The 72,089-nt window shown below is 50.2% G+C and overlaps 1 protein-coding gene and 1 pseudogene across 1 annotated transcript; one reads left to right on the forward strand and one right to left on the reverse strand.

The window, feature by feature from the left end:
- Positions 1-11,806: 11,806 nt before the first annotated feature.
- sbk1 (SH3 domain binding kinase 1) lies at positions 11,807-54,961 on the reverse strand. Its single transcript, XM_072481371.1, has 4 exons — positions 54,491-54,961; positions 36,638-36,834; positions 28,850-29,052; positions 11,807-24,472 (listed from the first exon to the last, which is right to left on the reverse strand). The coding sequence occupies exons 2-4, from the start codon at positions 36,825-36,827 to the stop codon at positions 23,684-23,686; spliced, it is 1,182 nt and encodes a 393-aa protein (XP_072337472.1). The 5' UTR covers positions 36,828-36,834; positions 54,491-54,961; the 3' UTR covers positions 11,807-23,683.
- Positions 54,962-70,151: 15,190 nt separating this feature from the next.
- On the forward strand, positions 70,152-70,365 carry LOC140394634 (U2 spliceosomal RNA; annotated as a pseudogene).
- The last annotated feature ends 1,724 nt before the right edge of the window (positions 70,366-72,089 follow it).

Genomic DNA, 72,089 nt, shown 5'->3' on the forward strand with positions numbered 1-72,089 from the left:
CAATCTCCGTTTAACTCTTTCTGAAAAGTAAATTCTCACGCATGGTTCAGAATTAACCTGTGGTTTCTGCTTAGTTCTGCTCGTATTTGAAAAAATTGTCCTCTTTTATTCAGAATATCCACAGAAATCCTGTAATTCCTGAGGAATATTAGCAGCGAACACATGGGGCGAAATTCTCCGTTATCGGCGGAAAGTCCGCCGATCGGTGCAAAAAACGGCGCAAATCCGACTTGCGTCACGTCGGAAAAATGGGTCGAAAGTCTCCGGCCCGAAATGGGCTAGCAGCGACGTAACGGGATCCGCGCTTGCGCAGTGGTTCACGCCGTGCAGCGTCATACGCGCCGCACGGCGTGACGGCGCATAAGGCCACGCTGCTCCCCCTCCACCCGACCGGAACACCCGACCAGAACACCCGACCGGATGGCCGGCCGCCGCTCAGCCCCGAGGTTCCAGTCACGGGATGTGGAGGCGCTCCTGGACGCGGTGGAGCAGAGGAGGGACGCCCTGTATCCCGGGCACGGCCGCAATGTTGCCCCACGCCACAGCCGGCGTCTGTGGAGGGAAGTGGCAGAGGCCGTCACCGCTGCGGCCCTGACACCACGGACAGGCACCCAGTGCCACAAGAAGGTGAACGGCCTTGTCAGAGCAGGCAGGGCGAGCCTCCCCATATCCCCCCTCCCCCATATCCCCCCTATCCCCCCTCCCCCATATCCGCCCTCCCCATATCCCCCTCCCCATATCCCCCCTCCCCATATCCCCCCTCCCCATATCCTCCCTCCCCCATACCCCCCTCCCCCATATCCCCCATATCCCCCCTCCCCCATATTCCCCCTCCCCCATATCCCCCTCCCCTATATCCCCCTCCCCATATCCCCCCTCCCCCATATCCCCCCTCCCCCATATCCCCCTCCCCCATATCCCCCTCCCCCATATCCCTCCTCCCCATATCCCCTCCCCCATATCCCCCATATACCCCCTCCCCCATATCCCCCCTCCCCCATAGCCCCTCCCCCATATCCCCCATATCCCCCCTCCCCCATATCCCCCCTCCCCCATATCCCCAAGTGAATCCAGCCCTAACCTTAACCTCTGCAATGCACGCGCAACCGATGGCGTGCATTCATATACCTGCCTAACAGTGTTGCCTTTTACCCCTGCCACCCCCCCCCCCACAGGAGAAGCGCGCACACAACAATAGGGAGCATGTGAGCACTGGAGGAGGCCCCGCTGATGAGAGGCCACTGACCGACCACGAGGAAAGGGCCCTGGAACTGGCTGGTGGACCTGAGGACCGGGAGGTTGCTGATGCAGAGGGCGGGGGCGTACTAGCAAGTGAGCCACCGACAGCCCGTCCCCATATCCCCCCTCCCCCATATCCCCCCTCCCCCATATCACCTGATCACTGCCTGATGTCTAACCATGCATGCTTCATTGTGTATCGCAGGACCAAACGTCCAGGCACCCATCCCCGCAGATGCAGACCGCCTGCAGGATGCCCCTCGGAGGCCACGGGAGACGGAGAGACCCGGACCCTCCAGCATGCGACGCCCGCAGGATGCCCCTGGCACACCACGGGAGACGGAGAGACCTGGAGCAACACGTCACGTGTGGGAGCGACCACCCAGCGGCGAGGGGGGCAGCCACAGGCCCCCGTCACATCCGAGCCAAGACACCACTACCCAGGACACCACTACCCAGGACACCACTACCCAGGACACCACTACCCGGGACACCACTACCCGGGACAGCACGGCCCAGGCCACCCCTACCCGGGACAGCACTACCCAGGAAGACGAAATACCGGACAGTGACTCAGAGTGGATGGGTGGAGACGAACCCCCACCCCAAAGTGCCATGGACTCAAGAGTGGGACGAAGAGCACGACACAACGCCACTGCTGTCACCAACACCCTCCACCATCGCAGAAACACTCACCTCGGTTGGGCACTTTAGTGATGAGGCGTCTGGTACACTCACTGGTGCGCACAACACAGCCGTCCCGGTACAGCAGGTGGAGGTAGGAGCAGCAGAGGGGCCGGGTGGTCGGAGGGCAGCCCAGCCCAAGCGAACATCTGCCGCCCAGATGGATCCCGGGTTCCTGGAGTTACCACACCCACACATAGATCCGATGCAACCACCGACCCGGAGACGAGTGAAGAGGGTGACGGCCGGCTTGCGGCGGCTGCAGTCGCAGGTGGAGGAGTCCACCCGCTTCCAGGAGCTGGGAGTGGTGCCGGTCATGCGTGCCACCGAGGCTGACACCGCACGCGTGGCGTCCGCGGTGGAGGCAATGGGTGCGACGGTGTCAGACATGGGGAACGGTTTGCGAGGCCTGGGGCTTTCCGTGCAGGCGGCGTCTGTGGCCCAGGACATGGCTGCCCTCTCACAGGAGGCCATGAGCCAGTGCCAGCGCCAGATGGCAGAGGCGCTCAACGCCATAGCCCAGTCTCTGCAGGCCATGGCCCAGTCTCAGCAGGCCATGGCCCAGCCTCAGCAGGCCATGGCCCAGTCTCTGCAGGCCATCGCTGAGGGCATCGGCGCCAGTGGCGGTGCACTGTCACAGACAGGGTTTGCCAACCCCCTGGGCTCCATGGCTGCAAACCTGCAGACCCCTGTCGATACCAGCACGGGCCTCCAGGACTGGCAGCGCCAGATGTCGGGGGGGCGTCGGATGGCCAGTCCGTTCGCATCCCCCACCCATGTAGAGGCCTGGGGGCCATCGGGCACCCCGAGGGAGGAGGAGGTGGTGTGGTCCGTCCCGGCTCCCCCTGTAGGGGAGGTCCCGGAACACCACGACACCTCGGACTCCCCCCCTTCCGTCCCAGGTGCATCGGGTGGGCAACAGGCAGGACAGGCTGGCAGCTCGCCATCCCAGTCGCCCGGGCCGCAGCCTGGCCCATCTAGGCCAGGACGCCCCAGGAAACGGCCGCCAAAGGGATCCAGTGTCAGAGGGCAGGAATCACAGGAGTCCACCTCCAGTTCTGCTGTACCGTCTGGGGAACCACGTAGACGTAGTCAAAGGGCCCGTAAGGCCAAACAATTAGACACTGAGTAAGTTGGCACGGGTGCAGGGCACAGATGAGTTTTAGGGGTTAGGGCACGTGCATGAACTCCTTTGGTTATTAAAGTCAATGTTACACCTACAGAAGCTGCCTTTGTGCTCTGTCCAAAGCGTGCGGGGGTGTCATGTACGTTGAGCGCAAGTGTGTGTGTGAGGGGTGGTCTTACCTCAGCCCCAGGTGAGTCTGCCCCCTTCCCCCTGGGCCGCCATCAACATCCCCCGGGCAGATGACGGGACCGTGCGCTGCAGTGTCACAGCCGCATGCAGGGATGGTCCGGGTGGATGGTGGTACTGTGGCCATGGGTCAGACATAGTCCAACGATGTGGAGCCAGGAGCTCACCGCAGGGCGGGTTGTCATCATCCTCCATGGCCTGCAATAGACACGCGTCCACCCGCAACTGTGTGAGCCCGACCCGTTGTGCCGCAGGTGGATCGGCAATGGGGGGGGTGGTGTGCATGCGGGTGGGGTGGGTGGGGTTGGGAGGGGGGTGAGGGTGCTGGGTGGGTGGATGGGTGGGGGGTGTGGGTAGTCGGCTGTTGCCATGGTGTGTGGTCTATGGCCATACTACCCGATTCCGACGCCGATCTAGTCGGTGAAGCGGGCGGCTATCAGTCTGTCCCGTGCCCGCTGGGCCAGCCGGTAACGGTGGACAGCCACCCGCCTGTGTCTACCCCGTCTGCCCTGACCATTACCCCCATCCCCCTCATCTGGGGAGGACTGCGCCTCTTCCTGCTGCTCCTCCACTCCGCCCTCCTCTGCCTGCGGCACATCGCCCCTCTGCTGGGCTATGTTGTGCAGGACGCAGCACACCACAATGATGCGGCCGACCCTATCTGACCAATACTGGAGGGCGCCCCCAGAGAGGTCCAGGCAACTGAAACGCATCTTCAGCACGCCAAAGCACCTCTCTATCACTCCCCTTGTCGCTACATGGGCATCATTGTAGCGGTTCTCCGCCTCATTGCGTGGCCTCCGTATAGGCATCATCAGCCACGATCGCAATGGGTAGCCCCTGTCGCCCAGCAACCAGCCCCTCAGCCGGGGATGGCGTCCCTCATACATGCCGGGGATGGATGACCGCGACAACACGTATGAGTCGTGTACACTGCCTGGGTAACGGGCGCAGACGTGCAGGATCATCATGCGGTGGTCGCAGACCACCTGTATGTTCATCGAATAGGTCCCTTTCCTATTGGTGAACACGGCCCTGTTACCTGCAGGTGGCCGCACGGCGACGTGCATCCCATCGATCGCGCCCTGGACCATGGGGAACCCGGCCACGGCAGAGAAGCCCACGGCCCGGGCATCTTGGCTGGCCCGGTCCACGGGGAAGCGGATGTAGCAGTGCGCCATGGCATATAGGGCATCTGTCACTGCCCGGATGCACCGATGTCTGCGATATGCCGGACAGGTCCCCACTCTGTGCCTGGAATGACCCCGTTGCATAAAAGTTCAGGGCCACTGTAACCTTGACGGACACGGGGAGAGGGTGTCCCCCGCCAGTGCCACGCGGTGACAGGTGTGCCAGCAGGTGGCAGATGTGTGCCACGGTTTCCCGCCTCATCCGGAGTCTCCTGCTGCATTCCCGGTCCGTGAGGTCCTGGTATGACTGCCGGGGCCGGTACACACGGGGCGCCCTCGGGTGCCTCTGTTGCCGTGGGGCCGCGACATCCTCCTCGCCCTCCTCGTCCTGTCGGTCAGGTGTCCCTCCAGCCTGGGCGGCTGCCGCCTGTCCCTCTGCGGCAGCCTGCGCCGCCTCTCTGGCACGCTCCTCCTCCTCCTCCTCATCCAGGGCAACATAGACATTAGCAGCTGCCGCCACGGCGGCCAACATCCCTGGATGATCGGAAAACATGACGGCCTGGTGGGGGGGAGGGGAACGACGACATGTCATCATTGCCCATATCCCCTCCTCCCCCCAGCCAGGTGGCATGGACCGCATGGGTCCAACTGTTGGAGGCTGGCACCTGGCCAGGTGGACCAACTCACTTGCCCTCGCATCCCCCTCCCCGGCACGGACCCCCCCCCCCCAACCTCCTCCCCGGCACGGACCCCCCCCCCCAACCTCCTCCCCGGCACGGACCTCCCCCAACCTCCACCCCGGCACGGACCCCCCCATCCCCCTCCCCGGCACGGACCCCCCCCCCCCAACCTCCTCCCCGGCACGGACCCCAACCTCCTCCCCGGCACGGACCCCCCATTCCCCCACCCAACCACGGACCCCCCCCCAACCTCCACCCCGGCACGGACCCCCCCCCATTCCCCCTCCCCGGCACGGATCCCCCCCAACCTCCTCCCCGGCACGGACCCCCCATCCCCCTCCCCGGCACGGACCCCCCTCCCGGCACTCCCCCGGAGCCCAGCCCACTCTAACCCCCCCCGCCGCACACACACACACACACAACCTGAGACACACCTCTCCCCACACATTCAGACTGCGGCCACGCTATCGCCTGCCCCGAGCCAACCCCCCAGGCCGTCACTCACCTCCACGCTGGTCGGCGTGACCCTGGAGCACAGGGTCACGCCGATGAAAAGGAGGTTTAATTTACGTCGACGTGAACGGTCATCACGTCGACGGGACTTCGGCCCATCCGGAAGGGAGAATATCGGCAGGCCGAAAATCAGCTGCCTTGCGCAGACCCGTGCCATTCTCCGACAGCAGCAGCGACATTAACGCCCCGCCGACTTTTCTCCCTTCGGAGACTTCGGCAACCGGCGGGGGCGGGATTCACGGTGGCCAACGGCCATTCTCCGACCCGCTGGGGGGTCGGAGAATGACGCCCCTGTTTCCTGACAAGCTAGGCAGGAAGTGGAATGTCCTTGCGCCAAGGGCCTACTGCAACTGTAGGTTTCCTGATCTGGGTTTTGCAAACCGTTTGTGGTAGTGAACCCAATAGACTTGGGAAAGTCAGAGGATTGAATCCCTGATTGTATTGTGTTAACTGCTAGCAGTTGGGATGATAGAAGAGCACTGTCATTGTTCTTAATGTGCCCAGGTTTGGGAGGTGAGAGGAAATCAAACAGGGACTTCACACCCCGTAATAATGCAACGAGACCTGCTAAAAGTGCATGCACCAATGGACATTGCAGCTCTTTCAATTTGTCCCCTATCCTCTTTCTATGATGTCCAGCTTGCTATCTTGCAGCTTTAGGCTACATGAAAAAAATATGCATTGATTTTCTAAATGAATCTACACTCTGCAACACAGCTTGGCTTTATAAACCCCAGACCAAGCTATCTAAAAGCACACTTTCAACTCTTGTAAGAATATATCTGATATATTAATAACTGGTTAATGTTACATCAGAATTTTAATCTCACCGTTTGTCACAGTTATGAGCGCTCTCAGTTGTCATTGTAACACCCCAGTCATGGTAATTGCTGTACTGCTACAATTAACTGACCAAAGGGTAACTTGCCTCCTTTGCTCTCGATTAATAGTTCAAATCTTTTTAAACTCGGTTTTGTGTCGGGTTGTAACTGTACTCTGACTGCTGACCTAACACCATTGTTATACCAGTGGTTGATGTCACTGAGTTTCCAAAGCCCTTAGCACTGACATCAATGAGGTGGTGGGTAAATTATTAGAGAAAACAAATGTAACTGAGTTGACTGACCACATGAGGGCACAGGTGAACTTTGTGTCAAAACGATAAGGATGGAGGATAAAAGTAAATAAACTTTCGAACGAGCAGGTGCCTTTGCTGAGAATGTTACTTTAAGTTTAGTTACATCAGCCTGATTTTGCCATTAATCAAAATTTTCCAGTCTCGAGTCAGATTTGGAAAATTAAACTGACTTGGATTTGGAATGAGGTTCAATCAATAATTAATGTTTCCTATGCACAGCTTCCTCCTGATCACTACAGCCCATGAAAAGAAATCCCTCTTGCCCTATTTATAGCACTTCTCCTGTCACTGGGTTAGTACATTTGAAATATTATTTATTATTTGGTTCTCAAACCAAATTTAAGCAATTCCACAATTAACTTCAGCACTTCCCACAGTTCGCATTACACTGAATTGTCATTGTCAGCTGTCCTTCAGTTCGAGGATGATATCTACTCAGGGTCAGGAGATACTGCCAGGGGTCGACTTGTGACTAAATAGGTCAAATCTCAACCCATAGATCTTTGGGCACATGGGGCACAACGTCCCACAGTGTAGTGCGATCCGGAGTGCAGGATTTTATTTTCTTCTCTGCCTGATCATTAAGATATGAGTCAAAGTGTGATGCAGTTTGATGGACATGTTGTCACTATTCTGAACGAATAGTAGTAAGCTCCTCTTAGTCATTAATGTTACACTGTAGTGCATTGCTGAACTCTTCCCATATTGTATTCCAGTGCCTGTCTCCATTGCAATGTTCTGAAAAGATCCATCCAAACAAGCGTTTTAGAGCAGGGTTCTTCACCGGGGCTCACAAGATGAGTTCATGGGATCCACCAAACGTTTAGCTCATTGGCGTTTTCTATTTTTAACACCGTCATCACAAGAAGATGATGACATACAGCGGCACACGCCTCAGTTTCAAAATGAAAATAGATAACAGACATTTAACAAACAAGCATCTATGAAGGAAGTTTGTGAAGGGAGTTTGTGAAAAGGAGATGGAAGATGGATGCTCCCCAAGATGTGGGAGATGAAGCAGACAATGACATGGATCTGGACAAATTAAAGCCAAATCTACTTCTAGGTTGGATGGATTTGCCTTTCTATAAAAAGGCAACCAGAGGGTGGACAGATCTAGGGGATGAAGGAGGGGCCCTGTGTTCTATCACAGTGCATACATAGAGTATATTAGGAGGCTTCCAACACTATGTGCATTTTATTGTGTGGTTCTGTTTATACTAACATAATCTACAAGTTCATCCTATTTTAGTGTATTTGGCAGTTCCATGCCCGTCAGTTCCATGTCTGTCACACTATATTGAAGAGTTGTGTCTTTATTGCCGAGCATTGGACCCATTAGTCTGGATTGGAGAATTCTATCCATTGTGTATGGTATTGGAATGTACCATCCTATTTCAGTCAGTTAGAGTGATTAATCTCTGTTATGGTGTTTAAGAGTTTCACCCTTAATAAAGTCTATAGGTGATTCCCATCATTCTTTTCTTTCCTTATAAGTAGTCCTGGGACGTTCCATAATTATTACAATCCATTGATAAGCTGCATCCTTATTACAGTATTGGTTTGTTCCATCCTTATTGCAGCCCATTGGATATGATTATCTCTATTACAGTCTATTGATGAGTTCCATCCTAATTACAGTCCAGTGATGAGTTTATTCTTATTACAGTCTATTGATAAGTTCCATCCTAATTACAGTCCAGTGATGAGTTTATCCTTTTTAGTCTATTGATGAGTTCCATCCTAATTACAGCCCAGTGATGAGTTTATCCTTTTTACAGTCTATTGATGAGTTCCTAATTACAGCCCAGTGATGAGTTTATCCTTTTTACAGTCTATTTATGAGTTCCATCCTAATTACAGCTGTGATGATTTTATCCTTATTACAGTCTATTGATGAGTTCCATCCTAATTACAGCCCAGTGATGAGTTTATTCTTATTACAGTCTATTGATAAGTTCCATCCTAATTACAGCCCAGTGATGAGTTTATCCTTTTTACAGTCTATTGATGAGTTCCTAATTACAGCCCAGTGATGAGTTTATCCTTTTTACAGTCTATTTATGAGTTCCATCCTAATTACAGCTGTGATGATTTTATCCTTATTACAGTCTATTGATGAGTTCCATCCTAATTACAGCCCAGTGATGAGTTTATCCTTTTTACAGTCTATTGATGAGTTCCTAATTACAGCCCAGTGATGAGTTTATCCTTATTACAGTCTATTGATGAGTTCCATCCTAATTACAGCCCAGTGATGAGTTTATCCTTTTTACAGTCTATTGATGAGTTCCATCCTAATTACAGCCCAGTGATGAGTTTATCCTTATTACAGTCTATTGATGAGTTCCATCCTAATTACAGCCCAGTGATGAGTTTATCCTTTTTACAGTCTATTGATGAGTTCCTAATTACAGCCCAGTGATGAGTTTATCCTTTTTACAGTCTATTGATGAGTTCCTAATTACAGCCCAGTGATGAGTTTATCCTTTTTACAGTCTATTTATGAGTTCCATCCTAATTACAGCTGTGATGAGTTTATCCTTATTACAGTCTATTGATGAGTTCCATCCTAATTACAGCCCAGTGATGAGTTTATCCTTTTTACAGTCTATTGATGAGTTCCTAATTACAGCCCAGTGATGAGTTTATCCTTATTACAGTCTATTGATGAGTTCCATCCTAATTACAGCCCAGTGATGAGTTTATCCTTTTTACAGTCTATTGATGAGTTCCTAATTACAGCCCAGTGATGAGTTTATCCTTTTTACAGTCTATTGATGAGTTCCTAATTACAGCCCAGTGATGAGTTTATCCTTTTTACAGTCTATTTATGAGTTCCATCCTAATTACAGCTGTGATGAGTTTATCCTTATTACAGTCTATTGATGAGTTCCATCCTAATTACAGCCCAGTGATGAGTTTATCCTTTTTACAGTCTATTGATGAGTTCCTAATTACAGCCCAGTGATGAGTTTATCCTTATTACAGTCTATTGATGAGTTCCATCCTAATTACAGCCCAGTGATGAGTTTATCCTTTTTACAGTCTATTGATGAGTTCCATCCTAATTTCAGCCCAGTGATGTGTTTGTCCTTATTACAGTCTATTGATGAGTTTCATCCTATTTACAGCCCAGTGATGAATTTCTCACATATTTTGACGTAATTGTCATTCAGTCCTGTTGCAATGTATAAGTAATACAATCATACCGCATACACCAGGAGTAATACAGTGTTGTTATGCAACAATAAATTGACAGTCCAAATCCACAACAACTACCAAATCCACAAGAAGGACAATAGCGGCAGATACCTGGAAACCCCACGCCACTGGAGGTTTCCCTCCAAGTCACTCACTTCCCTGACTTGGAAATAGATCGCAGTTCCTTCACTGTTGATGGGTCAAAATCCTGGAACTCCCTCCCTAACAGCATTGTGGGTGTACCTACACCTCAGGCACTGCAGAGTTTCAAGAAGGCAGCTCACCACCACCTTCTGAAGGGCAACTAGGGATGGGCAACAAATGCTGACCTAGCCCACATCCCGTAAATGAATTTTTAAAAATGTTTGCGATTTCTGCAGCTTGTGAGAAGCCCCCAAAGTATTCAAGAACTGCCACTAATCCTCTATTTATAATGTGAGAGCCACACATTAAAGGGGCAGAATGGTGACAGCAAAATCTATAAGCAGCCATTACTACCGTGGTGCATATACAACTGAGACTTGTTTACTGCAGCCAGCACCAAACTGAATCTCAATCATGGGCGGCAGGGTAGCACTGTTGCTTCACAGCTCCAGGGTCCCAGATTCAATTCCCGGCTTGGGTCACTGTCTGTGTGGAGTCTGCACGTTCCCCGTGCCTGCGTGGGTTTTCTCCGGGTGCTCCCACAAATCCCGAAAGACGTGCTTTTAGGTGAATTGGATATTCTGAATTCTCCCTCTGAGTACCCGAACAGGCACCAGAATGTGGCGACTAGGGGCTTTTTACAGTGACTTCATTGCAGTGTTAATGTAAGCCTACTTGTGACAATAAAGATTAAAATTAAATTAAATGTTTTATTACAATCCTCGACTGGCACATGACTGAGTCAGGTTGTATGTTTATAGCAAGCTGTTCTGTTTAAAGCATTATGTTCATTATCCGCTGCCCTAACCCAATCTACATCAACCATTGCACCACCTGTCAAATGGCTAAATTGCTGTGTACTGTTCACACTATTTGTCAGTAATGTTCTTTACAGTAATGAATTATGTCCATATGCTATCACATCTGGAAGTAGATTAGCTAGATAAAACTGTGAATATTTTTACAATCTAGGAATTTTAATTCTCTCTCCATCTTTTTAGCACACTGGTCAATACGCATGTTCATTAACCCACTTAAAGTAATGAATAATGAATTAGCAGAGACAGAAAGCAAACTGGAATCCTCGAACTAATGCACTAATAAGTGCACCTGAAAGATTAAACCCAGCATAGACCAGGGGTCCCACTCATTCACAGGTTCCCTAAGCCTTACTTTCTGATTTACCTAATTTCTCTACCTTGGAGGTACCCGACACCATGAAACGAAAATGAAAATGAAATGAAAATTGCTTATTGTCACAAGTAGGCTTCAAATGAAGTTACTGTGAAAAGCCCCTAGTCGCCACATTCCGGCGCCTAGAACGGGAATTGAACCGTGCTGCTGGCCTGCCTTGGTCTGCATTAAAAGCCAGCTATTTAGCCCTGTGCTAAACCAACCCATAGGTACAACATACATTCCAGGATGGTCAATAAAGGAAAAAACACTTTTTCGAAGAATCAAATTTCATTTTTTATTTATTTGAGGATTTAATCCAGGCTTACATGCCAGTATGGTACTGTGGGTGTGCTTCATTGTAAGAGATGCTGTCATTCCCAAGGCCCCAGCTCTTCAGGTAGCCATACAAGACCCTATGCTGGTGAATGAAAATGAGGGACATTGAGTTAACTTGCTATCCTGGACAATATTCTCCCCTCAACTGTGAAGCTCAGACTTTCCTCTATAAACTTAGTACAATGTCATTTTGTCAAACTCATTCCCAGTAAAAGCCAAAAGTAAGAACACAGAAAGACAAAGAGCAAGCTTCATTTCAAACCAAGTGTTTTTATTCTATTCAGGTAGAAACATGGAGAAATTCTACACATCTGCAGTCACTGCCACATTACTGAGAGCAGCTCGATGGCCACTTTACACTCTACAACCCTCAGAAAAACACAACACTGGAAAATATTTGACATATACTGCTGTACAATGAGATCTGATTGCATATGCTTATTATTGCATTAACAGTCTTCAGAACAGTACGTGCTTGCTACACAATGTTAGGGCAGACGTCTGACGGCAACTTTGACATCAATGGCATGTGCTGTTGTATAAAGGCAACAGGCTCGGTTAGTGTGGATATTAAATCTGCTCATTACCTATCAAGCACATATATATATTGAGATGCCAACGGAGCGACTAACAGTCATTATTATTCTCACACTGCATATGGCAGTGTGTGGAACAAACCTGGTGCAAAACAATTACTTGCTCAAGATGCACAAGTCAGGATTAACACCACATACCAATTGGACTTTTGCCACTTTCATCAGCAAAGGCCCTTTGATAGCATTCAGTGCATGTAGTTGCATTTAGTAATTCCAAATCATTGGGATGAATGCTATACAAACCCTCATCAACACCCACCCTACAGATGTTTGCGACACATGACATCCTAACCAGAAAGAAGTTGATCAGAGTTAATTCCTGGGTGGGATTGTGATTTGATTAATAGAATGTCCTTTCAGTAACTCCCATAGACTCAGAGTTTATGAGTCCTCTAGTCCCAGACAGGGATGTAGAGAGGAAGAAGGAAAAGGAAGGAGATTCTGAGATCTAGATTTGTGTTGGCGTTCCCTTCAAAGGCAGGATTAGCATCGCACACACTTTACCAAAGTGAAAATTCCTTCAACCAGTTTGAACTCTGTGGACCAACATAACCACATCCAATATCAAAGTGCAAGTTATTTTGTGTTGAAGGTGAGCGAGATAAGTATTGAATGGAATATTTGCCCATTTCAGAGAGCCAGTTTCATCATCTAGAACTCCAAGCCAAGTACACCATGTGTTTAAATAGGAAATAAATCTCCTTCTACAACGTTCCATTAAACACTTCCAGGACGGGTACAGGGCAGTTATATTACCCTGTGGCAGAATTGATAAAGGCAGCAGGATAATGGATGCCTCAAGTCCTGTGATTCCAGACTAAGGTTAAAGTGGACAATTTCAGCAGGCCCAGCACTTTCTGCGGAGAGAGGAACAAGTTACCTTTTCAGGTTTGTGACCTGTCATTTGAACCGAAAGGTTAAGTTTCCACAGATGTTGCCAGGTCTGCTTAATATTTCCACTATTTTATGTTTTTATCTCAGATTTCCAGGATCCATGGAGTTTTGCTTTTTAATGGTTACAATGGGTTTGTTGAACAAAAAGAGAGAACTCTATCGGACTTTCACTGGTAAATGTAACACAGCAGGATGTTGAGAGAAACTGGTGTTACGCCACAAGCAAGGAGGTTACCTCCATCCGATGGTTTCTCAGACCCCTGTAGAAGAGTCAGTGCTGGGAAGGTTAGGAGCTGGTTTAGCACAGGGCTAAATCGCTGGCTTTGAAAGCAGACCAAGGCATGCCAGCAGCACGGTTCAATTCCCGTACCAGCCTCCCTGAACAGGCGCTGGAATGTGGTGACTAGGGGCTTTTCACAGTAGCTTCATTTGAAGCCTACTTGTGACAATAAGCAATTTTCATTTTCAAGGTTATACTATTTCAAAGCAATATTGACAGAACTGCCCAAGAATCAAATGAGTTCCCACTTATTGACAGCTAATATTTGATTTATTTTCACTGCTTGCCAAAATGAGATTGAGGTATGTACATATCACAAACTGAGGTAAAGGAGCATTATATATGTAGATCTACAACAGCTCTACTCCTAAAATTATTGCATAACATACACATGTAATTTTTAAAGGACCATTGTCCTTCGCAGCAGCACTAATAGTTATAGGCTTTTCTACACAAAGTGCTCTATTTAAATTTCTCTATTCACTCAGTTTTGCAGGCCAATCAAAGGACAGTACTGTTTATGCAAACATCTGTCATAATTTATCCACAAGGGTTGGTGTGACACCAAGGGCGGGATTCTCCCATCCCTAGGCCTGCCGGAGAACCCCCGCAAACAGGCCACGCCGACCCAACGCCAGCACGTGATTCTCCGCAGAGCGGCCTGTGGGGGGTGGGGGGTCTGACCCCGGGGGGGCCCTCCGATGTTTTATGCCGATCGGCTGGCCGGCCTCTTGTGGCTGGGGGTCTCCTTTCCTATGTACCGGCTCCTGTAGCCCTGTGCCATGTTTTGTCGGGGCCAGCGCGTTGAAGGAAGCCACTGCACATGCGTGCGTTGGCGCCGGCGCCACTGCGCATGTCCCCATTGGTGTCGGCGCAACTGCGCATACGCGGATCCCGCGGCGCACAGTTCACGCCGGGATCGGCATGCTGGAGCAGAGCAAACCGCTCCAGTGCTGTGCTGGTCCCCTGTAGGGGCCAGGCTTAGTCGTGGGAGCGGTCCGTTCACGCCGTCGTAAAACGCGACAGCATTTACGACGGTGTGGACACTCTGCTGCCGGATTGTAGAATCCTGCCCCAAATTCCTTAGGATGAATCAAACCAGCATGTCACTCAACCTCCAACACGAGAATATGTGAATAGGCAACCAAACCACAGTAATTCTTGCAACACCTCCCCCTCCTTTAAGATATGTTTCCAACATCATACTTGTAATAATATGAATGATTTAATATATTTTAAATTTACAATTTCTACAACACAATTAAAAGACATACTAACCTTGTTATAAAGATGGTTTAATATTCCCATTTGGAGATTGAAGCTCATTAAACTTTATATGCTATTAAGTAACCAGTCTATACAGAGGCCTAAACACATACTGCTGGACAGTCAGGCTTGACCCTTTGCCTGAATCTCATCATCTGATCATTGTCGGGCCAGGTATTTGTGTTTATTACAGCAGTGAGCCTCCCAGGAAAAATTACCAGTTGTGAGATTATGTGCAGCCCTCAACAGTGATGCTTTCTCTGCAATGATCCTCAGTGCTCCGACTAACTCAGGAATTCACAGAAAGCTCAGAAATAAAAACAGCTTTTGGACTTAGCCATTTCCTGTTTTATTTTAAATGCTCATCAATGTTCTTCCATGCCTGAGAGCGTCAACTCTCAATGGTATCCAGCTCTTAGAGGACTAACACCAACCACATCCAATGGCCATTCTTATTGCATAAACCGCGATAACATCGATTGGTAAGCTATTCAACACAGAGGAATGGGCATCACAGTCGAGCCTGTCAATGCTGGAACAGTCTGGAGCTGGGACCTTTGCCAATCTTTCTATCTTGGGGCACTGAGGCAAAACAGCCTGTCGTTCCAGAGATCAAGTAACTCAGCACAGATCAGGAATTGAACTTGGATTATTCCTTCTTAGTTTGATGCAGATATCTCGGAGACTATCCGATAAAGTTTCAGAAAGGTCCTTGTGATAGGCACTTATATACTGAGCATTGTTAATATTGTGGTCCTTCGGTCAGACAAGTCCCAATTTGAAAGTCTATTACTATCAAATGATGTTAATATCTGAATGTCATATATTATTGTTGCCTAGTGTTATTAGTTCTTGCTGTTATTAACCGAGTGTCACTCAGAGTATCAGACATATTAGGACTGCTACAATGGAGGGGGAATTTCACAATTCCTGTTCTTGACCTTGGGTTTAGAGGGAGCACATATTGGATATTAGGATGGGATAGATTTTTTTGTACATTCCTTTTAATGAGCAGAAAATAGGAACTGTTGATCTTCTGTGTCCAAATTTCTGACATGCTCCAATGTGCAAAAAAGCTCCATGTCACAAGACCAATTTTGTAAAATTTATACTTGTGAGGAAAATGAGCTACAGCACCTGAATCCAAGAAATGCTTCTCACATGTTCCTCAATTCATCACTTCAAATCAATGCCACTGCCAGTAACACGTCTGTATTTCAACCCAATGTTAAGTAGTTCAAAACATTTGCTTGGCTTTAGAAAAGCACAACTTATGTGCAGTGTGAATGCCGACATGGACTAATTCCATGTTGTAACTTCTGCATGTTTCTATTTACTGCTGGGGTTTTCACAGTCCAAATGGTCACAGTAAGAAGGTTTCACAGGCCCACTGTTACACATTACTGAAATTGCAGTGATGAGTGTTAATAATGCTTATAATTACTTGCAGATATTAAATATCAAGTACCAGTAACAGGGAGTGTTATTAATCACACTATTGATGAGCTGTGAATTACTAATAACACTCAAATGAACCCTACAGGATTGAAATTAAATGGCGTAATTCATCTGGCCAATTCCATTATGAATGTTTTACCTTTCTCTTGATCAACAGAGCTCTGTCCATACTTTCCTCATTCCATCCTTCATCCCATTGCCAGTTCCATCTCTACGCATTCTTCTGCCTTTGTGTTAATCCCATTCCCCCAATACCACAATAGGGCCCTGGTGCGCAATGCTTTTCCCACTCCCCTTTATGATGTCCTGAAGTGCATCATAGTGAATAAGCAGGTGGGGAAGGAAATTGAAATGTTAATTGCTCTGTTCCCCCAGTTAAGCAATAGCAATAGAGTAATAGCAGGGGTGGGGGAGCGGATTGTGACTTGGGTTGAGTTTAGCATGTGAGTGATGCATCCTCCTGAGTGAACATTTTATTTGATTCACTTTCTAAATGTCTTTCCTTTGGGAATGTGGAGGTGTGTTTGTACATTGACAGTGTTATACCCATAGATAGTCTGTTCGCCTGTGACTCGCAAAAACATTACTACTTCTCTTTTCAGGGAGCGACAGGGGACGGTAGGTAAGCTGACCACAAGTCTGCTTATTCTATAGATGTATCGGTGTTAATTTTCCATTGTTTCATACTGGAGTCAAGAGGCAAAATGGTGGACTTGAAGACCAACAATGTTATTGGGAAAAGGCTGGTATTGCTAAAAGAGCCATGAAGCTGTCACACCAGCAGATGTGGCTCATTTGATAAAATTCCCCCCTCTGAGTCACAACATTCCAGTTTCAAGTCCAATTCCAGGCTTGAACACAAAAATCAAGGCAGTACTGAGGGAGTGCTGCATTGTCAGAGTGCTCTTTTTGAACTGAACATAAACCTAAAGCCTGATCTTCCTCCTTGGGTGATTGTAAAAGATCCCGTGGCACCATTTCAAAGCAGAGCAAGGGAGTTCTTCTTGGTATCCTGACCAATATTTATTCCTTAATCAATATCACAAACAAAACCAGACTGTTTGGTCATTAGCACATTGCTGTTTGCGGAAGCTTGCTGTGCTCAATTGGCTGCTGCATTTCCTACATTACAAAAGTGACTGCACTTCAAAAATACTTCGTTGCGTGTAAAGCATTTTCAGACGTTCAGTGGTTGTGAAAGGTACTCTATAAATGCAAGTCTTTCTTTCACACACAAAGTTCATTTTAAGATTACTCTTTCAAGGTCATGTACTAATCTCCAGAAGAGGAATCATTTTTAAAATAAATTTAGAATACCCAATTCATTTTTTCCAATTAAGGGGCAATTTAGCAGGGCCAATCACCCTACCCTGCACATCTTTTTGCGCTTTGGGGGTGAGACCCACGCAGACACAGGGAGAATGTGCAAACTCCACACGGACAGTGACCCAGGGCCAGGATCGAACCAGGGTCTTTAGTGCCGTGAGTCAGCAGTGCTAACCACTGCGCCACTGAGCCGCCCTCAGAGGAACCATGGCTTAAAAGCATCCATTGGAGGTGGGGTTAGAGGAAAGGTAAAGTAAAGAACACTAAATCCACCATAAACTGTTAACAACTAGGGTGAAAACTACTCATTATACACTAAGGTAAAATTCTTGTTCTATTCCAGCAAAGTCTCAAACATTCAAAGGAAGATGTTTGTACTTTTCAGCGAGACCAGAACTAGAGCCTGTTGGCTCTCTTAAGAGGGATCAATCCCTCTTAATTTATGATAGCTGTGCTATACGTCCACGTTTTGATCAATCACAGGTGAGTCGTGCGTCCCTGTGATCCCACCAGCAATAACAATTGGCTAAAATAACTTCCAAAGAATACAGCATGAATGACGATCTACGTAGATCACCACCCCTGCAGAGTGGGACAACCACCTATGTTCATGCAGAATGCATGGTTGACTCTATTCAACCAATATTACCTGGGTAGAGTGTGTCCCAGACAAATAACATCCTAGTATGTGTGCTAGATGTAGCATAAATGCAGCACAGTTGCTAGGTCCAAACCTAGTAAACTTGCAATTTTCCCTTCCACTCAGACCATTGAAGAAGATATGAAACCAGTAAAGATCTTGATATCTGCTCGAAAGGCAACTAATTCCAGCAGCCAGATCCACGAGAATTGGAGAGCCAGTGGGTGGCAAAACAAATGAAAGTGAGATGGAGGATGAAAGCCCTAAAAGGTCACTAACGAGAAGGCACCATCAGTCATCCAAAGAAAGCTATGGATTGTACAGTAAAATCTCTAAAGAAGCCATGAGACCCAAGACAGTTGCAGATGACACCAAGCGTAATGCGATATACCACAATATTGGTCTGTTCAGACTATATCAAATGTAAATACATCAGGGGCAGCACGGTAGCGCAGTGGTTAGCATTGCTGCCTCACGACGCTGAGGTCCCAGGTTCGATCCCGGCTCTGGGTCACTGTCCGTGTGGAGTTTGCACATCCTCCCCGTGTTTGCATGGGTTTCGCCCCCACAACCCAAAAGATGTGCTGGGTAGGTGGATTGGCCATGCTAAATTGCCCCTTAATTGGAAAAAATGAATTGAGTACTCATTATTTTATTTTTTTTAATGTAAATACAACAAACTAAACCTTTTAAAACTGCACCAGATGCAATAGAATGTTCTATGCCACTTGATTGCCTGCTATCACATCAAATACAAATGCAATGAGCTGCCCATATATAAAGGTGGTTTGCTTGCAAAGAAATGTGAACAAAAATGTCCAAATCAAGGAGGATTCAGCCAGCATGAAAGACGTCAACAAACTGCACTACTAACGCAAATTGCCTTGAAAAAAATCTGGTAAAAAATAAAATTTGTTGGAGGAGGCAAAATAACTCTCTTGGTTGAACTGGAACAGCATTGCCAAGGCAGCAGTGACATAAATAGGAAAAATCAGTGCTATACAGAAATCCCAAACCAGTAAATAGATTTTGAACAAATGTAGGATTTTTCAACAGGCTGAGCCATCAGATGCAGATACAGCTGGCGCTGTTCAAACCTAAATCGCACAACATGTTCACGTAATAAACCCACCAAAAGGGATCTAGATGACACAAACTGAGGAATTACTCAGTAACAAGGAGGACAATGTGGGGCCCTGAGCTTAGACTTAATCAAGACCTTTACAGAGATGGTGCTAGGTAATAATAAAACAAAACCTTACCAGAACAAGAAGTAGAATGCAGGTCAGAATGAAAATCTTAAAAGCACTCAAATCTGGTGCAAGAAAGATGGGCAGCTAAAAAGGCCACATAAAAATGGTTCTGATGTTATACCAAAAAGACCGAAGAAGTTGGCTCATCAGGGTTTCCAACTACATCAAAATGTCCTCTTATCAAACAGGAATTGGAAAATTGCTTTCCAACAAAGCAAAGTACAAACAACAAGACAACAATCAAGAGATCCTTATTTACATAGTTCACAAGGACCAAAACAAACTGATGGCAGAAATAAAAAAGATATTGGAACAGCGCTGAAAAGCATAAAGTACATGAGTGCAGCTGGAAAGACTGATTTTTGCTAGTTAGCAACTGCCTAAACTTAGAAAACAAAACTACATTCCCTAGATTCCATGGGTGCGATCGAATGGCCAAAATGCAGTGCGCCACAGCATAACATGACCAATAGAAGTCAGGAGAGCCCGCTTCCGGGATCTACCTGGCCCGCAATGCCTCGTGAGATCTAACTCGATCTCATGAGCCGTTGCAATGTAAATCCTGCCCACTGTGGACGGGATCACTTCTTGGAAAATCTGCATATTAGAGCGAGACAGCTAGTCAAACTTTAGTATGCAGTTACCCGAGGCATTGGGATCTATCCCCTTCACCTCGGAGACTCTGGCGAGCACTTTTCCACACTGGTCTCCTTAAATGGGGAACAGAAGGCACTCGTGGGGGTCTCCCAGGGGATCGGAGGCCCCAGGTGTATGTCCTTTGGGCAGGGGACACCCTGGCACTGCAGGTGCCGCCTGGGCACTCTGGCAGGGTCACCTGGGTGCCAGCCTGGCACTGCCAAGGTACCCAGGTTGGCACGGCCAAACTGGCATTTTTCACTCGGGAACTCCTCTCATTGTGATTTGGAGCTTGGGGGAAGGATCAGGGGTCGCTTCGGGAGCTCCAGAGATTGGGACACCATTTAAAAATTACGTCTTGAACTCTCGGTACACTGAAGAGTTCCGGCAAGTTCTGGAAAGCAGGGCTATGTGCAGCCTTGGCTGCGTGTTCCCCACTGAGGCCCGCTATCTAACCTGAGTGCCATTTAATAGCGTTGTGTTTCTCGGCGCTGTGAGCGCCAGGAAACACGTGGCTAAAGGTGCTCGCTAAAGGAATTTGTTCCCATTTAGTTAAATCGCACCCCATAGCACAGTCATTTTCAAACTAAGGGTCGAGAGGGTTGCGGGGCCATCGGTCGCAGCGTTCCTGATCACGGGATGAACTGCCCAATGGAAAATACCGGTCTTGACCGGTTTCAGAATGCCGGCTGGCCCACGCATGTGTGCCCCCTCAGCAGTGAAGCAGACCACCTCCTCCTGACCTCAGTGCACTGACCCAGGAGCAGATTCTCTTCAAAAAATCAATGGCGTCTTCTCTCCAGAAGTGGCAGCAGAGAGCAGGTCATGCGCCCCAGACACTGACGTCATGTGCTCTGGGTGCAAGGGAGATTCCACCATTTTGTAGCTGCCAGCAGTGCTGGTGTGAGCTCCAGGGCCTTTGGTGAACAAACCCTTAAGAAGAATCTGAAATAAGGAACAAAGCAGTATAAAGATGATTTCTTGAGGTATGGGTTTATTAATTGTGCCACTGCAAATCAGGATGCAAAGCTCATGTGTGTTATATGCAGGGAAGTACTGGCAAATGAAAGTTTAAAACCCTCAAAACTAAGCATGATGAGTTTGAGGACAAACCTCAGCAACGAGAACTTAAATCATCAACTGAAGTCCTTAGCAGAAATGTAACATTTAATGACAAAGAAAGTGAGATCATGAGGACCAAGCAGGCTCACCAGTCATATTAAAGGTAAGCGAAAATGGTGGGTCATGATGGTCAGTTGGCATAGGTCTTAAAGGATGGCCAGTTGGTAAAAATGGTCCCGAGCAAAAAGGCTTGAAAAACGCTGCCATAGCTCAGGCAGAGATTTTGAAGATAGGTCAAACAATACTGATTTCAAGAGAGTGCTAAGAGGGTTCATTCAACCAAACACAAACAAAGCTATTGATATCGAGGGGGACAGAATCAAAACCGATTCCATCCCCATAGAGCAGTTAAGCAATAAAATCCACGATCATCATTATTTTTTAATACATCTTTGGACCTCCTGATATGCTTTCTGGAACAGGAGAGTGAAGATGCAACTGAACAATAGGTTTGTAAGCTGCTCATCGTTAGTTTTTCTGGATGATATAGTGATCCTCAGCAACTCATATGCCAGTATGACTGAGAATCTTAAAAGCATACAGACATTCTAATAAAGACATGAGGCTCCGGTTCAATGTCAATAAAATACAATATTCCATTTACAAGTAAAAGAAAGAGTTTCCTGTACTATCTCCAGGAGCACCAGAAAATAAAAGGGAGTCCTTTAACTACATACGCCCAGGGTAACAGAAAGCGTGGGCACACAAATAGGCCCATGGAGTCACTGAAGACAAATAGGCAGTGAAACTAAGTTTGTGGATAACGGGTCTGAAGGAAATTGAGCGGAAAGCTTTTAAAACCCTCATAATCCCAAGGATCTATTATCATCCAATCCTGGCCAAAGCTTCTCAAAATATACTTACAGAATTAGACAAACAAAAGAAGGCTGATTGAGGAGTTAACAACAAATCCCCAACATTACAGCTGCTGAAATCCTACCTGCAAGTAACAAAGCTGGAGGCTTGGGCTTGCCCTAGTTGGAGATTCAAATCTAATCTGCAATCATCCGTCAACTAGTAGCCCTTAAACTCCAGAGATGCACGAGGCGGCACGGGTAGTACAGTGGTTAGCACTGTCACTTCACAGCGCCAGGGTCCCAAGTTCAATTCCCGGCTTGGGTCACTGTCTGAGTGGAGTCAGCACGTTCTCCCCGTGTCTGCGTGGGTTTACTCCCACAGTCCAAAAATGGGCAGGTTAGGTGGATTGTCCATTCTAAATTTACCTTAATGTCCAAAATGGTTAGGTGGGGTTACTGGGTTACAGGGATAGGGTGGAGGTGTGGGCTTAAGTAGGGTGCTCTTTCCAAGGGCCGGTGAGACTTGATGGGCTGAATGGCTTTCTTCTGCACCGTAAATTCTAAGATTCTATGCAGTCATCAATCTTTACGAATCTTCAACTATTTGTAACATCCAAAAAAATAGATTAATGCCCAACAATGTAAGTAACCATTTTTAATCATCGAATCATTGCAAAAAGAGGCCATTCGACCCATCGACTCTGAACCGATACTTCGAAAGACCACCCGACAAAGGCCTAATCCCCCAAATCCCCCACCCTGTAACCCCACCCTAAGGCACAATTTAGCATGCCCAATCCACCTAACGTGCAAATCTTTGGACTTTGGGAGGCAACTGGAGCACCCGGACAAAACCCTTGCAGACACGGGAAGAATGTGCAAACTCCACACAGACAGTTGCCCGAGGTTGGAATCGAACCTGCATCTCTGGCACTGTGGGGCAGCAATGCTAACCACTGTGCCACCGTGCTGCCCATATATGATAACAGGTGTAAAGATTGTCTGTTATAATAGGAGCTAGAATTTTTGTCAATGTGTGTCTTTTAAGTACATGAGGGAGAAAGAAATAGAAGTTATGTTCATGGGATGAGATGAAGAGAAGTGGGAGGTTGCTGGAATGGAGCATTAACACTGGATTGTTGGGCCAATGGCCTGTTTGTGCTGTAAGTCAAAACCAAACCAATGTGCAGGGTAATTACCAATCTACTGTGCTTCAAACACTTTCAAAGAGCTCCCCCAAATGCCTAGTGGGTAAATCTAGTGTGGCACTGAGGCACATCGACCGCCTAATCTATGCTGAGTGAAGAATCTCAACCCATTTCTCATCATTATCCAATTTGGAAGTCCACATATGTACAAGTCAAGTAGGGATATTAGTCAATTAGACTTCGCTGTGATACCCCCTCAATCAATTCAGCTCACGATACTCACTTGAAGAATGGTCTCTTAGATGTAATACGAGATAACGGCAAGTAATGCTAAATAAGAGACAATTTTGTTCGACAGGCCCATGGCAACTAGGAGCTGGACTGAGCCTGAATAAATTCATTCCATTGAGGGATCTTCGCAGCCAATTTTTTCATCATCATCCTAGGTTGAATTTAAATTGTGGTCCCAGAGATAAAGGCCTATGTCTAAGTGAGTTATTCCCCCTCTCCAAAGGTAGTTTGCACCTTTCGACGTTGCCACTATTCAAAATGGTCGGGGCTTCCTGTACCTTCCAGATGAACCCATCGGATTTGTATCTTGCAGCACAGAGCAAGCTTTCAGTGGCACGGCTGATGGACCCACAAGATTGGAAATCTGAGTGCACTACTCCCTCGCGCATATCAGTGCACACCTACTAGAGGATCAGAAAATTAAACACAGATTTCAATTGCCGTAGCAACAATCATTCGGCCTTTGCCTTTGTCTTGTCTTCCCTCCAGCCGGCTCCCTGATGGATGTGAACTTGGCTCCATTGATGTGGATGTGAATCTGGAACCTGCTGCTTCTGACAAGAGGCTTCTTCTCAGTGGAGTAGGCATGCTGGGGACCAGCCTCTCCTGTTTATGCACCGACGTGGCTGATTTCTCGGTGGAATGGGTTCTACATCGATAAGAAGGCCTCCTCCTCAATTCTACCATCAAGTCACATTTCAGGAAATAAAACACCTCCTTGACAGAGCATCTTTTCTCTGGATTGACAGCCAGGAGCCTCTGAAACATCCGGAGGGCTCCATCTGTGAATCTTTTCCACTGCGAGGGAAACCCATTCAAGCGACCCCTCTGCCACTTCACAAACTCTTCATAGAATGTGTCAGACGGCATGGCAGCCTCCCAGGGAAAGTTCCCAGTCAGCATGCAGAAGATCAGAACACCAAAAGCCCAGACATCAATGCTGCAGTCAACTAGAAAGCCCTCAGTCCTGTTGGCCTGGCAAATCTCCGGAGCAGTGTACGGGATGGTCCCACTGATACGTTTCACCCTGCAGCCAACCTTGCGTGTCATCCCAAAATCAGATAGCTTCACCCGTCTGCATTCCTTGTCAAATAGGAGGACGTTCTCTGGCTTTATATCCCTGTGAACCAGGCTTTTGCTGTGCATGTAGTCAATAGCTAAACCCAACTGCTGCACACAGCGCTTCACACTGTCCTCAGGCAGTCCCACCTACACAGATAGACAAGAGATAGTTAGGTACAGTTTCAGTTTTCACCTCCCCAGCTTTTAACCTTTTCAAATAAGGTTCTCCATTGCTGTGCAAACAAGGTTACAGACCAACATTTTGGAAACTATTCTCCATTTTAGGAGTCATAGGGCGGGATTCTCCAATAATGGGGCGATGTCCCCACGCCGGCATGAAAACCAGCGCCAACCACTCCGGCACCAAAGGCCCCCGAAAGTGAAGAATTCTCCACTTTCTAGGGGGCTAGGTTGATGCCGGAGTGGTTCTTGCAGCTCCAACTGGCGCCGAAGGGCCAGCACGAGTTCGCGCATGCGCAGAACGGGCAGCAGATTTCCACGCATGCGCAGAACGGCATGCGTATTTCCGAGCATGCGCAGAACTCCCGGCGTATTTCCACGCATGCGCAGAACGGCATGCGTATTTCCGAGCATGCGCAGAACTCCAGGCGTATTTCCGCGCATGTGCGGGGGTTCCCTTCTCCGCGCCAGACCCCGGGCTGGACGAAAGAAGCCCCCACAGAACCAGCCCGCCCGCCAATTGGTAGGCCCCGATCGTGGGCCAGGACACCGTGGGGGTCCCCCCCCCCCCCCCCCCCCCGGGTCTGATCCCCCCGCCCCCCCACAGGACGGCCCCCGCACACTTAACTGCCAGGTGAGGTGAGTAATCAACGCCGGCGGGACTGGGAAAAACCTGTCGGCCACTCGGCCCATCGGGGCCCGGAGAATCGCCGGTGGGGGCCGCTGCCAATGGCCCCCGACCGGTGTGGCGGGAACCGTGCCGGCACCTGAAAAACGGTGCCAGAGAATAGGGAAGCCGGCGGCGGCGCCGGATTCGTGCCTCCCCCGGGGATTCTCCAACCCAATGCAGGGTTGGAGAATCCCGGCCTATAACAGAATGTCGTCAGAGTGAACTTCAATTTGCTTTAACAGCCGATGTTGATAGAAACTGGCAGAGACAATTAATGGTTTAACAGAACCCAAGTGTCAACTAGCCTGTGGATATTTCCATGCCACAGCTAATGTTATAAAATGAGGGAATTTTCCATTCCCTACAGGATTTTCAACGTGGACAGAGATTAAAACCGGGATTCTCCGGTTCGAAGAATCCCCATGGGAAGCAGGAATCCCGCCCCGCCGCCGACTTCCCTATTCTCTGGCGCCGTTTTTGGGGCACTGGTGGGATTCCTGTCATGCCGGTCAGCGGCCCCACCGGCGATTGTCCAGGCCCCCATGGGGCGAGTGGCCAACAAGTTTTGCCCAGTCCCGCCGGCGTGGATTCCTCACCTCACACACAGCAGGACCTGGCAGGTAAGTGTGCCATCGCGGGGGGGGGGAGGGGGGATCCAACCCCAGGGGGGCCCCCACAGTGGCCTGGCCCGCGGCCGGGGCTTAGCGATCGGCGGGCGGGCTGGTTCCGTGAGGGCCTTTTTTCTTCCACGCTGGACACCTGTAGGGCTCCGCCATATTGCCCAGGGGCCAGCGCGGAGAATGGAAGCCCTGCGCATGCGTGGAAATACGGCAGCCATTCTGCGCATGCGCGGAAATACAGCGGCTGTTCTGCGCACGCGCGGAAACACGCCACCCATTCCACGCATGCGCGAACTCGCACCGGCCCTTTGGCGCGGGCTGGAGCTGCGGGAACCACTCCGGCATCAACCTAGCCCCCTAGAAAGTGGAGAATTCCTCACTTTCGGGGGCCATTGATGCCGGAGTGGTTGGCGTTGGTTTTCACGCAGGCGTGGGGACATAGCCCCATTATTGGAAAATCCCGCCCTAAATGTTTAACAGTCTGATTTCCATTTACTCCCATCTAGTTGCATTTTCCTCCACATGTTAATTCGTGCCCCCTCAACCACCACAATGACTGAAATGCAAGTTATTCTGTGCCTTTATTGACCCTGCTTCACACAAACCACCGTCCTACTTATCCAGTGGGATGGTCCTAGCTGACTGCGCTACAATCACAAGGAGCCACTCCACAAAGCATTGACCATAAGATGTAGGAGCAAAAGTAGGCCATCTGGCATATTGAGTCTGCTCTGCCATTCAATGAGATCATGACTGATCTGACGTGATAATCCTCGACTCCACTTTCCTGCCGTATCCACATAACCCTTGATTCCCTTACTGATTAAAGGTATGTCTATCTCAGCCTTGAACATACTTGATGACCCAGCCACACAGCTCTTTGCAGTAATGAACTGTAATGATTCATTACGCTTGGAGAGAAGAGGTTCCTCCTTATCTCTGTCTTAAATGGCAAACCCCTTACTCTGAGGTTATGCCCTCTGGTCCTGGACTCTCCCACAATGGGAAACAATCTCGCAGCATCTATGCTGTCAAGCCCCCTGAGAATCCTGTATGTCTCAATCAGGTTGCCTCTCCTAAACTCCCATGAATGCAAGCCCAACCTACTCATTTTTCACCCAGAGGATGGTGGGAATCTGGAATGCACTGGGAGGGTTGTAGAGGCGGGAAAACGCTCAACTTTTAAAAAGTGGATGAGCACTTGTAATGTCATAACATTCAAGGCTATGGGCCAAGTGCTAGAAATTGGGATTAGTGTAGATTTAGTTTTATCGGTGCAGACTTGATGAGCCAAAGGCCCTCTTCTGTCCAGTATGATTCTATGACTCTCCCTCATAAGAAAATCCCCCCATACCTGGGCTCAACCTGGTGAACCTTCTCTAGACCTTCTCCAATGCAATTATATCTTTCCTTAGATAAGGGGACCAAAACTGTTTCTGGGATTCCAGGTGTGGTCTAACTAGTCCTTGCACACTTTTAGCAAGACTTTCCTATTTTTATACTCCATTCGCTTAGAAATAAAGGCCAACATTCCATCTGGCTTGCCTATTATCTGCTGAACTTGTATGCTAGCTTGTGATTTATGCACGAGGACTCCCAGATCCCGCGGTGCTGCAGTTTTTCTTTTTCTTAAATAAATTTAGAGTACCCAATTATTTTTTTCCAATTAAGGGGCAATTGAGTGTGGCCAATCCACCCACCCTGCACATCTTTTGAGTTGTGGTGTTAAACCCACACAAACACGGGGAGAATGTGCGAACTCCACACAGACAGTGACCCAGGGCCGGGATTCAACTTGGGTCGTCAGCGTCGTAAGCAGCTGCACCACCATGCCGTGCTGCAGTTTTTCTCCATTTAGATAGTATTCAGCTCCTTTATACTTCCTACTAAAGTGCAAAACTTCACATTTTCCGGGGCGGCAGGTGGCGCAGTGGATAGCTCTGGGACTGCGGCGTTGAAGACCCGGGTTCGAATCCCGGCCCTGGGTCACTGTCCGTGTGGAGTTTGCACATTCTCCCCATGTCTGCGTGGGTTTTACCCCCACAACCCAAAGATGTGCAGGTTAGGTGGATTGGCCACGCTAAATTGCCCCTTAATTGGATAATAAAAATAATTGGGTACTCTAAATTTATATTTTAAAAACCCTTCACATTTTCCTTCATTATATTCCATCTGCCAAGTTTTTACCCACTCACTTAACTTGTCTATATCCCTCTGTAGACTCTTTGCGTTATCTTCACCACCTGCGTTCAGGCCTATTTTTGTGTCATCTGCAAACTTGACAATATATATTCACTTCCCTCATCCAAATCATTAATATGCTGATACAGATGTGAAAGCCTCACCTACTGGGTGAATGAGAATCAAGGCCAAGATACAGAATCCAAAGAGATGGATTCATATTACGGGAACACTAAGGTTCTATCAGGGCCTCTCAGTGAGGTCCAACATACCACCACTTGAGTTAACAATACAGTGTAAATGGCATGCACAGTTATACCAAAACAGCAGCCCCAGCATCACATACCCTCATCCACGGGTCTGAGCAAACTCTATTACTGATGAATATTCAAGTAAAATATCCTTAACAAAGGTGGAGTAGTGGCATACGGGTAATGTCACTGGATTATTAATCTCGAGGTCCAGGCTAAATGTTCTGTTCTGTAGCAGCTGGTGGAATTTAAATTCAATTCATAATCTGCAATTGAAAAGCTAGTCTCAGTAATGCTGACTGTGAAACCATTGTAGGTTGTAATAAAAATCCATCTGGTTCCCTAATGCCCTTCAGGGAAGGAGATCTGCAACTAGGAAGGAACCCTACATGTGACTCCAGACGTACAGCAATGTGATTGAGTCACAGTTCAAGGGCAATTGGGGGTGGGCAACAAATGCCAGTGATTCCCACATCCCAAAAACAATAGTAACTGTTGCTCACAACCCCAACCTACGCCCAAAGGATTACAAACCTGCACCTGATATGAACCACCTATAACTTTTTTTTAAAAACTTCTATTTTCTTTCTCGAAAGGATTCTGGAAATTGCTAGCCCCTCACCTGGGGAGGGATGATGTCGAACAAATCTCCTCCTGGAGCATACTCCTGACCAAACACATAGCAGTCTTCAGTCTCAAAGACAATGTCAAAGACCTTGATGATGAACGGGTTGGAGGAGAGGTTGTTCGTGACACTATACTCTCTCAAGAAATTCTTCAGCTTTGTTTTATTTTTGTTCAAAAACTTTAACGCCATTTTAGTTCCTGCAGAGAGAGAGGAGGGAAAAATGCAGTAAATAAGAACAGGGCGTGTGCCCCAGCAGCAATGATGAGGGACTGTGAAGGGAGTAAAGAGAACTGATTGTCCATGACACTAAGTTACAACAAAACCCAAAGCCTCAAGGTGGAGATGTGCAGCAAGAGGCTGCCAACACGTTCTGCAGTAGCGGAGGTTAAAAGAGAATGCAGTAACTGGCAATTTGCACAGCAAGTGCGTGCAGGTTGCACACTGCATATCCCCAGGGGAATCCCAACCTCAGGAATCACAATATACACCCACTTACATTTCACAAAATACTAGATTCGACAAGGAGAACCAACAATATGCTATTAATACTGGAACCACAAACAAGTAACATTATCAACACTTTACAAAACGACTTATTTTGAGGTTGCAGTAACTGTCATGTGGGGAGAAATAGGGCAGCCAATCCACACCAACAGCATCCTGCAAACAGCAGTTGAGGAGTTAGTATATTTTTCAGTTACATTTGTGGAGGGGGAAATTTTGGCCAAGACGCCAGGCAAACGCCTTGCTATTTAAATAATGCCAAAGGATCTTGTGAATCCAGTTAAAGCTTACACTAAACGTTTGATGCTCCATCTCCCTTGGTACTTTGTGGCAATGTCAAACAGGGGGCGCAATTTAACGGAAACATTTCTAAATGTCATTTTGGGCGTGACTGGCCGGGTGTTTCTTGACAAGCACATTGGCAAGATCGCAGCCCGTATTTAACAGCACTTAGTGCTGAAAATGAGCCCACATGATTGTCTCGCCATTATTGGCTGTCTCGCCGTCTGATTTGCCAGACTCGCACCTCAGCGTCTCGCTGCTAACAAGGGGGAGCTGCTTTCAAACGCTCCCTCCCACTCAACACACAAGCATTGCAGTTTGCAGACCTGCTCCTTGCTTTGGGGATGCTGACATGGACTGGCTTCCGACGCTGTGAACGAGAGATGGAGCATCCTGTTCCCCGGAGGTCATAGGGTCAGCAGCAGGACCACCAATACCACCTGGGAGGCAATGGCAGCAGCTGTTAGTGCAGGCAGCATGAGCAGGAGGCCCAGCGTCCAATGTTGGAAGACCAATGATCTCCACCTAGCTGCAAGGATAAGTTACCACCTCGCTCCTGACATCAGTTCCGCCTGCTACCCCTCAAATTCCCAACTCCCCCTCCAACAAATCACTGGCTGCCACCTCGCATCCTCCCCACATCTGATCTTCTTGCTTGTTCCTCAGCACCCCCTGCCACCCACCAACCCACACAAGCCACCTGCTTTAGTCCCCGCTGATCCATCAAGTGTCCGGCTCACAATGACCTCCCTTAGTGAGTATCCACTGTCCCTTCACCCAGATGACCTGTCCCAAGTACGTTGTTCATGTTCGATAAAATGATCTTCCCCTCTCACTGATCACATTTCCATTCTCTCGCAGGATCTCCATTTGTTGGGGCTGGGCTATCCAAACTCGTTCACAGCCCCTGCCACCCAAGATGCCATCTCAGAGGAGAGCTCTGAGTAGACGACCATCGAGACATCACAGCTATCACCCCCACCTTCCACCAGTGCAGAGATACACACCTCGGTGGGCAACATTAGTGGACAGGCTTCGGGGCACAATCTGGTGAGCACCACACAGTTGCTGATGCACGTCAGGTGGAGGCAGGAACGTTCAAGAGAGTCAGCAGTCGGAGGTCTGCTGGATCCCAGGACTCTGCTGAGTCCCAATCAGATGCCGAGCCTCTGGACAAGATTCTCCCAGAGCTGATGCAAATGCTAGGTATTGGCCATGAGATTCAGGAGGGAATGCTAGTGACTGCACACCCGATTGGAGGAGTCCCAAAGGTTATGGCCGCAGGAGATGGTGCCAAAAATGTGTGGCACCAAGGCCAACACCGCTAGTGTGGCGACCACAGTGGAAAGCCTGCAGTAACAAGGTCAGTATCATGAGTGGCAAGGTTCAATCTATGATGACTATGGTGGAGGGCCTTGGAATCATGCCCCAGTCGCTGAGGGATGTGTCCCAGACACGGGTGGACAATGCAGAGGCACCCCAGAGAATGGCCCAGTCACTGATGGGCATTGCTGAGGGCATCGGCACCATGGTGCAGACATGGGGGAGGCACCAGGACTGGCAGAGCCAGGTGACTCAGAAGCTTCTGGAGCTCACTCCTCCTGCCCCTTTATCCCATGGGGACACCTAGGGCCCTACGCGGACCATCAGGGAGAAGAAAGCGCTGGAGGCCAACCTGGGGCCTGCCACCAAGGAGAGGGCAGTGGTCTCCAGTTCATCCGAATCCCCCATCCTGAGACTGATGCATCTCAAGGGCAGCTAACAAATCAGGGTGGCATGGCGAAGCCACTGTCACTGATAAGTTGGTCAGAGCCCCCCCCCCCCCCCCCGCCCTCCAGAGGACATCCACCAAGGGCAAAGGCCACAGGGTGCGAAAAGCAGCAGGCTGCCTCCACCTCCGATGTGCATCCTGGAGATACACCTAGATGTAGCACTAGGCCAAGAAAGAACAAGAAAATTAAGGATCACTGATTGGGCATGGGGGTGGTGCATGATCTGTAGCTGGGGGATTAGAAATGTCAATGGTTCACAATTAAAACATGTCACACCAGCATCGGTAGGGTGCACTACAAGAAAACACAAAATAGGCAGGAACAAGGAAAACAAGGAACACCAGCGACCTACACGGCTCCCACAATGGGAGCAGCAGACGGCTACTGAACATAAAAAGTCACCGGCAGTCCATGAAAGTGTCCCGGCGCAAGCTCCGGGCTGCGCAATCGAGCTGGTCCGCCCTCACTCCTCTCCTGCAGTATCGGCATCTGATCTTTCATCGCCACTCTGTCCAAGGACCGGGCCACAGGAACACAGGGGGCATTAACAAGTGACCCACAGGTCCAGAACAAAATACACAGTCAACACACAAAACAGACCTTTAAAAACACCCACAGACTTTTCGAGCAAGTCCTCCTGCATCCTCAGCCCAGTAGTAGGCTCACAAAAATCCTCCCCTTGCTGCACTCCAGGTAAAAGAGACCAAAAGACAACTACCTTGCTTCTTCCTTCTCTTCATCCAGAAAGCAGCATGTAAGCCCAAGGAGAAGCGGCAACAGGCAAGCAAAAAAAGGCAGTAGCAAGCAGCAAACAAATTCTCAGCTACAGCAACCTCCAGGCATTTGCAGCTAAGCAGCAGCAAACACAACCTGCAGCTGGGAAGTGCTCTCACGACTAACAAGGCTAATTCCTCATTAGCAATACCCTTCAGCTCTGAAGCTAGAGGCTGCTCACAGTCAAAGGGAGTAAGTGGGTCCCTGCTGGGTCACTGTCTGTGTGTAGTCTGCACGTTCTCCCAGTGTCTGCGTGGGTTTCCTCCGAGTGCTCCGGTTTCCTCCCGCAGTCCAAAGACGTGCGGGTTAGGTGGATTGGCCATGCTAAATTGCTCTTAGTGTCCAAAAAGGTTAGGAGGGGTTATGGGGATAGGGTGGAAGTGATTGCTTAAGTGGGTCGGTGCAGCCTCGATGGGCCGAATGGCCTCCTTCTGCACTGTATGTTCTATGTATCTATGTATAAGTGACCATTTGCATGTAACTAAGAACAGGGCTCTGTCCTGGAAGTGTTGGTAAGACAGACAGGCAGCAGCTGGAGTTGCCCCGGTTAGGAGTATCCACAATATTTAAAGATGGCTTGAAGGCCTTACGGACAAAAAGCAACTCACCATGCCCCCATCCCCGTCCCCCCCCCCGCCCCAGGGGCGGACTCTGACCTGGAACCTTTTAGCATCCCCTCGACCAAGCACAACGCCCCCTGAGGGGTCCCTCACCACCCACCCCCGAGCACTGGGGCAGGAGCTCCTGTGCCCTTGAGCTGCTGTATGGCTGCTCACCTCAGTTCCCCTCAGCAGGAGTACTAAACGACACCCACATGATTTCTCGCTGGGGAGCCGGTTAATTCCTGAGAGGTCGTTACATTTGACTTCAATCTCGCTAATGTGATGGAAATTTATGCAAATTAGAGTTAATTATATGCTTGCCATATTTGGGTGAGATCTGGAATTCGCCATCGGGAGCTGCCCATCGGGAATCTCGCTTTTGGCCTTTCCTGCTAGTTATCCGGCATGCCCAAATCTGCGCCAGGTGCAACGTGGTGGTTAAATCGCACCCCTCAATTCCCAGGAGTGAGGCTTGAACCGACTGTGGTAGTCACCACTAATACTATATATGTATTACGGCACTGCCCGTATAGTAGAGGTACATGGGTAAATCCCTGCCTGCTGGCTCCACCCAGTAGGCGGTGTATAAATGTGTGTGCTCGCCGGTGCTGCAGCCATTCTGGTTCCAGCTACAGGAGGCACAACATCTTTGCTCAATAAAGCCTCGATTGTTCCACTATTCGCGGCTTTGTGGTAATTGATAGTGCATCAATTTATTGAGCAAGATTTAAACGATGGATCTCCGCATCAAGCCTGATCGCCTGCAGCTGAGCCCTCAAACAGTCAACGCTACATCCGCCTTTGACCACTGGCTAGCCTGCTTCGAAAGCTACCTCAGGACAGCCGCTGAAGAACCCTCAGACTCGCAGAAGCTCCAGATCCTCTATTCACGGGTGAGCCCTGACAGTTTTCCCCTCATCCGGGATGCGCACACTTACTCCGAAGCAATGGAGTTCCTGAAGGGACATTACGTTCGGCCAGTAAATCAAGTATACGCCAGGCACCTCCTTGTATATTAGAGGTACAAGGGTAAACCCCTGCCTGCTGGCTCCGCCCAGTAGGCGGCATATAAATGTGTGTGTTCTTCTGTGCTGCAGCTATTCTGGTTCCAGCTACAGGAGGCACAACATCTTTGCTCAATAAAGCCTCGATTGTTCCACTATTCTCGTCTTTGTGGTAATTGATAGTGCATCACCGTCAAATAACAACTCACATTCTTTTCCTCTCTCCCATACCAACTCTCTATCACAGTCTGCCCCACTCTCAGATACCAGCTCCTCTTTCATCAGGCATGGCACAGTTCACCCAGTTGATCACACTCATTTCACACTGGACACAGGCAGGAGGTGACATGAGTGATACATGTTTCTTTTTACCTACTGTTTATGGATAGAGTGAAGTTTCTTTTTACAAATGGTGTATGAGAGATTTTTAAAAATAAATTTAGAGTACCCAATTCGAGAGGCTCGACGTTTCTGTGCAGCTCCTATTAAAAAGCCTCACGTCTCCTCTATGCTTTCCCTCCTTCCGTTCCACGCAGTTTGTATGATCAATTCTTTGCTCCTTATTAAGCCCAAGCCTCACAGAGTCTGGCCATTGGTCGGGGGCCATTTTTCCACTCAGATGCTTGAATTATTCCAGATGAGAGCATTGCTCTGGTGGGGTTACAGTTAACGTGAGGTGGCTGAAGATGTGGGGTTAAGGGAGGAAAGTTTATGGAGTGACTTGGGTTAATCTCTAGCATCTCCTCAGACTCCAGTCACGGCTGCGAGGAAGCTGCTGACCTAGTTACAGTGTCCATTTTGCATTGGTGAAAAATAGGCTAATTAAAATTAGCGGTCGAATCAGCCAATTCATAACACAGTCGACAGCGGAGAGCTCTGAATGTACAGTCCTAATCTCTGATGCTGTGGGTTTTTTTTTAAAAAGCTCACAGAGAACTCTCTTGCCAGTTTTCTTTGTTGGGATTGTTGAGCATTCATCTCCACACTAAAGAGAGGCAGTGAACAGCAGAGGTGAAGGCGAAAGCGTTTACAATGGCACTGAAGAGGTAGTGAAAGAACCGAGAGCGGTCCCCATTGCACTAAACACAAGCTCTTTGTAAGTGAGATACTGGACGTTGGACAAATGCTGACTTATTTACGTTCCTTGGCTTTCTATGAAATGCACCATGTTGCTTAGCAACAACTGAGCAGCAAGAGGAGATTTTAACGTTGTTTCAGCTCAGATTGCTGTTTGAGAACACTGAATATCCTGGGCATTTAAACTCAAACCCAAGGCCAGTTAGTAGGTCAGAATACTGACCCTTCCCTGACCTCTCTCTGTGCATAAATACAGTCCACATGGACACTGCACTCTCAAAACAGACAGATCAGCCCACCTTCTCACACTGCCCTCAACATATCCTTCAACCCACCCACAGACCACCCCCCAACATTAATCCCATCTTCCTATGTCCATATCTCTCCAACATACCTTTCTTTTTTATAAATTTAGTGTACCCAATTAATTTTTTTTTCCAATTAAGGGGCAATTTAGCGTGGCCAATCCACCTACCCTGCACATCTTTGGGTTGTGGGGGCGAAACCCACGCAAACACGGGGAGAATGTGCAAACTCCACACGGACAGTGACCCAGAGCCGGGATCGAACCTGGGACCTCGGCGCCGTGAGGCATCAGGGCTAACTCACTGTGCCACCGTGCTGCCCCACTCCAACATACCTAACCCTCCCATAACACCATAAGACATAGGAGCAGAATTAGGTCACTCGGTCCATCGAGTCTGCTCCGCAATTCAATCATGGCTGACATTTTCTCGTCCCCATTCTCCTGCCTTCTCTCCATAACCCCTGATCCCCGTATTAATCAAGAACCTATCTATACAACCATAAGACACAGGTCTTCCATCTTCTACGTATATTCTGCTCTCTGACTTGGGAGGGGGTAGGTGAGTGGTGCTACTCCACACAAGCTGCAGAACATACACTTTGGACTTCGATTCAGCCCAGCTCCAAACATACCCAACACAAAGTCACTATTTTAATACGTGTTCTAAGAGAGTGGATAGAAAGCAGACAAACAACAAAGTGCGATAGTGAAAGAGGCAGAGAGAGACACATTCAAACACAGAAAGGTGTGCTTCCTAAGCAGACAGGAGTGTGTGAGGGCAGGTACTACAACAGTGCAGTAAGCAGTGTCCAATCCCTGCATGCTGCTGTTTGCTCCAGGGTTCTGGTTCCATTTCTGTACTCAAACGAAACAAAAAAGTGGCACTTTGTAGGCATGGCTTCAACGGGGAATAAATCTCTCATTCCAGCTAGTTTGCTCGCTGAAATAATCTGAACCGCCCATCAAATAGTCCAAATGGTGTTCCCTGTCCCGTCCAGTCCCAACCCCATTCACTCCCTCCTTTACTTACAGAATTTACCCTCCCCTCCTGTCACTCTCCAAGCTGCTTACCTTAGTCCCACCTTTGAGTGACCCTCCCATCACTCCCCAGTTGAAGGAGGGTAAACTTTGGAGACAACTCTAGCCCCTTGAAGATCACCCCTGCTAGGGAGGCACAGCTGGAAAGGAGACCCAGCTAGAAACACATTGCAATTAAAGCAAATTAAAGCAAAACACTTCAGAGGCTGGAAATCTGAAACAAAAACAGAGAGGCAGCTGGAAAAGCTCAGCGGGGCTGTCAGCATCTGCGGGGAGAGAAAGAGGGCTTTAAATGCTTCAGGCCCGTCTGACTTCTTCAGGGCTCTGTTTATTTTAGAATCACACCATTTTTACTCACAGCTGCAGCTCTGCCCAGACAGATGTGCAGCGAGCAGTCTCCAGCTGAGTTTGCCTGAGGTTACCTGCGATTTTGTGAATGACCAGCTCCACCTTGCCATACGTCCCTTTGCCCAGTTCTCGGATGAAATCATAATGTTTGTGAACTTCCGAGGCGGACAGACTTCTCACCGCCATCGCCTGCGTGTCGTGTGTGTCGCCCACCATGCCGTGTAAGCTTCGAGTCAGGTCCTGCTCAGTCCCACACACATTCATCCTAGCACTGAAAATGATCCAAAAACAACAACAACACCGGGTTACTAACACATCCCTGTCTGCAGTGTGGATGCAAATCTCAATCCCCCCTCATTCAAACTCCTTCAACCACAGCAACAACGTCATTCAGGGGGGAGAAAGCTTTGAAATTTCTTGGTGGTTATTTTAATTTTGGACTACAGCCTTCAGCCGCCCATTATACACCATCCCCGATTACATTTTGCTTTGGGAAGGCAATGGTAGGAAATTCAAGGCTGATTTACAATGGACGGCTGATGAGACAGCCCCCCCCCCCCCCCCCTTTCTGCACAATCACTCACTGTTAGAATGAACCCTGGTCCCTGATGAGAATGGAGTGAGATTGCGAGTTACCATCCAAATTCACAATCTGGTCCTATTCTGTCACCCAACACTTGCAACCTACTTCCTCCAGTCTGAGAAGACAAACTTGCATTTATAATAATAATAATATTTATTAGTGTCACAAGTAGCCTTACATTAGCACTGCAATGAAGTTACTGTGAAAATCCCCTAGTCGCCGCACTCCGCCCTGTTCGGGTACACAGAGGGAGAATTCAGAATGTCCAATTCACCTAACAGTATGTCTTTCGGGACTTGTAGGAGGAAACCGGAGCATCCGGAGGAAACCCACGCAGACACGGGGAGAACGTGCAGACTCCGCACAGACAGTGACCCAAGTTCCTTTTTCACAACCACAGTGGGAGTCACTGCATTTTAATTCCCTCCCTACTTGGCACAGCCCAGGTTGGAAACTAAACGGAGCAGGAACTCTGCAGCTTATCCAGACAAGACTGTGATCAGGTCCCAATCCAGGATCCCATAGCCATGGGGGGGGATTCAGTGTCCAATTGTTTTTTAACAATGCCAACTTCTTGTATAAGCGTGTGTCACACACTGACCACTGAAAGACAGTGTGCTTCCACCACAGCCTACATGAAGCTCAATGCCAGATAATCTTTTTTTGTCCATTGAGCAGGGAACAATAGTGTCCACACAACATGGGACCACAAGAAAAATACAGTTCGGAGGGGTTGGGGGGTGCAGCAGAGGAAACAGATTTTACCTTCGGTCAAATGCAGGGATGACAACTTCACATTGACCACTTACCACCAAAAAAGCAGGTCAGGTGAGATTCCGTGGCGTGAGCTGGAGCTCTTCCATCTGTCTCTCTCCTTCTCCACTTCACTTACAATCTCTGAGGACATGACATATTTCTATTCTTTGCGTCAGCCAGGTTCGTCCAGAGTATTTGAAATTCAGCACATTCCTCAACCAGTAACCGATTCAATCAACTCCATTAACAGTTTCAGCATTTTAGGAGATTTTCATTTGTTTTAACCAGCTCTTTACCTTGGCCCAGTTTTCTCTCCCTCCCCTCCTGACAGCACTGACTCAGTGGGTGCGATTTAAAGGGAAAAGTTCCAAGTGTCATATTAGGTGTGCCTTCCCGGATATGTCTGGACGGCCCAGCCGGCGAGACCACGGCCCCTATTTAACAGCACTTACTGCCAGAAATTATCCCCCACGAGCTTTTTTAATAATAGTAATCTTTATTGTCACAAGTAGGCTTACATTAACACTGAAATGAAGTTACTGTGAAAAGCCCCTAGTCGCCACATTCCGGCGCCTGTTCAGGTAGACAGAGGGAGAATTCAGAATGTCCAAATTACCTAACCGCACGTCTTTCGGGACTTGTGGGAGGAAACCGGAGCACCCGGAGGAAACCCACGCAGACACAGGGAGAACGTGCAGACTCCGCACAGACAGTGACCCAAGCCGGGAATCGAACCTGAGACCCTGGTGCTGTTAAGCCATAGTGCGAACCACTGTGCCACCCTTCTGCCCTCATGGCGCAGCTGGCTGTCCTGCCAGCTCATTTGCTGGAACCGCACCCAGCAGTTCCTGTTAACAAGAGGGAGCTGCCCATAAACGCTCCCTCCGAGCTAGCTCCCAGGTAGCAGAGGACCATGGCACCACACAGACCTGCTCCACTCTTCGGCGATGCCAACCTCGCCAGGCTGCTGGGTGCCGAGGAGGTGAGATGGGACACCCTGTTTCCCTGAGAGGTTCAGAGAACCAGCAACAGGACCGCCAATGCCCCAGGGAGGCAATGGCAGCGGTCATCAGTTCAGGCAGTGTGGCCAGGAGGGCTGCCGTATAATGCTGGAAGAAGACCAGCAACATCCACTGGCCTCCTGGCATCAGTCCCGCTTCCTCTGCCACCCCTACCCCATCAAGTCGGCAGCTGGCACCTTGCACCCCTCCCCCACAGCATATCACCGTGCTTGTGCCCCAGCATATCCTGCCACCCACCAGCACAATCCATGCCCAGGAGCAGTGCCCTCATGCCACATGCCATAGACCCCCCTCCCCCGATGCATCAAGCATGTGGCTCACAATGCCCACTCTCTGTCCCTGCAAGAGAAGTTGGACCATAACTGGGAAAGGCCCAGACGGGACGCAAGGTTCCGGACAGTCCTCACCCGCTAGGAGGAACGGGCCTGGAGATCAAAGGCTGGCTGAGGAGAGGGCAGTCACTGATAGAGAGGTTGGCTTGCTCAGCAGAGGTGAGGATCCACCATCCCTTCACCCAGATGACCTGTCTCAAGCAACTTGTTCATGTCAGACAGAATAATCCTTCCCTCTCACTGACCACATGTCCATTCTCTCACAGGATCTCCACCTGGCGGGTCCAGGCCATCCAGGATCACCCTCCTCCCCCCCCCCCCCCCCCCCCCCCCCCAACACCTAACAGAACACCTCAGAGGGGAGCGCCAAGAAGACCACCACGAGGTGGTCATGAGCTATCATGCCCACCCTCCACCAGCACAGAGACACACACTTTGATCAACGACATCTAGGGCACAATCTGGTGAGCATCACACAGCTGCTGATGCACATCAGGTGGGGGCAGGAACATCCATGGGAGTCAGTAGTCGGAGGTCTGCTGGATCCCAGGACTCAGCTGAGTCCCAGACGGATGCCGAGTCTCTGGGCACGGTTATCCCAGAGCTGATGCAGATGCTAGGGTGCAGCCGTAAGATTCAGGAAAGGATACCAATGACAGACCGGCGAGTGAACAGCTGGTTGGAGGAGTCCCAAAGGCTACGGGCGCAGGAGATGGTGCCAACAATGCGTGGCACAGAGGATGGTGACTGCTGGGGAAAGCCTGCAGCACAAAGTCAGCATCATGAGTGATGGTTCTCAGTCAGCATCGACCATGGCTGAGGGCCTTGACATCAAGTCCCAGTTGCTGAGGCCCAGATGCAGGTGGACAATGCGAGGCACTCCAGACTATTGCGCAGACACAGGTGGGCATTGCCAAAGCTCCCCGGAGCATGTCCCAATCACTGAGGAGTCTCGCCGAGGGCGTCAAAGCCATGGAGCAGACAACAGGGGGGGGGGAGCCAGGTCCGGTAGAGCCGAATGACACAGAGGCCTCTGGAGCTCGCTCCAGCTGCCCCTCTGTCCCTGGAGGCCCGTAGTGCCCCATGAGCACTGTTTTGGAGGAGGCAGCACTGGAGGCTGATCCAATGTCTCCCACCAGGGCGGCAACGGTGGTCTCCACCTCACCCGAATTCCCCCCCTCCGGACACCTGCGCTTCTCAAGGTCAGCGGGCATTACAGGTTGGCACAGCGATGCTAGTGACACCGGTAAGTTGTCCAGGGCCCTCCGGCTCCAAGCCCCTCAAGAGGACACCCACCAAAGGCACCAGTGGCCACAGGGTGCGAAAAGCAGCAGGCTGCCTCCACCTCGGATGTGCATCCTGGGGATACACCGAGATGTAGCAGCAGAGCACGGAAGATGAAGAAGATTGAGGATCCCTGAGTGGGCACTGGGGTTAGGGAACACCATCTGTAGCGAGGACAATGGTGGTTTTGAATGTTCACCATTAAAACACATTACCCTGATACATGTGAAGCCTCTGACCTTGCGTAGGGTGCTCTTTCCAAGAGCCGGTGCAGACTCGATGGGCCGAATGGCCTCCTTCTGCACTGTAAATTCGATGAACTATGAACTCTGCACATCATTCTTCACAGCGTGCCTGCCCGCATCCCCAGCTGTCCTCTGCTCCCCCTACCCCCTTGGGCACAGCGGTCCTGCAGCAAGAGCCCGGATGAAGACCCCATGAAGCTGATGGGTGTGAACGTGCTGTCAGCAGAAAGGCAGGAGTCAGACTTTGGGATAGACTGAGGAGCACCAGAGCTTACCTCACAGTGGGTTATCATCACCTTCCTGCCTTGTATCGTGACCCACTGACAGTGCCAACACAGGCCCAACACCCTGGAGTGATGTCACACAGACCCTGGGAGGGGGGAAACAGGGTAATCGGGGAGGAGGAGTGTATGAAAGGGTCAGGGAATAGGATGGCCAATAGGGGGAAGGGGTCATTGAGGGGGGAGTTGGGGCGGGAGGGCAGGGGGTGAGCTGACGGACAAGCCTCGTCCTATGAGAAGCAGATGAGGATAAGGGTCTCCCAGGCACTCTGGGCATGGTGGACACTCGCTGCCGCCTGTCTTCCTTCCTCTGGCTGCTTCTGCGGATCCACCCCTGGGCTCATCTGCCAGCAGCCCCTCCTGGTCTGGTTCCTCCTCAGATGAGGTTGCATGTCCCTCCTCCATCAGCACGTTGCCCCACAGCTGTGCCAGGTTGTGGAGGGCACAGCAGACCACCACAAAGTAGGAGACCCTCTGGTGATGTCCTGCAGGGCACCACCAGAGCACCCCAGTCATTGGAACCGCATTTTCAGTAGTCCAATGAACCGCTCAATGGCAGCAAGGGTGGCAGCATGGACCTCGTTATACCGGGTCTCTGCCTTGGCCTCTGGCCTCTGCACTGGTATCATCAGCCAGGACCTCAGGACCTTATCCATCAAGACCCAACCCATCAACCTGGGGTACTCAAAGAACAAAGAACAAAGAAATGTACAGCACAGGAACAGGCCCCTCGGCCCTCCAAGCCCGTGCCGACCATGCTGCCCGACTAAACTACAATCTTCTACACTTCCTGGGTCCGTATCCTTCTATTCCCATCCTATTCATATATTTGTCAAGATGCCCCTTAAATGTCCCTATCGTCCCTGCTTTCACCACCTCCTCCGGTAGCGAGTTCCAGGCACCCACTACCCTCTGCGTAAAAAACCTGCCTCGTACATCTACTCTAAACCTTGCCCCTCTCACCTTAAACCTATGCCCCCTAGTAATTGACCCCTCTACCCTGGGGAAAAGCCTCTGACTATCCACTCTGTCTATGCCCCTCATAATTTTGTATACCTCTATCAGGTCTCCCCTCAACCTCCTTCGTTCCAGTGAGAACAAACCGAGTTTATTCAATCGCTCCTCATAGCTAATGCCCTCCATACCAGGCAACATTCTGGTAAATCTCTTCTGCACCCTCTCTAAAGCCTCCACATCCTTCTGGTAGTGTGGCGACCAGAATTGAACACTATACTCCAAGTGTGGCCTAACTAAGGTTCTATACAGCTGCAACATGACTTGCCAATTCTTATACTCAATGCCCCGGCCAATGAAGGCAAGCATGCCGTATGCCTTCTTGACTACCTTCTCCACCTGTGTTGCCCCTTTCAATGACCTGTGGACCTGTACTCCTAGATCTCTTTGACTTTCAATACTCTTGAGGGTTCTACCATTCACTGTATATTCCCTACCTGCATTAGACCTTCAAAAATGCATTACCTCACATTTGTCCGGATTAAACTCCATCTGCCATCTCTCCGCCCAAGTCTCCAGACAATCTAAATCCTGCTGTATCCTCCGACAGTCCTCATCGCTATCCGCAATTCCACCAACCTTTGTGTCATCTGCAAACTTACTAATCAGACCAGTTACATTTTCCTCCAAATCATTTATATATACTACAAAGAGCAAAGGTCCCAGCACTGATCCCTGTGGAACACCACTGGTCACAGCCCTCCAATTAGAAAAGCATCCCTCCATTGCTACTCTCTGCTTTCTATGGCCTAGCCAGTTCTGTATCCACCTTGCCAGCTCACCCCTGATCCCGTGTGACTTCACCTTTTGTACTAGTCTACCATGAGGGACCTTGTCAAAGGCCTTACTGAAGTCCATATAGACAACATCTACTGCCCTACCTGCATCAATCATCTTAGTGACCTCCTCGAAAAACTCTATCAAGTTAGTGAGACACGACCTCCCCTTCACAAAACCGTGCTGCCTCTCACTAATACGTCCATTTGCTTCCAAATGGGAGTAGATCCTGTCTCGAAGAATTCTCTCCAGTAATTTCCCTACCACTGAAGTAAGGCTCACCGGCCTGTAGTTCCCGGGATTATCCTTGCTACCCTTCTTAAACAGAGGAACAACATTGGCTATTCTCCAGTCCTCCGGGACATCCCCTGAAGACAGCGAGGATCCAAAGATTTCTGTCAAGGCCTCAGCAATTTCCTCTCCAGCCTCCTTCAGTATTCTGGGGTAGATCCCATCAGGCCCTGGGGACTTATCTACCTTAATATTTTTTAAGACACCCAACACCTCGTCTTTTTGGATCACAATGTGACCCAGGCTATCTACACCCCCTTCTCCAGACTCAACATCTACCAATTCCTTCTCTTTGGTGAATACTGATGCAAAGTATTCATTTAGTACCTCACCCATTTCCTCTGGCTCCACACATAGATTCCCTTGCCTATCCTTCAGTGGGCCAACCCTTTCCCTGGCTAAATTCCGGGGATCTCAGAGTGTCCCAGGATGTAGCTGCCATGCACGCTCCCTGGGAAGCATTCACACACGTGCATGATCCAGAGGTGGTGGTCGCATACAGGTTAAACATTCAGCAAGTGGAACTTCTTCCTGTTAATGAAGGGCACTCCCTGATGCCCCGGTGTGTGCAAGGCGACATGCATGCCATCAATTACCCCCTGGACTGGGACATCCTGGCGATGGCAGAGAACCTTGCTGACCGGGCATCTTGATGGGCTTGGTCCAGCTCAAAGTTAATATAGTCAGCTGCCCGAGCATATAGGGCATCCGTGACCTCACGGATGCACTTGTGGGCTGTAGCTTTGGAAATGCTTACAAGTCCCTGCTCGAACCCTGGAATAAACCCGTTGCATAAACGTCCAGTGCTGTGGTGACCTTCATGGCCACCGGGAGCAGGCGTCCTCCTCCTCCACCGGCTGCCAAGTCCATGAGGGCAGCACGGTAGCACAGTGGTGAGCACTGTTGCTTCACAGCGCCAGCATCCCAGGTTTGATTCCCGGCTTGGGTCACTGTCTGTGCGGAGTCTGCACGTTCTCCCCGTATCTGCGTGGGTTTCCTCCGGGGGCTCCGGCTTCGTCCCGCAAGCCCCGAAAGACGTGAAATACATGCTGTTAGGTAGTTTGGACATTCTGAATTCTCCCTCTGTGTACTCGAACAGGCGCCGGAATGTGGCGACTAGGGGATTTTCACAGTAACGTCATTGCAATGTTACTGTAAGCCTACTTGTGACAATAAATATTATTATTGGAGGATGGCCTGTAGGCTGTGCAGATGCTAATCCCCTCACCCCTCCCCCCAGCCCAGGGATGACCCCCAACCTATAGCACCCAATCCCCCAACCAGGCCCCTTCCCCAAACCCTGGGGCAGCAGCTCCAGTGCCCCTGGCTGCATGCTGGGGAATGGAAATGGCTACTCACCTCCTCGGCTCCCCTCAGCGGCCATTGTGCTAGATTCCCATTGTTAAATAGCAGTGATAAATGGTGCTCGCGTAACCTCTCGCTGGGGAGCTAGTTAGTTCCGAGGACGGAATGAGATGGAATTGCTCTTAATGGATGTCAATTGGCATATTGCCATGTCTTGGCGGGATACGGAACCCGCCACCAGGAGCTGGCCGGTTAGATCAGGAACGATCCGTGCCCGGCGCAGAACACGATTTCTGCTTCTCCTGTACGGGGCACAACACAAGCAGTTAAATCATGCCCAGTATACCAAGGTTCAACACCATAGATACTGGCTACTCTCTCACACAGTGCTCGATGGCTGTCTATCAGGCATAAACCTCAACACTGCAGAGAAATCACAGCCAAGCTCAAGACTGTTCTGAACCACACCCACCCACAGGGAGCTGAAGCCACCTTGCCAGGTGACTGAGGTACACCCAGAGCCTCCTGATCTGCATGGCTCAGTGTCCCCAGAGATGCAATTATCCACTTTCATAAGTGATACTGGGAGCATTTTCTTCCAGAATGCCTCCTGTGTTACAATGCTCGATCCATGGATTTCTATCCTCGTCAATTTCAGGGCGAAATGTCCCAAGATTTGCATCAGTGCATTCCTACTAGTTTGCGGTTTTACACCGTTGTAATAATTGCCCGCTGTGCGATAGCGAAGTTCACCCAGATTCACGTTAGGCTCCAGGCACTGCGCACTAGTGGAGAACTACTTTATTCAAAGGCAAATCTAATTGTTTTTATCCCCCAAAATAATATTGGGGATAGGGTATGTGGGTCATCTGAAACATGACATCTGGTAAGTGAAGCCTGGGAGGAACCGGCGACTTTGGACCAAAGTTTTCCACCACTGGGACTTTCCTCTCCTGTCTGGGTCTGTGTTAGGCTAATTGATAGACACTGATTGGAGTGATTAGTCACCAGCTTTATTATATCAGAGCAGGATAACAGACGGTGAACTGGATGGATGGTGGGCTTTGTGTTTAATCTACCGCTTCCTGTCTGAGTAGCATGGAGAGATGGAAGAGAAATGCCCAATGCACTGGAGGTAATTAACAAGCCACCAGGCGGCCACCTCGAGTAAAGTCGATGAAATAGGCTCCTCTCCACCCTCAGTCTGACAGAATGCGGAGAGAGGAAAATAAGTTAATGCACCCGAAGGAAATGAGAGAAAACATCCCCTGCCCCAGCGGGATCTCGGCCACATCAAAGAAAAGAGTGAAAACAGAAAACACATTGTGTAAACATTTGGCACACCCAGAGCCTTCCCTCGATCCGAGACCTCCCTCACCCCCCCCTCCCCTCAAACCCGGTTCAGTAATACCCCCAGCAGCAGCGTGCAGGCCACCAGTATCCCGGACAATCCCACCAACTGGAAATGGGGTTAAATCTGATGGAGAAAAGGCTCCTGTTACACAGCGCGGACATTGCCAAAGACTCAGTGTACAGACCGAAATGTGGCATTGTAAAACTAGCCAGCCCCCGAGCCTCCAGTGCAGCCGGCAATTGAAAACCACTCTGAGTAACCTCCAGGCTGGTTTGCGGACAGTCAGTAGCAAGAACCACTGGCACAGGGTAAAGACCGGTTTGCACTTCCGTCTTCTCAAACCTCAGGTCAACCCGAAACATTTCACGGCCAGTTTATTATTGCTGGGCCAGCATTTATTGCCCTTGAATTGAGTGGCCATCTCAGAGGACATTTAGGAATTAATCACAATGCTGTGGATATGGACTCACATGTAGGGACCAGGTAAGGATGGCACATTTCCTCCCCTAAAGGACATTAGTGAGGAGATGGGTTTTCAGCCCATTGGCTTCATGGTCACGGACTTTGAATCCCGAATTTTTATTTAATTAACGTGTTGCTATCGCCCCCTCCAACATTATCCTGGGTCTCTGGCACATTGGCCAGTGACAATGCCAGTGTGTCAGTGCCTACCCTGAAACACTGTCCCATTAGATTTTAACAACAGTGCCCAGCTTACTTGGAGCTGGTATACTTGGTTTCCCGGGACACGGTGTACTTGGTCTCCCGGGACACGGTGCACTTGCCCGGGGAGCAGCAGGCCTCGGGACACGGTGTACTTGCCCGGGTAGCAGCAGGCCCGGGACACGGTGTACTTGCCCGGGGAGCAGCAGGCCTCGGGACATGGTGTACTTGCCGGGGTAGCAGCAGGCCCGGGACACGGTGTACGTGCCTGAGTAGCAGCAGGCCCGGGACACGGTGTACTTGCCCGGGTAGCAGCAGGCCCGGGACATGGTGTACTTGCCCGGGTAGCAGCAGGCCCGGGACATGGTGTACTTGCCGGGGTAGCAGCAGGCCCGGGACACGGTGTACGTGCCTGAATAGCAGCAGGCCGGGGACAAGGTGTACGTGCCTGAGTAGCTTACTTGGAGCTGGTATACTTGGTTTCCCGGGACACAGTGTACTTGTTTTCCCGGGACTTGGTGTACTTGGTCTCCCGGGACACGGTGTACTTGGTCTCCCGGCACACGGTGTACTTGGTCTCCCTGGACACGGCGTACTTGGTCTCCCGGGACACGGCGTACTTGGTCTCCCGGGACGCGGTGTACTTGGTCTCCCTGGACACGGTGCACTTGCCCAGGGAGCAGCAGGCCCGGGACACGGTGTACGTGCCTGAGTAGCAGCAGGCCCCGGACACGGTGTACTTGCCCGGGGTAGCAGCAGGCCGGGGACACGGTGTACTTGGTCTCCCTGGACACGGTGCACTTGCCCGGGTAGCAGCAGGCCCGGGACACGGTGTACGTGCCTGAGTAGCAGCAGGCCCCGGACACGGTGTACTTGGTCTCCCGGGACACGGCGTACTTGGTCTCCCGGGACACTGTGTACTTGGTCTCCCGGGACATGGTGTACTTGCCCGGGGAGCAGCAGGCCCGGGACATGGTGTACTTGCCCAGGGAGCAGCAGGCCCGGGACACGGTGTACGTGCCCGGGGAGCAGCAGGCCCGGGACACGGTGTACTTGCCCGGGGAGCAGCAGGCCCCGGACATGGTGTACTTGCCCGGGGAGCAGCAGTCTCGGGACATGGTGTACGTGCCTGAGTAGCAGCAGGCCCCGGACACGGTGTACTTGCCCGGGGAGCAGCAGTCTCGGGACACGGTGTACTTGCCCGGGGAGCAGCAGGCCCCGGACATGGTGTACTTGCCCGGGGAGCAGCAGGCCCCGGACACGGTGTACTTGCCGGGGGAGCAGCAGGCCCCGGACACGGTGTACTTGCCCGGGGAGCAGCAGGCCCCGGACATGGTGTACTTGCCCGGGGAGCAGCAGTCTCGGGACACGGTGTACGTGCCCGGGGAGCAGCAGGCCCCGGTATACTTGCCGGGGTAGCAGCAGGCCCGGGACATGGTGTACTTGCCCGGGTAGCAGCAGGCCCGGGACATGGGTTACTTGCCGGGGTAGCAGCAGGCCCGGGACACGGTGTACTTGCCTGGGGAGCAGCAGGCTTGGGACACAGTGTACCTGCCTGGGTAGCAGCAGGCTCGGGACACGGTGTACTTGCCCGGGGAGCAGCAGGCCCGGGACACGGTGTACGTGCCCGGGGAGCAGCAGGCCCCGGTATACTTGCCGGGGTAGCAGCAGGCTCTGGACACGGTGTACTTGCCCGGGTAGCAGCAGGCCCGGGACATGGTGTACTTGCCGGGGGAGCAGCAGGCCCGGGACACGGTGTACTTGCCCGGGGAGCAGCAGGCCCGGGACACGGTGTACTTGCCGGGGTAGCAGCAGGCTCGGGACATGGTGTACTTGCCCGGGTAGCAGCAGGCCCGGGACATGGTGTACTTGCCGGGGTAGCAGCAGGCCCGGGACATGGTGTACTTGCCTGGGGAGCAGCAGGCTCGGGACACGGTGTACTTGCCCGGGGAGCAGCAGGCCCCGGGACACGGTGTACTTGCCTGGGGAGCAGCAGGCTCGGGACACGGTGTACTTGCCCGGGGAGCAGCAGGCCCGGGACACGGTGCACTTGCCGGGGTAGCAGCAGGCCGGGGACACGGTGTACTTGGTCTCCCGGGACACGGCGTACTTGGTCTCCCGGGACACGGTGCACTTGCCCAGGGAGCAGCAGGCCCGGGACACGGTGCACTTGCCCGGGTAGCAGCAGGCCCGGGACACGGTGTACTTGCCCGGGGAGCAGCAGGCTCGGGACACGGTGTACTTGCCCGTGTAGCAGCAGGCCCCGGACACGGTGTACGTGCCTGAGTAGCAGCAGGCCGGGGACACGGTGTACTTGGTCTCCCGGGACACGGCGTACTTGGTCTCCCGGGACACGGTGCACTTGCCTGAGTAGCAGCAGGCCCCGGACACGGTGTACTTGCCCGGGTAGCAGCAGGCCCGGGACACGGTGTACTTGCCCGGGGAGCAGCAGGCCCGGGACACGGTGTACTTGCCCAGGGAGCAGCAGGCCCGGGACACGGTGCACTTGTCCGGGTAGCAGCAGGCCCCGGACACGGTGTACGTGCCTGAGTAGCAGCAGGCCGGGGTCACGGTGTACGTGCCTGAGTAGCAGCAGGCCCGGGACACGGTGTACTTGCCCGGGTAGCAGCAGGCCCGGGACACGGTGTACTTGCCCGGGGAGCAGCAGGCCCCGGACATGGTGTACTTGCCCGGGGAGCAGCAGGCCCCGGACACGGTGTACTTGCCCGGGGAGCAGCAGGCCCCGGACATGGTGTATTTGCCTGGGGAGCAGCAGGCTCGGGACACGGTGTACGTGCCTGAGTAGCAGCAGGCCCCGGACACGGTGTACTTGCCCGGGGAGCAGCAGGCCCCGGACACGGTGTACTTGCCCGGGTAGCAGCAGGCCTCGGGACACGGTGTACTTGCCGGGGGAGCAGCAGGCCCGGGACACGGTGTACTTGCCCGGGGAGCAGCAGGCCCCGGTATACTTGCCCGGGTAGCAGCAGGCCGGGGGACACGGTGTACTTGCCCGGGTAGCAGCAGGCTCGGGACACGGTGTACTTGCCCGGGGAGCAGCAGTCTCGGGACACGGTGTACGTGCCCGGGGAGCAGCAGGCTCGGGACATGGTGTACTTGCCCGGGTAGCAGCAGGCTCGGGACATGGTGTACTTGCCCGGGTAGCAGCAGGCTCGGGACACGGTGTACTTGCCCGGGTAGCAGCAGGCTCGGGACACGGTGTACTTGCCCGGGTAGCAGCAGGCTCGGGACACGGTGTACTTGCCCGGGTAGCAGCAGGCCTCGGGACACGGTGTACTTGCCCGGGTAGCAGCAGGCTCGGGACATGGTGTACTTGCCCGGGTAGCAGCAGGCCCGGGACATGGTGTACTTGCCCGGGTAGCAGCAGGCTCGGGACATGGTGTACTTGCCTGGGGAGCAGCAGGCTCAGGACACGGTGTACCTGCCTGGGGAGCAGCAGGCCCCGGGACACGGTGTACTTGCCCGGGTAGCCGCAGGCCCCGGTATACTTGCTGGGTAGCAGCAGGCTCGGGACACGGTGTACTTGCCTGGGGAGCAGCAGGCTCAGGACACGGTGTACCTGCCTGGGGAGCAGCAGGCCCCGGGACACGGTGTACTTGCCCGGGTAGCCGCAGGCCCCGGTATACTTGCTGGGTAGCAGCAGGCTCGGGACACGGTGTACTTGCCTGGATAGCAGCAGGCTCGGGACACGGTGTACTTGCCTGGGGAGCAGCAGGCTCAGGACATGGTGTACCTGCCTGGGGAGCAGCAGGCCCCGGGACACGGTGTACTTGCCTGGATAGCAGCAGGCTCGGGACACGGTGTACTTGCCTGGGGAGCAGCAGGCTCAGGACACGGTGTACCTGCCCGGGTAGCAGCAGGCTCGGGACATGGTGTACTTGCCCGGGGAGCAGCAGGCTCGGGACACGGTGTACCTGCCTGGGGAGCAGCAGGCCCCGGGACACGGTGTACTTGCCCGGGGAGCAGCAGGCTCGGGACACGGTGTACGTGCCCGGGGAGCAGCAGGCCCCGGTATACTTGCCGGGGTAGCAGCAGGCCCGGGACGTGGTGTACTTGCCCGGGTAGCAGCAGGCTCGGGACATGGTGTACTTGCCCGGGTAGCAGCAGGCTCAGGACACGGTGCACTTGCCCGGGTAGCAGCAGGCTCGGGACATGGTGTACTTGCCCGGGGAGCAGCAGGCCCCGGACACGGTGTACGTGCCCGGGTAGCTGCAGGCTCGGGACACGGTGTACTTGCCCGGGTAGCAGCAGGCCCGGGACACGGTGTACTTGCCCGGGTAGCAGCAGGCTCAGGACACGGTGTACCTGCCTGGGGAGCAGCAGGCTCGGGACACGGTGTACTTGCCCGGGGAGCAGCAGGCTCGGGACACGGTGTACGTGCCCGGGGAGCAGCAGGCCCCGGTATTCTTGCCGGGGTAGCAGCAGGCCCGGGACATGGTGTACTTGCCGGGGTAGCAGCAGGCCCGGGACATGGTGTACTTGCCGGGGTAGCAGCAGGCCCGGGACATGGTGTACTTGCCGGGGTAGCAGCAGGCCTGGGACATGGTGTACTTGCCGGGGTAGCAGCAGGCCCGGGACACGGTGTACTTGCCCGGGTAGCAGCAGGCCCGGGACATGGTGTACTTGCCGGGGTAGCAGCAGGCCTGGGACATGGTGTACTTGCCGGGGTAGCAGCAGGCCCGGGACACGGTGTACTTGCCCGGGTAGCAGCAGGCCCGGGACACGGTGTACTTGCCCGGGTAGCAGCAGGCCTAGGAAAAGGTGTACTTGCCCGGGTAGCAGCAGGCCCGGGACATGGTGTACTTGCCGGGGTAGCAGCAGGCCCGGGACATGGTGTACTTGCCGGGGTAGCAGCAGGCCCGGGACATGGTGTACTTGCCGGGGTAGCAGCAGGCCTGGGACATGGTGTACTTGCCGGGGTAGCAGCAGGCCCGGGACATGGTGTACTTGCCGGGGTAGCAGCAGGCCCGGGACATGGTGTACTTGCCGGGGTAGCAGCAGGCCTGGGACATGGTGTACTTGCCGGGGTAGCAGCAGGCCCGGGACACGGTGTACTTGCCCGGGTAGCAGCAGGCCCGGGACACGGTGTACTTGCCCGGGTAGCAGCAGGCCTAGGAAAAGGTGTACTTGCCCGGGTAGCAGCAGGCCCGGGACACGGTGTACTTGCCCGGGGAGCAGCAGGCCTAGGAAAAGGTGTACTTGCCTGGGGAGCAGCAGGCCCGGGACACGGTGTACTTGCCCGGGTAGCAGCAGGCCTCGGGACACGGTGTACTTGCCCGGTGAGCAGCAGGCCCGGGACATGGTGTACTTGCCCGGGTAGCCGCAGGCCCCGGTATACTTGCTGGGTAGCAGCAGGCCCGGGACATGGTTTACTTGCCCGGGTAGCTGCAGGCTCGGGACACGGTGTACTTGCCTGGGGAGCAGCAGGCTTGGGACACAGTGTACCTGCCTGGGGAGCAGCAGGCCTCGGGACACGGTGTACTTGCCCGGTGAGCAGCAGGCCCGGGACACGGTGTACTTGCCCGGGTAGCAGCAGGCTCAAGCCACCCTGCATCTCCCAGACCTGACGGTGCTACTTCTTATAATGTGGTTGACTCTTACCTGCCCCCCACTAAAATGGCCGAGCGAGCCGCTTAGTTCAAGGGCGATTCGGGATGGGCAACAAATGCTGGTCTAGCCAGCGACCCCACATCCCAATGAGTGCGCTGTAAGATCCCACAGACAGCAGTGAGGAATAACAGATTGTTCGCCTGGTTTTCGGGTTAAACATTTCCCTGGACATGGGGGAGACCCCGCCACCCCTTTTCCAATTGTATCCTGGGATCTTTTACACTCACCTGAAAGGGCAAACATGACTTTGGGTTGACCTCTCATTCGATGGCCGGTACCTCCGGATAGCACACCCCCAGCCTGGAATCTGTGCCCAAAATCCCGACTGAAGGTCCAATCCACAGGCTCTGGAATGGAGCTGAGGGCACGGTCACTGAGCAGGAGAGACTTTAACACACACCTCTGCCCCACACACCATCAGGACAGATACATCTGACAGTGTTGAAAGCTTGTGACAGTACACTGGTTTACATGGCAGTTTCAGAGAATATCTTAAGATGTAGGAACAACATTCGCACAGTGGTTAGCACAGTTGCGTGGCCTTCCTCCGGATTTTCCGGTTTCCTCCCACAGTCCAAAGATGTGCAGGTTCGATGGATTGGCCATGCTAAATTGCCCTAAGTGTCCAAAAAATGTGGCTGGTTTAGCACACTGGGCTAAATCACTGGCTTTTAAAACAGACCAAGGCAGGCCAGCAGCACGGTTCAATTCCCGTACCAGCCTCCCTGAACAGGCGCCGGAATGTGGCGACTAGGGGCTTTTCACAGTAACTTTATTGAAGCCTACTTGTGACAATAAGCAATTTTCATTTCATTTCAAAAGGTTAAGTGGGGTTACTGGGTTAGGGTGGAGGTGTGGGCTTTAGTAGGGTGCTCTTTCCAAGGGCCCATGCAAACTCGATGGGCTGACTGGCCTCCTTCTGCACTGTAAATTCTATGATAACACGATCTCTTTCACAAAAACCCACCCCTAAAAACTGTACTTTTATGTTCGGAATCATGAACGGATTCTCAATGGACATAATAGTGACGGCACTTTGCAAACGCCAACAAAACCAGTGGCCAGGGAGATCCCGGGGTTTTACTGCTGTTTTGTTCAACCGGGAAGAGCGAGGGTGTGTGAAACTGTATCCCTGTATTCCAGCAAGGAATCGGCACGGTCAGGACAAGTAAGAGGGGTAAAATTCAGAAGAAAAACTCCCGGGAGGAAGGGCGGGGGATGGAAATTGCCGCTCTGACGACAGGTAACTCAAACTCTTGGGGTTACCCTCCGATATAGCCCAAAATACAGAAACCAGCTGCAACTTTAGAAGGTCTCAGGAAATCACACATTCAGAATTGTTGCAGGTCATCTGTACAAACGGAGACCGAGTTCAAACTGCATCTGACATTAACATCCCAATTCTGAAACACCCTGGAAAGCAGCAGGGACTCGCGAATTGTCACCGGAGCCCCAGGGCAGAGCTCTCCCTGGGACTGGTCCCCAGGACAGAGCTCTCCCTGGGACTGATCCCCAGGACAGAGCTCTCCCTGGCACTGGTCCTCAGGACAGAGCTCTCCCTGGCACTGGCCCCCAGGACAGAGCTCTCCCTGGCACTGGCCCCCAGGACAGAGATCTCCCTGGCACTGGCCCCCAGGACAGAGCTCTCCCTGGCACTGGCCCCCAGGACAGAGATCTCCCTGGCACTGGCCCCCAGGACAGAGCTCTCCCTGGCACTGGCCCCCAGGACAGAGCTCTCCCTGGGACTGGTCCCCAGGACAGAGCTCTCCCTGGGACTGGTCCCCAGGACAGAGCTCTCCCTGGCACTGGCCTCCAGGACAGAGCTCTCCCTGGCACTGGTACCCAGGACAGAGCTCTCCCTGGCACTGGTCCCCAGGACAGAGCTCTCCCTGGGACTGGTCCCCAGGACAGAGCTCTCTCTGGTACTGCCCCCCAGGACAGAGCTCTCCCTGGGACTGGTACCCAGGACAGAGCTCTCCCTGGGACTGGTCCCCAGGACAGAGCTCTCCCTGGGACTGGTCCCCAGGACAGAGCTCTCCCTGGGACTGGTCCCCAGGACAGAGCTCTCCCTGGGACTGGTCCCCAGGACAGAGCTCTCTCTGGTACTGCCCCCCAGGACAGAGCTCTCCCTGGCTGTTGTCCCCAGGACAGAGCTCTCCCTGGCACTGGCCCCCCAGGACAGAGCTCTCCCTGGCTGTGGTCCCCAGGACAGAGCTATCCCTGGGACTGGTCCCCAGGACAGAGCTCTCTCTGGTACTGCCCCCCAGGACAGAGCTCTCCCTGGCTGTGGTCCCCAGGACAGAGCTATCCCTAGGACTGGTCCCCAGACCGGGTGGCTGGAAGGGGCTCCCCCGCCCTGTGTGGGTCTGGCTCTCCGGGGGTTGACACTCACCTGCAGCTTCTGGACACCTGGGCCGCTTCCTCATGCTCCCTCTCCCTCGGCTCTTCCAGCCTTTCCTGTTTGTTGCCCAGTTGGAATTTGGGAGCTTCCTTCTGTGCGGTAGGAGTGCGAGCCGGCGGTGGGGGGTGGCTGGATTGCAGACCCCCCCTGTCTGGATTGACTAGCTGCTGGGTGACTGGGCAGGTCCCCACCTCACATGCCAGCTCCAGCGCTGGAGCGCTGCCTTTGTCCTTTGTGTTCCCAATGCTCAGTCCTGGCTGTGTGTGTGTGTAGCGCTGCTCTGCTCCTCACCCACTCATTCTCTCGCTCTCTCTTTCTTTCTGCTGGGATAAAGCTCAGATTCTTCCCGCCCTATTTATTCCAGGATGGATGCTGCTCCTCCTCCTCCAGTCTCCCTGCCTCTCTGTCCCGGGCTCACCGTTCATTCACTGACATCGCGCACCAGGCAGCTCCGCCCCACACCCGCACAGCGCTGGGTCGTAGAGCCCATTCTATTGCCTGCTCAATGTCCCACCTCCTTCACTCTGCTGGGTCTTAAAGACCATCAGAACAAATTCCACACAGTTCCAACTGAATTACCATTGCTTTCATAGAATCAGAGAATCCCTACAGTGCCACACGCCTTATTGAGTCTGCACCAATCCCTGGAAAGGTCACTCAACCCAGGCCCACTCCCTCACCCACCCCGCCCTACCCCCGTAACCCCGTGACCTAACCTGCACATCCCTGGACACCAAGGAGCAATTTAGCATGGCCAATCCACCTAACCTGTACATCTTCGGACTGTGGGAGGAAACCGGAGCACCCGGAAGAAACCCACGCAGACACGGGGAGAAAGGGCAAACTCCACACAGGCAGTCACCCAAGGTCAGAATTGGACCCGGGTCCCTGATGCTGTGAGGCAGCAGTACTAACCACTTGTGCCACCGTGCTGCCCAGAAAACATTGTATGGACAGTATTACATTATTGAGATCTTTGTGCAGGTGAAGGAGACACAGCCAGAGTGGGAATTGGAACTTAGTAATTTGGGCAGTGTGGTAAGTGGTGAAGAGGTAAGTGGTGAATTCAAATCTTCAAAACTACTTTTCAGTTTTTCAGTTAAAAGGTCAGTGTCTCGCTCAGTGTCTGATTGGCTGAAGCTGCCCCCACCCTAATTGCTGAGAGGCAGTTATCTGTCAGTCACCTGAGGCCTGTTTAGTGGCACAAGGGTGTACATTGTATTCTTCTGTTTGAAGCTTAAATAGTGTCTTGTTTAGCTGGGTTCTGTATAAAAGACAGACAGAAAGCGCACTCAGTAAGCTTTGTGCAGGTGAAGGAAACACAGCTGGAGTGAGTGAGAGAGACACAGCCAGAGTGGGAATTGGATCTTGGTAATTTGGGCGGTGTGGTAATTTGGCGCGGAGCTGTTTCCCTTTTTGTTGTGTTTCCTTCATTTGGCTTTGTAACTGGTAATCAGCAGAGAGAGATCCAGAGTGCATTCCGGGAAGCAAAGAGAAAACCAGGGAGCACTCTGGGAAGGTAGGTGATATAAAATCTTACCCCCAGGTTCCAGCGGCCTTCATTTTCGGGAGCGAGCGAGAGAAGGCCGGGGAGCAGCTTGGGAACAGGTAAGTGATAGATATTCTGCTATTCTGAGTGATCCGACTGGGGGTGGGGAAAAACTGAAAAGCGACGTCACAGGAAAGCTGTGACCTGATTGGCTAATAGGGAATCTGCACTAAATTTAAAAATTAAACATTGTTAAACTGATTAAACATAATTAATTAATTACTTAATCAGAATTTACAGGGATATCTAAGCCAGAGATCAGAGAGTACTGTATTTAGCTTTTACATTTCTAGTAGAAATCTAGTGTTAGTAAACATATAGTTAACAGTAACTTTTTTTTTAATTTTAAATTTAATTTACTAATTAATTAACGCAATGTCAATTAGAGGGGTGCAGTGCTCTGACTGTGAGATGTGGCAGGTCCGGGAGGCTTCCAGCGTCCCGGATAGCTTCATCTGCAGAAAGTGCACCCAACTGGAGCTCCTCACAGGCTGCATGGTTCGGTTGGAGCAGCAGTTGGATGCACTTAGGAGCATGCAGGTGGCGGAAAGCGTCATAGATAGCAGTTATATAAATGTGGTCACACCCAAGGTGCAGGCAGAGAAATGGGTGACCACCAGAAGGGGCAGGCAGTCAGTGCAGGAATCCCCTGTGGTTGTCCCCCCTCGAACAGGTATACCCCTTTGGATACTGTCGGGGGAATAGCCTATCAGGGGAAAACAGCAGCAGCCAGAGCAGTGGCCCATGGCTGGCTCCTCTGATGTTCAGCAGGGAGGTGAAAGTGCAGAAGAGCAACAGTCATAAGGGACTAGTCAGGGTCACAGATAGGCGCTTCTGTGGACGTGAAAGAGACTCCAGGATTGTATGTTGCCTCCCTGGTGCCAGGGTCCAGGATGTCTCAGAACGGGTAGCGGGCATCCTGAAGGGGGAGGGCAAACAGACAGAGGTTGTGGTACATATTGGTACTGACGACATAGGCAGGAAGGGGGATGAGGTCCTGCAGCAGGAGTTCAGGGAGCTAGGCAGAAAGTTAAAAGTCAGGACATCAAGGGATGTAATCTCGGGATTACTCCCTGTGCCACGTGCCAGTGAGGCTAGAAATAGGAAGATAGAGCAGCTAAACATGTGGCTAAACAGCTGGTGAAGGAGGGTGGGTTTCAGTTATCTGGACCACTGGGAGCTCTTCCGGGGTAGGTGTGGTCTGTATAAGAAGGACGGGTTGCATCTAAACTGGAGAGGCATAAATATCCTGGCCGCGAGGTTTGCTAGTGTCACACGGGAGGGTTTAAACTAGTATGGCAGGGGGGTGGGTACCGGAACAATAGGTCAGAAGGTGAAAAAATTGAGGGAGAACTAGGAAATAGGGCCACTATGGCTCTGAGGAAGAGCAGACAGGGAGATGTTGCTGAAAATAGCCGGACTGGTGGCCTGAAGTGCATAAGCTTTAATGCAAGAAATATAACAGGTAAGGCAGATGAACTTAGAGCTTGGATTAGCACTTGGAACTATGATGTTGTTGCCATTACAGAGACCTGGTTGAGGGAAGGACAGGATTGGCAGCTAAACATTCCAGGATTTGGATGTTTCAGGCGGGATATAGGGGGAGGTAAAAGGGGCGGAGGGGTTGCGCTACTGGTTAGGGAGAATATCACAGCTGTACTGCGAGAGGACACCTCAGAGGGCAGCGAGGCTATATGGGTAGAGATCAGGAATAAGAAGGGTGCAGTCACAATGTTGGGGGTTTACTACAGGCCACCCAACAGCCAGCAGGAGATAGAGAAGCAGATAGGTAGACAGATTTTGGAAAGGAGTAAAAGCAACAGGGTTGTTGTGATGGGAGACTTTAACTTCCCCAATATTGACTGGGACTCACTTAGTGCTAGGGGCTTGGACGGGGCAGAGTTTGTAAGGAGCATCCAGGAGGGCTTCTTAAAACAATATATAGATAGTCCAACTAGGGAAGGGGCTGTACTGGACCTGGTATTGGGGAATGAGCCCGGCCAGGTGGTAAAGTTTCAGTAGGGGAGCATTTCAGGAACAGTGAGCACAATTCAGTAAGTTTTAAAGTGCTCGTGGACAAGGATAAGAGTGGTCCTCGGGTGAGTGTGTTAAATTGGGGGAAGGCTAATTATAACAATATCAGACAGGAACTGAAGAACATAGACTGGGGGCGGATGTTGGATGGTAAATGAACATCTGACATGTGGGAGGCTTTCAAATGCCAGTTGAAAGGAATTCAGGACCGGCATGTTCCTGTGAGGAAGAAGGATAAATGTGGCAAATTTTGCGATCCTTGGATAACGAGGGATATTGTAGGCCTCGTCAAAAAGAAAAAGGAGGCATTTGTCAGGGCTAGAAGGCTGGGAACAGAAAAAGCCTGTATGGAATATAAGGAAAGTAGGAAGGAACTTAAGCAAGGAGTCAGGGGAGCTAAAAGGGGTCACGAAAAGTCATTGGCAAATAGGGTTAAGGAAAATCCCAAGGCTTTTTACACGTACATAAAAAGCAAGAGGGTAGCCAGGAAAAGGATTAGCCCACTGAAGGACAGGGGAGGGAATTTGTTTGTGGAGCCAGAGGAAATGGGGGAGGTACGAAATGAATACTTTGCATCAGTATTCACCAAAGAGAAGGAATTGGTGGATGTTGAGTCTGGTGAAGGGTGTGTAGATAGCCTGGGTCACATTGAGATCCAAAAAGACGAGGTGTTGGGTGTCTTGAAAAATATTAAGGTGGATAAGTCCCCAGGGCCTGATGGGATCTACCCCAGAATACTGAAGGAGGCAAGAGAGGAAATTGCTGAGGCCTTGATAGAAATCTTTGGATCTTCACTATCTGCAGGTGATGTCCCAGAGGACTGGAGAATAGCCAATGTTGTTCCTTTGTTTAAGAAAGGTAGCAAGGATAATCCAGGGAACTACAGGCCGGTGAGCCTTACGTCAGTGGTAGGGAAATTACTGGAGAGAATTCTTCGAGACAGAATCTACTCCCATTTGGAAGCAAGGGGTCATATTAGCGAGCGGCAGCATGGTTTTGTGAAGGGGAGGTTGTGTCTCACTAACTTGATAGAGTTTTTCGAGGAGGTCACAAAGGTGATTGATGCAGGTAGGGCAGTGGATGCTGTCTATATGGACTTCAGTAAGGCCTTTGACAAGGTCCCTCATGGCAGACTGGTACAAAAAGTGAAGTCACACGGGATCAGAGGTGAGCTGGCAAGATGGATACAGAACTGGCTAGGTCATAGAAGGCAGAGAGTAGCAATGGAAGGGTGCTTTTTTGGCTAGGTCATAAAAGGCAGAGAGTAGCAATGGAAGGGTGCTTTTCTGATTGGAGGGCTGTGACTAGTGGTGTTCCACAGGGATCAGTGCTGGGACCTTTGCTGTTTGTAGTATATATAAATGATTTGGAGGAAAATGTAACTGCTCTGATTAGTAACTTTGCGGACGACACAAAGGTTGGTGGAATTGTGGATAGCAATGAGGACTGTCAGAGGATACAGCAGGATTTAGATCATTTGGAGACTTGGGCGGCGAGATGGCAAATGGAGTTTAATTCAGACAAATGTGAGGTGATGCATTTCGGAAGGTCTAATACAGGTAGGGAATATACAGTGAATGGTAGAACCCTCAAGAGTATTGAAAGTCAGAGAGATCTAGGAGTACAGGTCCACAGGTCACTGAAAGGGGCAACACAGGTGGACAAGGTAGTCAAGAAGGCATACGGCATGCTTGCCTTCATTGGCCGGGGCATTGAGTATAAAAATTGGCAAGTCATGTTGCCGCTGTATAGAATCTTAGTTAGGCTACACTTGGAGTATAGTGTTCAATTCTGGTCGGCACACTACCAGAAGGATGTGGAGGCTTTAGAGAGGGTGCAGAAGAGATTTACCAGGATCTTGCCTGGTATGGAGGGCATTAGCTATGAGGAGAGGTTGAATCAACTTTGTTTGTTCTCACTGGAACGAAGAAGGTTGAGGGGCGACCTGATAGAGGTCTACAAAATTATGAGGGTCATAGACAGAGTGGATAGTCAGAGACTTTTTCCCAGGGTAGAGGGGTCAATTACTAGGGGGCATAGGTTTAAGGTGCGAGGGGCAAGGTTTAGAGTAGATGTACGAGGCAAGTTTTTTTACACAGAGGGTAGTGGGTGCCTGGAATTCGCTGCCGGAGGAGGTGGTGGAAGCAGGGACGATAGTGACATTTAAGGGGCATCTTGACAAATACATGAATAGGATGGGAATAGAGGGATACGGACCCCGGAAGTGTAGAAGATTTTAGTTTAGACGGGCAGCATGGTCGGCGCAGGCTTGGAGGGCCAAAGGGCCTGTTCTTGTGCTGTACTTTTCTTTGTTCTTTGTAAAACAGAAAATGCTCAGCGCATCTGGCACCAGCTACCTGGAGGGCAAAACATTGCAGTTTGAAAACCTTTCATCGGAACTTAGTAATCCTTTCTGAGCTCTCCTTAAGGGTCACTGACCTGAAACATTCAGTCTGTTTCTCTCTCCACAGATGATGCCAGATCTGCTGAGTATTTCCAGTATTTTCTGTTTATATTTCAGACTTTGAAAGTTGCCACTCAAGTGGATAGAGCTGTGAAGAAGGCCTATGGTGTGCTCGCGTTCATTAACAGAGGGATTGAATTTAAGAGCCGTGAGATGATGATGCAGCTGTACAAAACTTTGGTAAGGCCACATTTGGAGTACTGTGTACGGTGCAGACTCAAAGGGCCGAATGGCCTCCTTCTGCACTGTAAATTCAATGATAATCTATGATTAATCTCGGACAAAGGTTCGGCACAACATCGTGGGCCGAAGGGCCTGTTCTGTGCTGTATTTTCTAAAAAAAAAAAAATTATCAGCACTCATTGTATTTTGCTTTTGTATCACATTACTGAACCCAATCCATATGGTCTGTGTCCTGTCATTGCAACACCATGCTTTGCGTGAGATTTGAGCTCATTTAAATCCACTTATACAGAGTTAAAATTGGCCCCAATTATTGGATTGGATTGGATTTGTTTATTGTCACGTGTTCCAAGGTAGTGAAAAGTATTGTTCTGTGTGCAGCTCAGACAGATCATTCGTACATGAAAAGACAATACATCGGGCAAACATAAAATACACAATGTACATAAAATACACAATGTATAAATTATTATTAGAATCATAGTTCAATGACTTTGATGTAACTTTTAACCTTTATTATGTCAGTGCTTTTCAATTGTCCAAAACTCTGCTTGCTATACCCTAACTCACACCACATATTGTTCACCCATCACCCTGGTACTTGCTGACCTATGTTGGCTTTCAGCCTGGTAACCTCTCACCATTAACATTTCATCCTTGTTTTAAAATTCCTCAAATCTTTGCAACTCTCTATTTCTGTAGCCTCCTCCACCCCACAACAGATGAGCAACTCAAACTCGGCATCCAGCTGTGGGCCACCAGCAGCAGCAGAATTATAAAGAACAACAACCTGTAACCTCATGGCCCAACATATCCACCACTCCACTATTACCATCAAGTCGGGGGATCCACTCTGGTTCAATGAAGAGTGCAGGAGAGCATGCCAGGAGCCATATAAATACAGTGGCTGCAGGCACAGGTTAGAGGCTAGGGAACCTGAGGCATGTACCTCACCTCCTGACTCCCCAAGGCCTGTCTACCATCTACAAGGCACACGTCAGGAGTGTGATGGAATACTTCCCACTTGCGTGGATGAGTGCAGCTCCAACAACATCCAAGAAGCTCGACACCATCCAGGACAAAGCAACCCACTTGGTTGGCACCCATCCACAAACATTTACTCTCTCCACCATTGAAAAACAGTAGCAGTTGTGTGTACCATCTGCAAGATGCACTGCAAGATTGCACCAAGGCTCCTTCGACAGCACCTTCCAAACACATGACTCCTACCATCTAGATCAAAGGACAAGGGCAGCCAACAACACCACCTTGATGTTTCCCTCCAAGTCACTCACCATCCTGACTTGGAAACAGATCACTGTTCCTTCACTGTCACTGAGTCAAAATCCTGGAATCCTTCTCCTCGTGTCTGCATGTGTTTCGCCCCCACAGCCCAAAGGTGTGCAGGTTAGGTGGATTGGCCACGCTAAATTGCCCCATAATTGTAAAAAAAAAAAAATTAAAAATAAAATAAAATGTAAATATAAAATCTTGGAAACCCCTCCCTAACAGCAGAGTGGGTGTACCTGCTTACAGTACCAAATGAACTGCAGTGGTTCAAGAAGGAAGCTCACCCACCACCTTCGCAAGGGCAACTAGGGATGGGCAATAAATTCTGGCCTAACCAACAGCGCCTGAATCCCATGAATGAATTTTAAAAATCACAGAAACCTGAAGCTCATGTAACAGACATGATGAGCCTGAAAGTTCATCCTATTCATGACACTGGGCCTGAATGCTTCAAACAAATCTATGTATTCGAACTGTTTTACACTCAAGGGACCAACACAGAAAATACGCCTTTTAAGGCTGGAAAAATGGGGTCATCTTATTTGCTACGTTGAGTTTTACACCGCAATCGATAGTAGGTAAGAATGGACCTTGCACAGTAGCACAAATGGATAGCACTGTGGCTTCACAGTGCCAGGATCCTAGGTTCGATTCCCCGCTGGGTCACTGTCTGTGCGGAGTCTACACGTTCTCCCCATGTCTGCGTGGGTTTCCCCCGGGTGCTCCGGATTCCTCCCACCATCCAAAGACGTGCAGGTTAGGTGGATTGCCCTTCGTGACCAAAACGATTAGGCGGGGTTATTGGGTTACAGGGATAGGGTGGAAGTGAGGGCTTAAGTGGGTCGGTGCAGACTCGATGGGCCGAATGGCCTCCGTCTGCACTGTATGTTCTAAGTGAGAGTAGTTCCATCCAGCTAGACAACAGTGGAAAGGTGTTGGAAAAGGGTGGAGTGGTCAAGCAATACAAAGGCTGAAGACAGATCGGGAAGAATGAGGAGGGACAGTTTACCTTTGTCACAGTCACTTGGGATGTCCTTTGTGACTTTGATAAGAGCTCTTTTGGTACTGTGGCAGGGACAGAAACCTGATGGGAGGAATTCAAACATGGAATTCCAAGAAAGATGGGAATGGATTCTGGAAGCGACAACATGTTCAAGGACGAAGATTATGAATGACAGAATTTCACACCAGGAAGTCAAACATCAAACAGGAGTGAACACTTGAGAACATTTTATACAAATGACTGATGAGCTCCAGGGGTGTATTCAATGTTCATCTTACTAAACAAGTCAAATTGGCTTCTTATCGGTTAGCTTCAATTTTCATCTGTGGGATAGTAGGTGGTTATTTTTCACCATAATCAAAAGACGAACAAAATCTCAAGACCAAGTAATTATGTATCTTTGAAGCAATGAATTTCTGAGAATCTGACGCTGTTACCTGATAATTCATTACAGAGAAAAACAAGCACTCTTTCTTTCTTCACTGTAAGGGAATAATTATTGACCAGACAAGAAGTGCACAGAGAAAGCAGTCAGTAATCCATGTTATACCAGTAATCTCGTACGAATCCTTAAGCAAGGAACAAAATAAGTCAGATCAGTGTATACTTATTTAACTTTGGGAAAGACTTTGCTCATTGAAGTTTTTAAAGAGTGAACCACATAGAATTAATTATAAATTAGATTGCTAGACTAAATATTGTCTTGTTACCAGAAAGAGAGACAGTTAATATTAATAAATGTAAATAGTCTTTCAAGGGCAGTGACCTCCTTAGTCCTCAAAAGATACAGAAACAAAAGAAATATGCTGATGACACCAATCTGCATGCCCAGATGTTCAATCACTGATACCTACAACATCTCCATTACTAAATTGGAATTCCCTATCACATTTGTCCTAGGCCCACAGCACAAAACCTTCTCAGATGAGTGCGGCTCCAACAACATACAAGAGGCTTGGCACCATCCAGAACAAATCGGTCTGCTTGACTGGCGCCTCATCCACCACTAAAATATTCACTCACTCCCTCCACCAGTGACACAGTGGCAGCAGTGTACTGCAAGATGCACTGTATCACCTCACCAAAGTCTCTTTAATCGTAATTTCCAATCACACAGGTTGTTTTAGCTCAGTTGGCTGGTCAGCTGGTTCATGATGCAGGGCAAGGCCAGCAGCATGGGTTCAATTCCTGTACTAGCTGAGATTATTCATGAAGGCCCTGCCGTCTCTTTTTTTTAAACTTAGTGTACCCAATTCATTTTTTCCAATTAAGGGGCAATTTAGTGTGGCCAATCCACCTACCCTGCACACCTTTGGGTTGAGGGAGCGAAACCCACACAAACACGGGGAGAATGTGCAAACTCCACACGAACAGTGACCCAGAGCCGGGATCTAACCTGGGACCTTGGCGCCGTGAGGCAGCAATGCTAACCACCGTGCCACAGTGCTGCCCGGCCCTGCCTTCTCAATCTTGTCCCTCACCTGCGATACGGTGATCCTCAGGTTAAATCGCCACTGCGCCGGCGCCAATGGCACCGATTCTCTGCTCTCCGGAGACCGGCGTCGGGGCGCCATCGCGCGATTCGCGCCCGGCCTGGGCTGAGAGAATCCCACCCTACATTGGTTCAAGCAGGCAGCTCATCATTACCTTGTCACGGGCAATTAGGAATCGGCAATGAGTGCTGGTATTGCTCACATCCCATGAACAAATTAAAATAAATTCAACATTAATTGGAATCCTCTTTAAGTGAGGACACAGAACTGCTCCAGGTTTGATGGACCCTCTGGTCTTTCCCAATTTTGTACATATGTACATACCTGCGCAGCGCCTTCCAAGATCGCAGCATATCTCAATGAAATGTTTTGAAATGTAATCTCTGTTGTAATGTAGGAAATACAGCAGGCAATTTGTGCACAGTAAGATCACACAAACAGCAATGTGGTAATAACTAGATAATCTGTTTCAGTGAGGTTGGTTGAAGGATAACTATTGGCCAGGACACTGGGAAGAACTCCCCAGCTCTTCTTCACAATAGTGCTGTGGGATCTTTTATGTCTGTTTGCCGATGGGGCCTCAGTACAAAATCGTACCCGGATAGGATTCTGACACAAGTACAATTCTGCAGTCTCCATCACACGAGACACAATAGCAGACAAAGGTAGTGAGCAAAACCATGGAAAGAGATCACCTGAATCCAGCTCGTTGGACCAATGCCTTTTTTCTACTAACTGCTACTCAATGGCTGCAGCATGGGGAATCTTTGGCTGTGACAGTGAGATTTCCATCCACCTCTTACACCACTAAGCTGAACTGAAACCTTCAACCTCCTCACTTGGCATAGCTCAATTAGTATCACTAAATATAGATTAACTGGTCGAGATCTCATTGTTATTGTGGGTGCTTGCTGTATGCAAATTAACTTCTGCACTTCCTACAACACTGACTATACTTCAAAAGTACTTCATTGGCTGGAGAAACATAGGAAAGAGGAGCAGGAGTGGGCCTTTCAGCGCATCAAACCTCTGCCATTCAACTAGATCATGGCTGACCTCTACCTCGAAGCCATTTTCCTGACTATCCCCATATCCGTTAACATCTTTATTGTGCGGAAATCTACTGATCTCTGTCTTGAACATGCTCAATGACTGAACCTCTGTAGTCCTTTGTAAGAATTGTGTATGTTTCAAAGAGATCACCTCTCATTCTTCTGAACCCTAGAGAATACAGGGTCAGCCTCCTCAATCTCTCCTCGTAAGACAATCTTGCCCTCCCACAAATCAGTCTGGTGAACCTTCGTTGCACTCCTTCTGTGGCAGGTGTCCTTCCTTAGGTAAGGAGGCCAAAACCATACACATCACTCCAGATACGGTCTCACCATGACTCTATACCAGGGTTTCCCAGATTTGTTCAGCCATGGAACCCTTTGACCTCCCAAAACAACCGAGGGAACCCCTAAGAAACATTGTTGTTACGTTGAATCGTTAAACCACAAAAAATTGATTGTTTTGCGCAATAGGTACAACATACAAAATTATAGAAGTATTTTCTATTTCTTACATGTATACATTTATTGTAATTAAAAATTTATCTTATTCAACAAATATTAAGTCTTACCTTTTTGTCATATTTAATGGGAGGAGTGATGCTGCTTCTTTTGTTTGTTTAGTATTAGGAGTGTTGCTGGAGAGCACCTCATACATGTACACAGACTCTCGCTCTCCCTCTTTCACACATGCCCTACACCCTCAGCTACTCTCCCACTCACTTCCCTCTTTCTCACATGAACGTACTCTCACACCTCTCTCCCTCCCTCCACAGGCACTCCCTCCCTTGCTGTTGCCTCACTCGCTCCATGGCCGCATCCTCTCCCACCCCATTGCCCGCTGCCTCCCTCACCCCATGGCTGCTATCTACCACTCTCCAATATCCACTCCCTTCCTTGCTCCCACCCTGGCAGCATGGTAGCATAGTGGTTAGCACAGTTACTTTACAGCTCCAGGGTCCCAGGTTCAATTCCCAGATTGGGTCACTGTGTGGAGTCTGCACGTTCTCCCTGTGTGTGCATGGGTTTCCTCCCACGTCCAAAGATGTGCGGGTTAGGTGGATTGGCCATGCTAAATTGCCCTTAGTGTCCAAAAAGGTTAAGTGGGGTTACTGGGATAGGGTGGAAGTGTGGGCTTGGGTAGGGTGCTCTTTCCAAGGGCCGGTGCAGACCCGATGGGCCAAATGGCCTCCTTCTGCACTGTAAATTCTTTGATTCTATGACCTCTGGGCACTTACTTTGCTGGCGTTTACAGCTGGCCCAATCAAAGGTTGGTATCTCAGTGCATAGGCTCCTCACTAGCAAGTCTATCAACAGCCAATGCAGGGTGAAACCAACCTCTGATTGGACAAGCAACTTCATAGAATTTCTCAAGTTTTATAATCAGCCTGGCCTACTGCCAAATCCTTGGATGGGTCCAATGGAACCCCAGGATTTCCTAGAATCTGGTTTGGGAAACCCTACTCTATTGCAGAGAGACATCTTTACTCCTGTACTCAAATCCTCTTGCAATAAAAAACAACATACGCTTAGCTTTCCTAATTGCTTGCTGCACCTACTTGTTAGCTTTCATGAAAAAGGACGACCAGGTCCCTTTGGAGCACAACACTTCCCAATTTTTCACTATTTAAGAAATACTCTGCATTTCTGTTTATCCTATTAAAGTGAATAACATTGCAATTTTCCACATTATATTCCATCTGCTATGTTCTTGCCTACTCACTTAGCTTGTCTAAATCTCTTGACGTCTCTTTGCATCTTCCTCACAACTCACATGCCCACCTGTTTTCTATCATCAGCAAACTTGTAAATATTGCATTTGGTTTCCACATCAAATTAATTGATTTAGATTGTGAATAGCTGGGGCCTACGCACTGCCCCATTACTAAGAGCCTGCAACCTGAGAATGACCTATGTTTATTCCTATCTCTGTTTTCTGTCCTTTAACCAGTTTTCAATCCAAGCCAGTATATTACCCCAATCCCATGTCTCAAATTTTGTTTATTGACCTCTTATGTTGGACCTTATCAAAAGCCATCTGAAAATTCAGATATACCATATCCACTGGTTCCCCCTTATCTATTTTGCTAGTATTCTGCTGTAAACCTGTAAATACAAGTTTTTATTTCCCTGGACTCTGCACCTGGTGCAAAGCAGTTGGAGCCCATCCCAACATCCAGACTCAGTGGTTTGGGTTTTGTGCACCCCCTTGTGTCTGTCGCTGGCATGTACAAGCCCCAGATTAACCTCAGGCCTTGTTATAAAGATGCTGAGAACCCAGCTCAATGTATGTTCTCAGATCTGAATGCTGGAATATATATAATGGAAAGGATCTTCTGCGGCATGTTTACTACAAATCAAAGATAACACACACACAGGCTATCAGGTCCCCGATGGCATATAAACGTTAGGTGCTCATAAAAGATTGATAAATGAATAGAGTATAGATAACTGCCCATAAGTATTGCCAGGAAGAAACAGCATGGAATGGGCCAAGAGTTTGGTCATTACAGAGCTGGTTACCTTCTGTTGGACAGTGTGAGGTCTTGTAGCATCAATGTTGTCAGTATCCTGCATGATACACCAATTGGACAGGGTTAAAAAGAAAAGTAAGGAGAAATATTAAATTAAAAATTAAATTTAAAAAACAGCAAAACTGAAACCAGAGACACCCACTACACAAGTACTAATTTGGTAAGTTCAAATCCTGCCCTGACAGTTGGGGAATTTAAATTTGGTTCATTAAATAAATCTATGACAAAAAAAAATCTAGTTTGCATAATAGCAACTATGAAATTACTGTGACATTGTGGGGAAAAAAAACCATCGAGGTTCACGAATGCCATTCGGGGAAGGAAATCTGCCGCCCTTACTGGAGCTGGTCTATATGTGACCCCTGACCCACAGCAATGTGGCTAACTCTTACCTGCCCTCTGAAATAGCCCAGCTAGCCACTGGTTGTATTTAACAAGATGGCTTATCATCACTGTCTCCCGGGCAATAGGGATGACCTTGCCAGTATGTCCATGTCCCATGAACCAAAACAAAACCTTGCAGTTCGATACCAAGGACATTTGTCTGCATCTTTTGCCTTTTAACTGATGGTCAACTATGATTCAACCTCCTGTTTATGGGAATCTGGGCTATATGTGAAAGAAATTGCTGCTCTGTAAATTACCTACAAGGTCTTAAAGCTGGCAATCAATTCTGTCCTAATAGGGTATAACTCACTCTAAGCTATTACTGCACTAATAGCCTTGTGAAAATGAGTATTCAGTTATATTTATGTCAATATTGTTTTAAAATTGTCGTAATGGAAACTCCCAATGGAATCCAAGCTCTCCCTGGTAGACGCTACAGTGCAAAATCGTCCCCGGTTTGGGATGGAACAGGAATGTGCAATTCATGTATCTGAGCTGCTCAGTCTGTTCCATTGTCGGTGCCAAACACACAGAGTGTGCGCACATTCGACCCAGCAGCCGCATTAATCCCTCACCATGCCATATTGCAGCTTGAGAACTTGGTCGCAGCACAACCTTTGGAACAAACATTGACAGGAAGGGCGCCAGTCATTAAAAAAGAGGTCAAACACCCTTGCACTGGCACCCGTAACTCTTTGCCTTGGGCTTCAGTGCCCCTCAACTGGTGCCCAGTGTTCCTCTCCTGCATATTGGAGAAACTAAGGGCCCTTCACCACAGCAGCTGGTGATAACAATGCACTTCCAGGTTTAACAAGAGGCATACCTGAATGATCACTGAAGTAGGAAAGTACATTCACCTTGCATTATCTAACAAGGCCAGTGCACTTGTGTACAGCACTCAACACCAAAGGGTTTGAATCCAAATGATCAGATTATGGGATATTTGAAGGAGAAGGGATAATGAAGCCGACAGTTGCCTCTTTACCTTAATAAAACTGAACATTTTGATTGCTGGAAAGACATTGGGAGATCTTCAAACAATAATCCAGGGAGGCTGTTGGAGCCTTTAGCTTTCTGTTCAATCATCTTGGATTGTGGGGTTCGTCATCTCAAACAAAGTAGTGATCTAAATGACTAATGTACTGAGATCAATGGGAAATTGAAGGCTTCAGTTTCTCTTTTTAAACAGCCTGCCCAGGTTGTAAATTGTGAGAGTTCAGTGATTGGATGAACTAGTATCTTACTTTGCCTCTTTGCTTCTACATAGAAATTCAAAGAGATAACAACATGGAAACATGGCCATTCAGCTCAACCTGTTTGTTTCAGCAATTACCCTCCTCATGCAGTTCCCTGTTCCACTTTTCCTTTGCCCATCTCTCTAATCTAATCTTGAATGTTAACGTAATTTCTACCCCGACTGTGCCTATGTATTGCTTGATTGAAATAACCTGTTGCGACTGGGTGTTTTTCCCTCCTGTGGACTACCGGAGAATGTGACGGCCATTACCTATCACCTCCAGTCAGTGGTCCACGGTGATCGAGGCTTAATTGGTTAAACATGTGGATCTGGACACAACAGTGCAGAAGACACAGGTTTCAGTTCATTTGGAAATCTGTTTATATACAGTCAAACTGCACTCACCACAGCTCATGATGGGGAGAAGGGATCACTTCTCGGCCTTTTGGCTAAGGTCAAGTGCAGTATCTACTCTGTCTTTTGGCTCAGATCTGGTATGTCTCTCTTGTGGGGACCATGAATTGGATTCAATTTGAATTTGAATTGGTTTTTGGAGCAGGTAAGGAGCTGGATTAGGGGTTCGCCCCTGACCACACTCTGAGCCCTGGCTTTGTAACTCTGAAAAAGTAATAATATATTTTTTTAAATGATGGGGAGAAGAGGAAACTGTAAGAGTTTATGGTTTCCTAGCCTCCCTGCCTGACATACCTCTGTCTGATCTCCCATAGGTTTACGTTAAGTAAAGGCACACTTCAATTCAACTCAATTTGACTTTATTTTTCAAAGGAAATTCATTTTGGGCAACAACACCTGTTTGTTGAACAAAAACGTAAAATAATAACAATAAAAGAAATAAAATGGCCCTTTCACAGAGATCTAACTTTAATTATCCACAAAAAGCAGGACACATTGAACCAGGCCAATCACCGCCCCATCTGTCTTTTGTTTTAATTCATTCATGGGATGTGGATGTGGGTGTCTCTGGCTGGGCCAGGGTTTACTACCCATCCCAAATTGCCTTTGAACTGAGTGCCTTACTAGGCCATTGCAGAGGGCAGTTAACAGTCAACCACATTGCTGTGGGTCTGGACCCGCATGTAGGTCAGTTCAAGATGGCAGGTTTCCTTCCCAAGAGGACATTGGGGAACATTGGGTTTTTATGCCAGTCAACAATGGTTTCATGGTCATCATTAGACTTTTAATTCCAGGGGCGAAATTCTCCGGTATCGGCGCGATGTCCGCCGACTGGCACCCAAAATGGCGCAAATCAGTCGGGCATCGCGCCGCCCCAAAGGTGCGGAATGCTCCGCGTCTTTGGGGGCCGAGCCCCAACCTTAAGGCCCACGGCGGCTGAATTTCCACCCCGCCAGCTAGCGGAAAAGGCCTTTGGTGCCCCGCCAGCTGGCGCGGAAATGACATCTCCGGGCGGCGCATGCGCGGGCGCGCTAGCGGCCGCTGACAGCATTCCCGTGCATGCGCAGTGGAGGGAGTCTCTTCCGCCTCTGCCATGGTCGAGAGCGTGGCGAAGGCGGAAGGGAAAGAGTGCCCCCATGGCACAGGCCCGCCCGTGGATCGGTGGACCCCGATCGCGGGCCAGGCCACCGTGGGGGCACCCCCCAGGGCCAGATCGGCCCGCGCCCCCCCAGGACCCCGGAGCCCGTTCGCGCCGCCTTGTCCCGCCGGTAAGGTAGGTGGTTTAATCTACGCCGGCGGGACAGGCATTTTAGCGGCGGGACTTCGGCCCATCCGGGCCGGAGAATCGCGGGGGGGGGGGGGCCCGCCAACCGGCGCGGCGCGATTCCCGCCCCCGCCGAATATCCGGTGGTGGAGAATTCGGCAACTGAATTCTCTGACCCGGCGGGGGGTCGGAGAATCTCGCCCCAGGTATTTGTTATTGAAATTCAAATTTTACCATCTGTCATGGCAGGACTCAAACCCAGATCCCCAGAGCATTGGTCTGGGTCTCTGGATTATTAGTCCGGTGACAATACCACTACACCATCGCCTCCCCAAAGATTCTGCTCTTGATCATCAGGAAGTGATGGGAAGAGTCGCCAACAGTGTTATTAAACTGCTCTTCTTCACCAATAACCTGATCACTGACACCAGGGTCACTCAGCTTGTGATCTCATTACAGCCTTGGTTCAAAAATTGACAAAAGAGCTGAACTCCAGAAGTGAGGTGAGAGTGACTACTGTTGACATCAAGACAGTATTTGACTAAGCGTGGCAACAAGGGGCCCTAGCAAAACTGGAGTCAATGGGAATTGACGGATTCCACTGACTGGAGTCGTACCTAGCAGAAAGGAAGATCATCATGGATGTCAATCATCTCAGTCCCGGGACATCACTGCAGGAGTAGTGTTCT

The sequence above is a fragment of the Scyliorhinus torazame genome, chromosome 17, assembly GCF_047496885.1.
Source record: "Scyliorhinus torazame isolate Kashiwa2021f chromosome 17, sScyTor2.1, whole genome shotgun sequence".
Classification (NCBI taxonomy): domain Eukaryota; kingdom Metazoa; phylum Chordata; class Chondrichthyes; order Carcharhiniformes; family Scyliorhinidae; genus Scyliorhinus; species Scyliorhinus torazame.

Bases quoted from the DNA above. Each gene is read 5' to 3' on its own strand.
- sbk1 (XM_072481371.1), bottom strand. From the start codon at position 36,827: ATGAATGTGTGTGGGACTGAGCAGGACCTGACTCGAAGCTTACACGGC. The intron at 29,053-36,637 runs GTAACCTCAGGC...CTCTCTCTGCAG, and splicing joins GGTCATTCACAAAATCGCAG to GAACTAAAATGGCGTTAAAG. The intron at 24,473-28,849 runs GTGAGGGGCTAG...CTATCTGTGTAG, and splicing joins TCGACATCATCCCTCCCCAG to GTGGGACTGCCTGAGGACAG.